Here is a 72,089-nt window from a genome sequence, read left to right on the forward strand (position 1 = left end):
GTTTATAGGCAGAGAAAAGCAGGTTCATGGATAATAGTTTTTCACATACAGAATTACTAATGATCTAGAATTATCTGAATTTTATGGGGTAATCGTAGGCCCATAAGTATGAATATTTCTAAAGGATTTAGGACTTTTTCTGGTGAAAGTTAAGGTCTGTCTAGATTATGGAAGCCTTACCACTCAGACCCATTAAGCTTAAAACTAATTTTTTACCAGCCATATTGACCCAACCTGTGTTATCACCAAGCCAAACTTATTTTTCACCTTCACAGAAAGGCAGATTCTTCTGTGTCATCTGTCATCTGTGTGGCTTTGCAGTCCTCCATATTTTGAACACAAGAGTGAAAACCTGGCTCGATGTCCTTTTTCAGCAGGGATAACACAATCACCATCTCTAAACACACAGCTGTTCAAATGGTTCAGACCCTCTTTTCTTTAGAACGTCAGGCAGCTATTGAATTTTCACTCTACAATCGGTCTCATGTCTCTTCCCCCAAGGACTGGTGTGAGGAATTTTCTCCCCCCACTGTGAATTGTGCTGCGTTCATTATTAAATTTTCTTCTGGTGAATGAGGAAATCAAGGAGACATGAGGTGATTTCAAAAGTACGTGTTCCCCATTCTTTTTGGCAGGGCCCAGGGGGAGAAAGAACAACTAGATTATTTTGAATTTTATTTTATTAAGAAAAAAAGAATTAGTGGTCTCTATAGAATTACACATATTTGAAAAAAAAAATTCAAGTTACAGTAATTCAAGTGATTCAGGTAATTAGGAAGTTAGGTTTGTCAACAGTGAAATACACCAGCTAAGACCCTAAGGACAATGGGTTCACAACAGGGGGTGAAAGGAGGGAACAGGAAGTTAGGCACCAGATAGAGAAACATGTCCCTTTATGATAACGACAGCTTTGTGGCCTGTCTTGCAGGAGTGGAAGCAGATTTTCTCCAAGGTTGTGATTCACTTCCAATTACCCTGGCCCCTTGCAACACAGCAGCACAAACTATGTTGTTCCCCTTGGATATTTGCAGATTGGGTCCAGTGTGGCAGTTTCCTATTACTATGCTCCAGGCACTGAGCAGAACATTTTACATTCAAAATTCACTTAACCCTCGTAATGTCCCTGTGAAACGGCATTATTATTGTCCCATTTTATAGGACATAACAATGGATTTGAGAGATGTGAAGTAGCATGCTCCCTGCTGTCCATTCTGGAGGGTGAAGCTAGAATTCAAGCCTGATCTGTGCTCTCTAGCGAGAGGGTGGGAGGCTTCTCCAGAGCCACTGTCTTCCTGCAGCCCTGCTTACCCTATGAGGATCAGCCCGAGTGCTACCTTCTGCAGGGAGTAAATAGTTGTTAAACAAATCTCAGATAACTCTCTTTCTTTAAATAATGGGTAATATGTCACTACCCAACATTTGTCTCTGTTTTCACAGCATCCATATTGTATTGAGACCTCTAATAATTTTGTTGGTGCTTTATCTTAATTAGTTTAACACTTTACTTTCCTCTCTTCTTTCTTTGTTTTTTCCTTCCTTCCTTCTTTCCTTCTTTCCTTCTTTCCTTCCTTCCTCCCTCCCTCGCTCCCTACCTCCTTCCCTCTTTCCTTTCATTCTTTCAGCATCCTTTGATAAATATATACTGATCACCCTGTAGTCTCTAGACACTGAGTTAGGTGCTTGGGATAAATACCCAGCCCCCACACCCCCCCAAAGGTGAAGGGATTAAGAAGTACAAATTGTCAGTTACAAAACAGTCACAGGGATGTAAAGTACAGTACAGGGAATAGAGTCAATAATATTGTAATAACTATGTATAGTATCGGGGGGATCACTTCATAAATCATATAAATGTCTTACTACTATGTTGTACACCTGAAACTAATGTAAAATAATGTTGAATGTCAACTGTAATTGAAAAATAAAAAATCAGTGGTGAACAAAATAGACATGGTTCCTGACCTCACCAGGTTTACAGTCTAGAAGAGACATAATCAAATAATCACACAAATATATAACTACAACTTGTGACCAGTACTACAGAGACATGCAGGAAGTTATGAGTGCACGTAGTAGGCGGTTCTGACTTCATCTAGGGGAACTGGAGTAGGCCCCCTGAGGAAGTGTCATGAGAGCTGACAGCTGAAGGATGAGTAATGTCACTTACTGAGTGTTTCCTATGTGCCAGGCTTTGTCCCAAGCACTTCTCATGTGGCAACCTATTGAATCCTCAATCCAACCCTACCTACTATTTCCCAGAACCAGTACTTATAACCGCTACCCTCCTGCTTTCCATATTGGTGAGGAAGAGGAGGGAAGCGTCCCAGAGGGTGGGAGTAACTGCTGTACAGGGGTTGGAGGCAGAGAGGAATGGTGTGAGATGAAAATCAGACAGGTAAGGAGGGTGGGCCAGTGCTGAGGTCTTCAGTCTTACTTCTATGAGTTTTGAAAAATCACTATATATTTTTTTCCTCTTTAGCTAGAAAAGTGACATGATTAGATTTGAGTTTTCAAAGATCACTTTGGCTGATACGTGGACAGTGGAATGTAGGGGAGGAGAGTGGGGGTGAAGAGACCATGACTGTCCTGCAGGGGAGGGCTTGGTCTAGAGCAGTCATGCTGGAGATGAAGATAAATAGATGGATTCAAGTATATATGGGTAGTCATGCACTCAACTCCAGCTATGTGTGCAAAATTCACATACCCTGTTTCCCTGGAAACAAGACCTAACCAGACAATCAGCTCTAATGCGTCTTTTGGAGCAAAAATTAATATAAGACCCGGTCTTATATTATATATTATATATTATATTATATTATATTAATTATATTATATTATATTTTATACCCAGTCTTATATTAATTTTTGCTCCAAAAGACGCATTAGAGCTGATTGTCCAGCTAGGTCTTATTTTCCAGGAAACACGGTAGATTCATATAATAAATATAGCCTGTAATTTTGTATGCACTCTGAGTTGCTTTGAACTATGTCCCCAAGCCCCTCAAGGATATGCTTTTCACTCTTCAGTTGTTAGTCCTCCTGGTGGGACAGTTTGGGAGGTGTTGTTTCTTACAATCATTTCCTGGGGAGGCTTGGGACACATACAATATTAACCTGCAAGCAGCAGTACTAAGCTCCTTCCTTGGCAAACTGGTGGGTGTTACTTAATGTTGACAATGGATGGGAGTTGAGAAAACCTAAATTCAGCAAACCCATGACCTTTGTTCGTTCAGTGCTTCTGCCTACAGATTGAAAACGAATAAATCCCATAAATCTGAGTGGAGGTTCAAAGAGCAATTAAAAAGATTTTTATAACTAGGAAGTAAAAGTTATACTGTGATAGCATGCTCATAAACACATGAAAACCACACAGATTGAATAGCTATTAAACTACTCCTGAGATTTTTTTTTTTTTTTTAACAAAATGGAAAAGTGCTAAGGGCCAAATAATCCTGTTTACAAGTATTACAGAATTTCAGCAGGGACTGGATTTTTAAAAATCAGATGTTGGAAAAAAATCTCCATAGTCTATACATATGACTATATTGTGGGTACTCACACACATACACAAAATGAAGGCGACAATTGAGGCATTCATTCACTTAATTATTACCCCCAAACTGTCAAATCAGGTACTTGAAGTGAAACATGTTCACTTCGGAAATGTGTCTTGTTTTGTTTTAGGGAGGCAATATCTAAATTTGAGTAATTGAGCAAAGGTATCTTAAATCTTCGGAGTCACTGAATTGTTTTGGGGCTGCAAGAATATTATTAATAGAACATGGATGCTGGGAGTGGTGTTTCTGGGTTTCTACATTTGCAAATATAAGGCCTGGAGAATTACACAGGATCGAGAGTTTCTTATTTACTTTCACCCCTAAGCCATGGCCAGAGGTAACAAACGAGTCCTGCAGCGCTGCAGAGTCCTATGAGGGCAGAGCGTCCAGTTGGGTCTCCAGGAAAAAGCGAAACACCATATGCTCACGGGTATGTACCTCTGGGAAAGTATTCCATTAGATTGTCATAAAGCCCTGTTAGGAGAGCAGGGCCAGTGCTGCGAGCTCCATTTTAGGGCTAGAACATTCTGAAGTGGTGAAAATGATGGAAAGTGGTGAGGCTTATTTGCAATCACTAGGTTTGGACCGCAATTCTCAGGTGTATATTTTGAGTTAGTTTGTTTACAAAGACACATCCTCTTTCCTCCCTCCCTCTCTTCCTTTCTCCCATGACTTCCTCCCACAATCTATATTTATGCAATGCCTCTGTGAACAATACTGGGGTAGTCACAGCAGAGAGAACTGAGGCAATCAGCCAGATATCCCAAGCCAATATCAAAATAAAACTGTTCCTAGAAAAAAAGAAGAGTATAATTTCTAAGCCAAACTTTAATAACGGTAAGCCAAAATTCAGATAATTGGGGTAATTGTGGTTTATCTGTTTGACTTAATTAGCTGAGTAACGTTCTTAGTTCCAATTATATCTGGGGTGGTAAGACCCAAACACTACATTAGTTATATCTGCTGAGTGATTTGGGGCAAGCTGCTTTACCTCCGATTTTTGATTATAAAATTTTACCCAATTATATGTATTTTATATATTTCAAAAGTTTCCTCAGTTATTAAGTTATAAAAGTGTTAAAAAATTATAAAAGTGTTTTGAAAGTTGAAGTAATATCTGGAACTGCCTAGCCCTCAGTAATACAGAGCCCTCAGTAAAAACTCGTTATTGTTTTTATTAAGGTGGAACCTATAAGGCTGAGAAGGAAGGTGGGAGGGGCTTCCAGGAAATGAACACTTGTTAAATGTCTACTATATGCCAGTGTATTCACCACTATCTCTGCATGTTGGCCATGATGCCAAGATACTTTCCTTGGGTCCCACTGAATTTACAGGTCCCTGTAACCAGAGAAATGGGGTTGCCTTTAGCACCCCACTTGTAACACATATTTCCTACTTACTGGTAGTCCTTAGATAAAGCATTAAATCTCCTTGAGGAATAGACTGAGGAAGTGATTCTTTTTTTAATACTTTCTTAATATTGATTTCATCAAGCAGAAAATCTGCTTGGAGTTATTAAATCTTGAACGCATCGTTTGCACTTCATCATCTTCATTTTTATCTAAAAAGAGCAAGTCACAAGCTCAGAACCTTAGGCAACTGACTAGCTAAACTTTCATTTTGAAAATTTCTTTTTACAGTGATTTTTTTTAAACAATTAAAATAATAATATAAAGTTTCCTTTTAAATAATGTTGGGCAAAGGGAGGTAATTTAAAAGACTATTCAGTAAATATTAAGCAATCATGATAAACATATGAGTATAATATGAGTTGGGATGCCAATGGGACAAAAATCATGGCTGTAATATTAAAATGGCTGAAGTCTGGGAACTAATGCTCTAGCCCCAACTGCTTTACATGGCCTTAGGATCACTTAGCCTTATTTTAAAGCCATCCAAGGCTCTCTGCTCGAAGAGAATGAAGACGTGATAGACACGCCTGAATCTACCTATGAAATGGGACTTGTGGTACTCTGCAATAGAATAAAAACGCGTTTAGAGAGACCATACAGTTAGCCAGAAAGACATTTCTAGGCTGCTGGCACAGCTGTCAGGGAAGAGAAGTGACCTGACACAAAAAGATCAGACCTCTGTGAGGCCCCTTCTATCTGTGTTCTTTCAGAGGAATGTCATATCTGGATCTACGCTGAATGTGAAGGGTCTACAGAGATGGAATGTCCTCAGAAAACAAGAACCATAATCAGATAAGAAGAAATCTTTTCTTGGTATCAATGTATTTACTATATTCTAACTGCATGCTTTCCTAATCCACCTAACAAAATTCCATTTCTCTTGGAAAATGGCATGAGCACATTGCTTTGTAGTTGGCATCTAAAAGGTCACTAGTAACCAGATTTCAAGAGGAAAATAGCTAAATGGAAAATCCCTATCAAAAGAAAACGACCCACAACTTCTTGTTCTAACTTAGTATATTTACTAACTTAATACTCATGTTTCCAAGTAAGTATTATGATCTCATTTCACAGATGGGGAAATAGGCTCAACAGAGTGAAATAACATCTGTTAGTTAAACAGTTGAGATGGAGCAGGAATCCAACCTTAGGCCTAATATTCATTCAGTTTTCACTACATGTTCCAATTGGATGGAATAGTGTTTCTATTTACTTTGTTTCCTTGTTTTTTAATCATGGTCTACATACATAATAAGACTTCAAGGTTCCATCTCCTTTTCTTTAAGTCTGAGACACCTTTACCAGAAAGCAACTTTTTAGATGTTCAAATCAAGTTTGGACTCATTTTACTGATTCATTTGTTGATGCAATAAATTGTTGATGACACAATAAATCTATGACCCAGCAGAGAACCTGGGGGTTCAACTTGTTTTTTGTCCATTCACTGATTCATTCCTTTGACTGTATTTATCAAGTGTTTGCTCTGTGGTTGGCATTCGCCTTAATCCTCTGCACCTACACACAAAGGAATATGGAGTGCTCTTCAATTCACCACGTCATATACTCTTCCTGCATCTGGCACGTTGCTCACACCAACCACCATTATGTTAAATGAGTTCCTACCACACTTGATTGTTCTATCAACCTGGGGAAAAGTGCTCCCCAGAGAAGATGAGTGATGATGAGATAAGAGACAAATGCTTTGATCAGAGAACTGGTTTCTAGAAATCATTCATTTTTTTCCATTTTCTTCCTGTTTAAAATGAAAAAAAAAGAAAAAGAAAGAAAGACCCACAGGCAAAAGAAATAGTTTCTTCATACATATCAAAGTGTATACACACACTCTCTTTTTCCACTTTCCCTTATAGCGCAGTGCTTAGAACACTGAGAATGTATAATACAAATGGTGTAGTGTATGAGATGCATTAGTGTCTGAAAGAGGACTTAGTAAAATGAGCTTCCTTCTTTTTTGCTGCAGGGCTTCTCAGTATAACTTTTCCTGTAGTTTCTACCTAGAAAGTCAATTCAACTTCCTGTCTTGTTTACTCTAAATGGACTTTTCAACACCTCCATAGTCTTGCCTTTTCATGCCCTTGTCATTCTTGGTTTGAATGGAAACCTTCACCTGTACCTGTTTTGTCTTTTTAAGAGTGGTTTTGAGCCTTTCTCTTTTGATGAACCTCCTAGCCTCACTGTTCTGTTCTTTCAAAAAAAAAAGCAAAGGCTGACTTTTTTTTGTGTGTGTGTGTGTGCTTTCTTACTTTCTTTGTCCTAACGTGCCAAACAGATCTCTGGTTCTGTAATATGGGTTTTTAGTTTAGACAAAATTCAGGAATAGAAAATGGAGGATATTACAAATTGTGTGTGTAGTTTTATTTACTCACTACATAAATAAGGTAGAGGACTGGCCTTGAGTCCTCTGTGTTATTCGTTGCCTAATTTATTAATGTCACGTTTACTAAATACACACTATGTGCAAGATAGTGTGTTACAGTTTGGTGAACAAAGGTGTGCATTGCACCAGACTCTCTGTTTTTTAGTGAAAAGGGTGATTACACAACTACCAATTACCTTCAGGTATAGGGACTCAAATATCACTGTTTTCTTCTGCTACCACCACGGTGTGGCTATCCAATATTACATAGCTGTAGATGTAATAAAGAAATGTTGAGTAAATCTTTGTTGAATGAATGAATAAAGAAATACAGCACTGGAGAAGGAGTTTCCAGAAAAGATCAATTAAAATAATCCAGAATTAGGGATTTTGGTAAATATATAGGTGAGAAAGTAGGCACTTAGGAAAAAGCAAGACTGAGAAGACCTAGGATTGAAGTTTGTTTTTTAAACAATGAAGGGGGCTCAGAGGTGAAAAATAAATGCATTTACAAACTTGTGGACTTCTAGAAGCAGGTAAATTAAATTGCTCAGTGGACAGGAAGTTAGAATGAAAAGAAACAGGATGCAATGCTTTATATACTGCTTTGTTGGTTTATAGCATTTACTACTCAAGAAGCAATATAAGTTGAAAAAATATAAATTGGTCTTTATATGAGGCATGTTGAGAATGGATCTAAACCAATTTGGTCACTCACAATTATTAGGATCTTCTTAGAACTGCTGGTCTTCAAAAACGTAGAGGTAGTTACAGTCAAAGTTCCCCTCCTCTACAACTTTGCTACCCAGTTCAAATGAAAACAAGTCTTAAACTAAAAACATACAGCATTTATCAGAAAGCAGGCATCATGCAGTCTACCACCCATTTGGTAATCTTCTTGAATCCCAGTTCTGTCCTTTTAGTATCATACTTTGCATGAAAGTCTCATCAGACACGAGCTGATAATATTCTGGGTCAAGATACAGTCAAGCCTATTGCTGGCATCAGACAGAGTTCTCCAAGTCAGTGACCTAATGGACCCAGTTTTGCCTGTCACTTTAAGTGGTGCAGGTAGGGACTTCCACTTAGAAAGGAGTGGTTTATGGCAGCCTAACACTCACCTGAGCACAATTTAAAAAGCTGATACAATTTTTAAAAAATCTGTTCCAAGGCATCAGAGACCTGAAAAAGCAATGAGGATTACATGGGCTAAAATTCCAGAAGAAAACTCCCAGAGGGATGAATAAAGGATCTTTAGCAGTTTTTTCCCCAGGGGGCATTTGCCAGTTCTGGGTCTGGCCAAAAGGCTGAGAAGCCCAAGTTGGCTCCAGCAAAGGCCCATGCAGGGATGGAAACACCAGCAGAGACTGCGGCGGGTATGCAGCCCTGAGGTGACCCAAACTGGTGACCTGAATGGCCTCAACACTAGGCTAGTGTCCCCTTTAAGACATTTGCTGAATTTAGAAGCTGTGCAGGGTGAGAGACTTCGAAGCTAAACTGAAAAATCTCTGAAAAGCAGAACAGAATTTCCCTTAAGTTCATGGTTCTGAGGAGACATTGACCTGTGGGGGAGGAACTCTGGTTAACAGGGGGCCGGGGTGTGGGGGTGCAGTGGTGAACTGCTCTGCCTGCAGTCGCCTTTACCCCGGGAACACTGGCCAACTCCCAGTGTCGCCCTAACTGAGAATCCAGCTTGGCCCAGCAGAGGGCCACTGTTGGAGGATAGGAAACCAGAAACTTTGGCATTCCTGTGAGGCTGCAATAACAAAACTGGAGACTTGAGGGGCCTCAAGCACACAGCTGGTTTCCCCCTCAAGAAATTTGCAGAGCTCTAAAGCTTCAGAGAGTGAAAATCAAAAACCTTTGGAAAGCAGAGTGGAATTTTCTGTATTTTGTTAGAACTGAGACGTCAAGGACCTTCTGGAGGATTGAGTCCTGCTCAATGCATCAAGCTCTCACTTGAGAGGATGGGGATGGCCCCATCCTGTGAGCAGGAGCAAACCCCAGACAGACCCCGCCCAGTCACAGGCTTGAGTAAGATATTGCCCTGTCCTAATCTATCAGCCCAGCAGAGAAAAGGGTCGCCCTCTGGTGAAAGATATTATCTAGAACTTCCACAAGTTTTTATGCACAATATCCTACATTCACCCAAAATGCAAAGACCACTGAGGCCAGAAGATTTTCATACCCTGTCATACAAGGATGGAGTGTGTCTCTAGACTATTTTAGCCAAACTATACCTTGAACACCATAATTTCACTAATGAAAATGACGTTCTCTCATCCATTAGGCTGATAAGCAAGAGCTACTGTTGATCAGAACAAGTGAGCTGAAACCGCTGTAGCAGCACTTCTGGGGTGTGGCTCTAATGAGTAAGGGCTGGGTGACCACCCTGCAGTGTGAACTTCTGATGAGGGTGGAGATGAACACATATGTATCTGTAATTTGTCATCTGACAATGTGTTTTAGCGTAAAATACAATCCACATAGTAGACCAAAAGCTCCTTGAAATTGGCAATCTTGTTAGATTCAACTCTGTGTGCCTAGCTAATTCAGAGCTTAGCACATAATAGGGGATCAATAATACTTGGTGAGTGAATTAACAAATGAAATATTTGGGTGAAATTATAAAAGCTGGACTACTCTGGATAACATTTCAAGTATTGGAGAGAGTCAGAACAAGGGGTTTTTAGCTACTTTGAAGCTCAACTTTCTAACTCATCATTTTGAATCCCCAGTTATGTTGTTCTGTATCTCTCTTGGTTCTCATTTCCTGGCTTAGACGGTTGTGCTATCATTCTGATCCTTTCCTATGCAACTCAGGAAGGCAGCTTAGCACAGGGGTTGGGAAAGAGTCACTCTAGTGTCAAGCAGGCCGTGTCAGGGAGCCTTGATTTGCACCTTACCTGTTTGAGCACAAGTAGCAAGTTACTTAATCTCTCCAGCTCTGAATCCTCTATTCTAAAATGGGGATAGAAGTAGAGACTTTTGCATAAAGATGATGTTAGGATTAAATAACACTTGTCAAATGTTTAGAAGAGGGCCATGCACATGGTTCCAATGCAATCAAATATTAGAATGGCTCTGTTTTTATGCAAGCCTATGCATTACCCAACTTGGCTCTTTCAATCAAACACCTCTGGCGCTGACATTAACGCTGTGCTCTGAACAAAACAAGGTTTCGAGAAACATGAGACCTAATCACATTTTTAGAACTTATTCTTTCAAATGAATATTGCCTTGTTTAAAGACAACTTGAGAGTCTAATACATCTGAGCTGAAGACATTTAAAAGACAATTTCCCATGTGCTGTTAACATTTTTCCCGTCGACAGGAGCCTCAAGTAGTTCGGGAGCCCCCCAAAACCAACTCATTGCTTTGTAGCAATGTCTTCTTTTAAAAAAAAAATCAAAATTAGTATCTACAACAGAATTATCTTACTTAAACACAAGATTTAGCTCAAAGTAACATTTGCTTTGCTAGAAATCAAATTCAACTTTAAAAGATGAAGACTTTGTGGACTCTTAGCAATGACAAGAGTGTGTTCCAGATTCTGAATACCCTCAAAGAGAAGTTCTTTTAGGTCAAGCACATTACACTAGCTGCCTTCCATTAAATCGAAATTATGGCAGATTGGAGCCCATGAGAATAGACCCTGCATTTATTATTGGGTCTAAATATCTCTGCTGTCCAGATATTGAGCTATTATAATGGCTGGTACATTTTCAAGGAACACTGCATGGGGACTACAAATGATTCCAAGCAGTCAATCCAGGAGGTGTACATGACAGCCTAGATTAAACATCAATTGGTTTTCTGATCTCTGAGCCATAGAGCTGATCTTAAATCATTATCAGCATGTATGGTAAACGTCACAGAGCGCCCAAATTACCCTTGACGGTCCACCAAATTGGATCTCAGTAAACCAAACATAGCCAGTTTTCCTCCATTGGCCAAACCCATTCCTGTTTCTTTGACTCACCACTGCTGTAAACATTAGCATACAGTTTTTTTGTGTGAAAATACATAAGAATTCATTTCACTTGGGCGAACATATCCAAGAGTGAGGATCGTTGGATCATATGGTAAGTGTATGTATAGGAAACTACCGAATTATTTTCCAGACTGGCTGGACAATTTCATATCCCCACCAGACACCTGTGAGAGCTTCAGTTGCTCCACAGCCTCATCAGCACATGGCACTGTCACTAATTTTTAATTTTAGTCATTCAATAGATGTGTGACATGTAATTTTCAATAACACTATAAAGTAGGTACTATTATTATCTCAATTTCGTAAGTGAAGAAACCAAGGCTCAGAGAGGCTAAGTAAATCACAGTAGGCCTTACATTCTGTAAGGGCCAGAGACAAGATTTGAACTCAGGCTGCCTCACTCCAGAGTCCTAGAAACTTTCCCCATGGGATACAGAAGCCATGTATTAGACAAGATATGGGTCTTTACATGTGACTTTTATTTATATGTCATAATGCTTTAATACACCCTGCTGGTGTTTTTCAAACTTGGGGATATTTTACATAACCGTGACTTTTGTGAAGAACCTGGAGGATGCCTTCTACTGTGTTTCCCTGAAAATAAGACCTAGCCGGACCATCAGCTCTAATGCATCTTTGGGAGCAAAAATTAATATAAGATCTGATCTTATTTTACTATAAGACCGGGTCTTTATAATATAATACAATACAATATAATATCAGGTCTTGTATTAATTTTTGCTTCAAAAGACACATTAGAGCTGATGGTCCAGCTAGGTCTTATTTTCAGGGAAACACAGTATCAGGTAGTATATTCTTTTTGCGGGGGAGGTAGTAAGAGCAAGCCTATCAGACAGATAAAGGACAGTGATTTTATTTTATTTTTTTTCACATGAGAAAAATGTATTCAGGGCAAAAACAAAAACAAACAAGCAAAAAATTATCTTTGTGACCTTTAACTTGCCTTCTGCTCTTTCCTCCCACAGCATAATCATTGCTTTTTTGCTGGACAAGAAAATGCCAGCTCTTAAGAGCCATTTTTATAGATTTGAAAAGAGAAAAAAAAAAAGCGCTCTTTTTCTTCTCCCAAGGTTTTCTTTTTCCTTCTCCTTTTAAAAACTATGGTCTTCGGACAATTTCACAGCCTCCCTGCAGCTATGATGGGATCCTCAATAGTGAGAAATCCACAGAAGAATGAACGGCTGACCACTGGGTCCATTTACAAAGGAGAAAGCTTAAAATATACATTGGGGTCCTTATAACAGATGCCTGAACATAACCGTTTGTCTATAATTTGGTTAGATTGTTTTCTACTGTGTTTTGTTTCTTTGATAGGAACTTGGATTAACTAAAAGCAGTTGATAATAAACTGGAAATAGAAGAATGTTCAAGACTTAGACACTGGACAGGAATCAATTCCCTTTCTTCAATGGGTGAATTTCCATCTTGGAGAGCAAGAAATGTTTTCCATCATCCGGTCCATCTTTAGCACAATCAATTCTCAACTATCTGCTTGTGTATGCGTTGGCTCTTCTCCCTCTGGCAGCTTCCTCTCTCCCTGCTTACCCCCTCCCATTTGGGAAAGTCCTCCTTCTGTTGTGTACAGGGTATATTTTTAAAACCGTGTACCGGAAGCTCAGTGGTGCTGGGGAATTCCTCCTGCAAATGACTTTATTTGTAAGAGAAGTACATTTAATGCTGACTTTTTCAGTATTTCAGTACAGACCACAGATAGAGGGGCACCTCCTTGGATAGGTCAGACAGAAACTTTGGACTCTGCTTCTATGTCCTGTTTCTCTGGGATTCAGATATCTTATTTTCCTCCCCTCTTCCATTTTCCGCACCCTGCACCTTCTGCTTTTTTCAGAAACTGGATGCTCCTAACATTTATAGAAGTGAACTTCAGATGCATTTAAATATACCAGATAAAACGATAAATGTAATAGAAGAAAATGTAGAAGAATACCTTTGTTATCTAGGGTGGCAAGGACTTATTGAATAAAACATCACCTTAAAAGCATAACCATAAAGCAAAAAAAAAAACCCCAAAAAACAAAAAACTGATTAATACGATTACTTCAAAAGTAAGAATTCCTGTTCAATGTAGGGCAAAGTTAATAGGCAGATGACAAAATTGGAAAAGATATTTGTCACATCTAAACAAGAGATTTTTATTTACATTATAAAAGAAATGCTTAACCACCATAAAGGAGAAATCAGAAACCCCAGGAGAACAAAGGATAGTGGTTGTGAATAGACCCCCACACACTGAAGAATACTCAAAATTACCTGTAAATAGATGAATGCAAACAGACATAATAATGATAATATATCACTTGACTGAAGAAGATTAAGTTTGCCGGATATTGTCAGGAGCTGGCAGGAATATGGAGTTGGGAAACTCAGGTGTATTTGTGTTGCTGACTAAGGAGCCATTTTGGGGTGTAATCTGGCACTACTTAGTCAAACTAAGAATATGTAATTCTATGATGCAGCAATTCTGTTCCAGGTGTAAATACCAAATACATTCTCACACAGATCTAGAGGAAGCCACGTAGGAGGAAGTGAACTATCTTATTTGTGGTGGCCAAGAGCGAGAGGCAACCTGGCTGTCCATCCCTGAGAAAGCAGGTGGACACAATGTGGTGGATGAGACCATGTGGCAGCTGGAGGCAAAGTATTAGATGTGTGTGTAGCGATGAGGAGGGACCATCAAACACAGTGATTATGAAAGCAGAAATGGAACGAGTTATAACCCAGTAACATTTATGTAAATCTAAAGCACATGTGCACACACACACACACACACACACACACACACACACACACACACATCATTATATCAATTTTGCATATAAAGAAAAATACACACTTTAAACGCATCCAACTAGAAGGACTGAGGTGGAGGAATGGAAGTGGGAAATGGAAGTGAATGAGAATAAATAAATACAGTAAGAGAGGAGATTTTCATGGCCCAGTGATGATATTGTGCCATGAATCAAAGAGCATTTTTACTCTGAATCTGTTTCTCAGAGCTATAGTAAACAAAAACAAAACAAGTTTGCTTATTTGACACTTCCAAGCTTTCTCCAAAGCAGGCTCTCAAACCTGGGCCATCTTCCCCATCCTAATGATCACTTCTGTTGTCCTAAAAAAGCTCCACTCCTCCTAGACTGCGAGGATCTCCTAGACTGTTGATCACATCTCTGTCTTCCCTCGCAACTCTGGTGGTGAATTATCCATTATATTGTAATTCGCAATACAGTACCCTCTATGTGGTATCAGTCCCTTACTGACTATTCATGCTTGGGTTTTATGATTCTAAGACCCACATATGTAGGTAGCCACGACAAAAGGCCCATCTTAAATGATATGTTTTGCTGCCGCCCTTTTTTTATTATTATTATTCATAATAGTAAATCATTTAGAAACAACCTTTATGTCTAACAATGAGGGACTGGTTAAATAATTATGGTACATCCTTACAATACACTATGCAGGCACAAATGAAATAAAGAGGTTCTTAATGCACCAATACAGAACTATCTTCTAGACATATTTTAAATGAAAAAAAAATGTGGAAAACAGTATGGATGATATGCAACAATTTGTATTATTAAAGGGGGAAAGGAATATGTAAATGTATATGTAAAATAATATGTATGTATCAATCATCTTTGAAAGAATATATGAGCAACTGATAATACTGGTTGTCGCCTGGGAGGAGGCTCAGTGATTGGTGGACAGAGATAAGAGGGAGACCTGCTTTTCTCATGTTTTCTGAATTTTTGAATCATGTGAATGGATTAACTACTTAAAATTAATATTTAAAATCAATAAATAAAATTATGAATGCACAACAGTCAAGGATTAAAATTTCAGACTATCACTTCATATGTGTATAGAGAGGTACTGAGTAAACATATTTAAATGATGATAATGACGCCCTTTATCAATAGCTACAAAGGTGTTGTGGGGATGAATTTAGAAAATAATCATATATGTCAGAACATGTATACCACATGAAGAATAACCTCTTTAGTGCTCACCTTTGGAAGTAATACATTTACTTAAATGAAGCTGCTATTGTTGAGCCTATTTTGGATTCCTCTAAAGTAAGTTTTCAAAATTTGGGGTGCATGGAGTCTGTGGAGTCTGTGTCAGGGGGACTGTGAGCCTATAAGGGGAAAATTGTCTTTATTTTTGGCAATCTGTTTATGAAACTTAACATTTCCTTTAATTATGAAAGCATTAGTAATTCCTAGGAGTTTGTCACTAATAGAAATCCTGGATCTTTTTCCATTATTTTCATATAATGTTTCAGTTTTTGCAGGTAGATATTAGACTTTTTTTTAGATGTTATTATTTACCAGATTTTGCCATGTATAATGCACACTTATGTTATTGACCCAAACTTTCAGGGAAGTAAAAATCTTTGGTTGTAATTTTTTAATTAAAACTTTTATTTGTTTGTATGTAGGTACTTTTCTTTTGTATTATAAAGGAATTTTAGCATTTGTTTTTTAACATATTATGGTACAAGAAAAGTTATGTAACAAATAATTACAAAACACAAGAACAGATACAAGGTACAAGAAATTTTATGTACCGGTAACAAATTTATGATATTTACACATCATAGAAGGCCAAGAACTCTTTGTCTTTGCAAGTTCATTGTAAGTTCAACAAAACCAATTACCGTATTCCAGGGTATTATTTTGTATATGAATATTATTATTGATTTCTAGAGTTACACTTTTAACGCATAAGCACAAAGAAAGGAATTAAAAACATTTATGTAGCTGCAGAATTAGTACTACCCATGTATAATGTGTGTCCTTATTTTTCCCTCACAAATTTGGGCAAAAAAAAATGCACACTATACATGGCAAAATACGGTAATGTGTTAATAAAGAAGAAATTAAAGTGCTATGCCCCATATTTTTATATTTTGATACCTTACTCAATACAATTTGTTCCTTTGTAATACTATATATTTTATTTTACGCTCTTAAAAATATGATTCTGTGATGGAGTCCAGAGGCTTTACCAGAGTGCCAAAAGCCCCCATCACACAGAAAGTTAGGTCTGCCTGCAAACAGGTCTAATTTCTGAGACAGAAAAGTAGCCATAATGCTTTATGACCATATATTGGTCTTGAAAGATAAATTCTTTAATGGTTTTGACTAATGCAAAAACAAAATATACTCTCAAAGGATAAAGATATGCCGCCATTGGAAATACTTTTGAAAAAAATTCCATCAACAAAGACTGAGTTTTATATCCAAAATTATCAAGCCTTCTATTACATCTCATCTTCTAACATGCAAATAATCCATTCATTTAGTGAATAGTTACTGAGGGTCCATTATGGGCCAGGTGCTATTGCAAGTACGGAGTAAAGTGCAGTGAGCAGCACACACCTGGTGTCAGCCCTGATGTAGCTGATATTTTGATGGAAAGAATCAGCCACACAAAAAAAAGGTAAGTAAATAAATCAGACAACATTAGATATTGCCAAGTGCTGTGATGAAAATAAAGCAGGACACGGTTCTAATCTAGAGAGCGAGAAGGGATAGCACGGTGACGAGGTGGTTGGTTCTGACATTGCACTCACTCCCCTAGTTCACAGCCTGGCTCCACGCCCCACTGGCTCTTTAACTTAGATCCATGTTACACAATCTCCCTAGTCCCCGGGTTTTGTTATCTGCAAAATAACAAACAGGTGAGCATTACCAACCTCAAAAGATTGTTTTAAAGAATCTGGGTACTCCCAACATCTTCCTAAGAGCCAAGCACAGAGTTTTGAACATTTTGGTAAATTTTTTTTGAAGATGTTTCCTTCTTGGCCTGCGGGGAAAGAGCTGTCTAGATCAGAGTCTAAGAGTTCTGTTATTTTTATCCAACAGCACAGATTGAAACTGAAGTGGAAGAAGAACTCAAAATTGCCACTGTTCTCTCCCATATCCTATGAAAACATAGGGCCTGGCTGGCTGAGCAAAGTCAATGAGGGAAATTGTCTCGGAGCTAATGAAGAAGGATGGGTCAGATTTCTGGCAGGTGGACATATTTCTAAGTGAAAAATTGTGTGGTTAGCACACAGTGTCAAGAAGGGGAGAGATGGGTTCTGTGGCAAAGGGAGGCTTCTCTCATCAATATTTATTGAGAGAGCACTACCTGAGGGTGGCAAGACTGACAAGCTCCCTCTCTCATGGAGCCTGCATTCTAGTGGGGAAGACAGACAATAACAAGTACATAAGCATTCAGCTATTAGTGAGGAAATAGAGACCATTTCAGGCAGTAAGAACTGCTCTGAAGAGAATAAGCAGGGTAATTGGATGGATGCTGACTGGAAAGGAGTTGGGAGGAATTTAAAGTCACTTTGGCTTCTATGTGGATAACGCGTTAGGCGGGGATATGAGCAGAAACAGGGAGACCTCTCCGTGCAGGAGGCTACTGTAGTGAACCTTGTGAGAGATGATGGTGGCTGGGACCAAAGTGGTGAGGATGCAGATGAGAGATGCAGGTGGACAAATGAGTCAGCTGAAACAGGAAAAGCAGGCACAAAGGCACACATAACAAAAGGTAACAGAATGTGAGTTTAGAGCGGAAAGAACACTCTAGATTATTCTGACCCAACCCCCCAGTTTCTGCAGATAAGGAAACCACATCCCAGGAGGGGTATGTGGCTTGCCCATCATCTCAGAAGCATGACTAGTCTCTGAGCCTCCTGGCCTCACATCCAGGACTTTTTCCACCACACCATTCTGAAAACCCACAGACAACTGGAGGAGGAACAAGCATGCAGGGGAGAAAAAGGACAAGACAAGTGAGAGAGTGAGTAACAGGGAGAAAAGAGAGAGGAAAAGGGGCAGCAAAGGGTCAAAGAAAATGGAACGCAATCAAGATGGAATGATGAGACAAAAATGAAAGTAGGTGAATTAAAGGATGGGGGCAGGCAAGGGAGGACGGAGACCTGTTGCTGGGATTATTTAGGGCTGAGGGTTTCCAGTTGAGGTTTGGTTTAATAGACCATTGCCTGGCTCACCACAGCTGTCAGAGCACCAGCAGCAGCAGTTGGAGCAGCTGCCTGCACCACCTGAGCCACAGGAAAAAACGGCAAGGGAAGTGCAGATGGGCAGGAAGTGGCTCTGGGTCAGAGCCAGGTTAGCCCGGATCACGGTGTTCTTGCCCACCTCTCGGGATGTTCAGAGTCTTCCCATGGAAGCCCAGAGAACAGGCCCATTCTTTATCATCAGCACCATCATCAACGTCATCATCGTAACCAACATCACCGGCAGTCATCCCTGGCATGCTGCTACCATTTCTCGCGGTCAGGCGATGAGCTGGGGACTTCATAGGCATGTCTCTTCCATCCTCACAAAAACGCTTGAGGGAGGGATTACATTCTCTGGTTTACAGATAAAGAAACTAAAGCTTATGTAACTCCCCTAACACCATCTTAGAGCCAGGAAATGGCAGAAAGTCCCTGCTGTTATTTCTGTTTTTCGTGTGTTTTTTTTCTCCTCTCCTCTCCTCTCCTTTCTTCTTCTCTTTTCTCCTCCCCTCTCCTCTCCTCTCTCCTCTCTCCCTCCCCCTCTCAGAAACATGGAGTGCTGAACAGACTTTGCAAGAGGTCCTGGTGCTGTACACGGAAGAGGTCTGTCACATTCTCTCTTCCCACAGATGGAGGATGCTTGGCCTGGGAAGATGAGGTTGATGGAGCTGGGTGAGCCTTTGCTCTCTTCCACCCTCCTGTCTGGTCCCCTCTGCCACCCTCTTCCCAGAATGAGTGCTCAGTCCCAGTGACACAGGCAGCTGACAGAATACAAACAGAACTTTCTTTTCGAGTTTTCACACTGTTTCATTGTTTAAAACGTACAACTATTGACCTTCTCCTTTTCCTTCGAGGCCCTTTCAAATGTCACCCCTTCTATGAAGGTTTTATTTCTCTCCAGGCAAAATAAATTACTCCCTCCTTGGTGCCCTATAGTCTTGCATTTTGTTCTGAAGCGCTTGTTTGCCTCCTTCATCATAGCATGAGGTTCTTGAGAAAAAGGACTGCATTTTAATCATTGCTGTATCCTTGGCACCTAGCACAGTGTCTGGTACCATAAAAGCCATCCGTAAATATTAACTATGCAAAGCAAGAAAGGGAAATGAAATTTGCTGGGGCCACTGTAAATTAGCTGTTTTTCCAACCCTATTTCCTTAACTCAGAAACTCGAATGAAAAAAGTCATTTCCATGAGCATAGCCATATCTCTTCTATTGGGGAGAGATTAAACAGCATATGGATTTCTTTGGGTGGAATAACTAATAAAAGTATTTTATAAGGACTTGAGTTATAAAATTGACCCCTTTTTTAACCCCCAAACTGACATTCTATAAGGAAAATAATATATATGGGCATTCTTTTTTTATTTTAAACTTTTAATTTTAGACTTTTGCTCCACAGACACTAAAAATGAGACGAGTAATTATAAGATTGGAGAATAAGCACGCACATAACTAGTTTTAGAGATAAATATTACATGCTACATGAAATTGACACATTTTTACAGGTAGCTATGAGTAACACTGCAAATTCACTTTACTTCTGATTTGGTCTTTGCAGCTTCTGTTTGATTATTAATGGAAACGTCATAGCATCATTCTCACTGACACGCACTGAAGACAAAAATACACTCTATTTTTCTCATCGGTCCTTGTCTTATTCTTTATTAAAACTATAGACCTAGGCAAAATAAAAAAGGAATGGCAGGAAGAGACTCAAATCACAACTTAGACACAGGCAACAATCCATAACCACTCCACCTATTGATTCACCCATAGGGGACGCTGAGTGGGGCTTGGATGGCAGAGAGAGGCCCATATGCGGGTTGCGTGTAATTCCCAGCACAACGCTTCCAATTCTACCTCCTTTTCTCCCATTCTAGGTATTGGAATACAAGCATGCAAGGAGGATCTCATTATAGGGGCCACTTTCAAGCTTCTCTGATTACATTTAAAATCACTTCATTTATCAACCTCAGAAATCACAAGTATCAGTATAAATAACTATTATTAGCAGTATAATACAAGTCACTTGCCCTCACCTGCCGGAGGCTACAAATAGGGTCATATTTATAAAAACTATGTCTTTCCGATGACTTCCTCACAATGCAATTTGTCCCCATTGAAAGTCATCCTCTAAAGTGGTGCTTCACCTATGCCCACAAATCCCTCTGCAGTTACCATGTGGTGTGTAGCAAGTTTGCTTCTCATGCTCTAGCTCCAGATTGTCTGTTGATATCTGTTATCCACGATCAAACCCTCCTGAAGAGCTCTCAGCTTTGCAGCCTGGGTGGTGGCAAACTGCAAGTGTTGCTGTCTGCCTCTCTTCCCAAAGCTGGCCATTTGCAGGATGCCAGCACGGGGCAGTTTCCATGACCGGAAAGTGGGGAGGGAGAACTGTCTTTTCTCTAACTCTGAACTGTACTGTACTCGTTTTTTAGGGCTGCTGTAAGAAATTATCACAAAATCAATGGCTTAAACCAACACAATTTATTACATTTCTGGAGGCCAGAAGTCCAATAGGGGCCTCACTGGGCTAAAACCAGGGTGCAGACAGGGCTACAGGTTTTTGTTTATTTGTTTTCTGGAACTCCAGAGACAATCCATTTCCTTACCTGCTTCAGCTTCTAGACACTGCCAGCATTTCTCGGCTCATAACCGCTTCCTCTCTCTTTAAAGCCAACAACGCTGCATCCCTCGTCCGCTGCCTCCCTCTTCCCTTGTTAAGGACCCTTTTGGCTACATTGGGCCTACCCAGATAATCCAAAATAATCTCCCTATTTTAAAATCAACTGATTAGCAATCTTAATTCCACCTGCAACCTTAATTCCCCTTTGTCAGGGATCCTAACACAGTTGTAGGTTCTGAGGATTAGGGCAGGGACAGCTTTGGGGGTGGGGACACGCTTCTGCCTACACATTGGGGACACTTTGTCACTTGAATTTCAAAGCAGAACTTTTCATGTTCAAAGTTTCTCATGTCATTAATTAACAAATGACTAGTATAACAAGGTTATAAGAAATAAAAGTTAATATATGAAACCTAAATTGTATTTCTATTTACTATTAATATCCTATTGGAAAACAAACAACATCATACATGAGCAATAGCATTCAAGGACACCAAATACCGAGACAGAAATGAATAAATGATATGCAAAAATTCTACACGGAAAACCGTGAAGTGGTGCTGACAGACATTAAAGAAGACCTTTGAAAAAATGAAGTAAACTAAGTTCACAGATGAGAAAACCCAACAGTAAGAGAGCAGTACTTCTAAACTGATCTATAGATTCAATGCAATTCCAAAAAATATTACCAGCAGGAATTTAATTAGAAACTGATAAGTTGATTGTAAAATGTGCAAAGGACACATTAGTCATGTGTGGTTAATATTAATCCAATTCAGTTGAAAAAAAATAATGAGATTCTTCTATGTTCCAATAGGTAAAATAAAAGAGAATCAGCATAATGAAATAATAAGATAGCCATGTGTTCAAATCCAGCTCTGTTACCTGTAACTTTCCCATTCTCAGAAAAACTTCTCGGAATCTTCTGGGGAAGGGTGTGGGATAAAGGATGGGTATAGTTTGCAAAGGCACCCAAGGAAGCTTGGATATAACTCACCACTGTCCTCCTCCCCCAACTAACCACTTGGATAGAGAAGCACTGTTTTAAGTGAATCTTTCAAGTGACACCACGCCACTAGATTTGAAAGGGACCTTAAGGAATATTATATTTACCCAAACGCCTTGTGTTTCAAAAAAGGAAAAGAGAGGTCCAAATGGGGTGAAGTGGCTTCTCAAGATCATAAAATATCAAGGTGACCGTCATGTATCAAGGTTAGACCAGAGCCCAACCCTAGATGACCGAATCTGAGTACAAACCCAGATCTGCCACCAGCCAGCTGGGTAATTCAAAGGTGAGCTTCTGAAATTCACATCCCTTACTTGAAAATATAGGGGGAAATGCATCAATTTTTTTCAGATAATAAGATAACATTTACAATGTGTAGCAAATTGCTTGACACAAAGAAGGTACTCAATAATTTGTTTCTTTCCTCTTTCCCTCTCTGTCTTCTATACCTAGCTGACCTCTCCTTAAATATATGTTTCAACATGCGTCAGTTAGAACTTTAAAATTTTTTAAATTAAAGTATAGTTAACATACAATATTATATTAGCTTCAGGTGTATAACATAGTTATTCAACACTTATATACCTAATGAAGTGATGAGCGTTAAGTCGAGTGACCATCTGTCACTATACAAAGTTATTACAATATTATGGACTACAGTCCCTGTATTGTACATTACATCCCATAACTTACTTATTTTAAAACTGGAAATTTGTATTTCTTATTCTCCTTAACCTTTTTTCACCCTTCTCCTCACTCCCTCCCCTCTGTCAATCATCAGTTTGTTCTCTTTATCTATGAGTCTATTTCTGTTTTGTTCATTTGTTTTGTTTTTTTAGATTCCACATTTAAGTGAAATCATGTGGTATTTGTCCTTCTCTGTCTGACTTATTCCACTTATCATAGGTTCATCCATGTTGTTGCAAATGGCAAGATTTCATTCTTTTCTGATTAAGTCCTATTTGGTGAGGATGTGGAGAAAAGGCAACCTTTGTGCACGGTTGATGAGACTGTTAATTGGTGCAGCCACTATGGAAAACAATATGGAGGCTCCTCAAAAGTTAAAAACAGAATTACCATATGACTCAGCAATTCCATTTCTGAGTATCTATCCAAAGAATACAAAAACACCAATTCAAAAAGATATACGGTCATTGCAGCATTATTTACAATAGTCAAGAAACGGAAGAAACCTAAGTGTCCATCGATAGATGAATAAAGGAGATGTGGTATATATGTACACGAATACTACTCAGCCATAAAAAAAGAAAGAAATCCTGCCAGTTGAAACTTTTGTTGCAAATAACAGAATTCTATTCAGGTTGACATAAGCCAAAGCATAGGATCCTTTATAAGGATGGGGGTATCATGAGGACCCCAAAAGCAAGAACAGAGCCAGGCTTCAGAAAATCGCCTGAACCAGAAACCACAAAGACTCCTATTTTTCCATCTGTCTTCTCTGCTTCTCTCTCTACATCTACTTTTCTCTGTCTCTCTTTTCTCTCTTCTCTCTCTTCTCTCTCTCTCTCTCTCTCTCTCTCCTCTCTCTCCGCTTCTCCAGGTACATGGTAATTCCACAATTTGTGACAGATGTCCTTCATTTACCAGCCCAGTCTCAATCATATTATTTTATTCCCAAAAACAAATTCCTGGGTAAGAGAATTTGGTTAGCCAGTGGCAGGGAAGGGCCAGTAGAGTCATACAACGTAAAACGATGGCCAGGGAGCCACCACTCATGGAGAAAAGAACAGTAGTAGAGGTCATTGTAAGTTGGGCAGAGACACCTGAAAATCTACTACAGTGTGTGCCAACTTGTCGGTAGGCATCTAAGAGGAGTTCTTGTTCATATTTGAAAGATTCCCAGCTTAACAGAGAGGCCCACAATGGCAATGCCTCATGTCTCAATGTTGATACACTAAGGAGTTATATTTTATCTGTTACCAAAGCTTCTTATTGATTTCTTAAATACTCAGAGTCATAACCACAGAACAAGTTTTTTTCAGTCTCTTTCCTTGACTTAGTCATGAGGAGGGTGAGATCAGATATTCTTGCCCGGAAAACCTGGGCTTATGGAAATGCTATTCTTAAGAGAATCATTTCATTTCAGATAGGCTTGGCACTAAAATAAGAGGCCCCTTTCACAGAGTTGCTATGGAAAGCTGCCATGAAATATACACTCTCAGGAAAAATACTGGCTTGATGTTTTTCTGCTCTTCAACAGTTGTTCTCAGGGTCCGGTTATTCTCTAGCTCAGTAGTCTAGTCTGGTTTTCAGCTTGTATACATGACTGCCTTTCTAATAAATGAATTGCATATGAGTTAATTACAGAAAATCAGATTTTTTTTTTTTTTTGCAGGACTTAGCATGGTCCTTTATTGGCAAAACCAATCGCCCCTCTAAGTTTCAGATTTCATTAATTTTCTCCTTAATTAAAACCACTGATTTTAGTGGAAAATTAAAGGAACAACATGTTTCTCTAATGGATGTAAGCTTAGGCTGGGCAAATACCGAAGAGCCATGAATTACTACAAGTACTGCCGTAAAAAAACTATAAGTCTCCTTTACCTCAAATGGTAGCAGCTCTGCTTTGGATTTTTGCTAACACTCAGCAGAAAATATTGCTCAGAAGTTTCAAGCTCAGTTCTCAACTAGGCCATTCTTTTCCACAGGCTGTCTGCATGTTTGGAAAATCTGAATTGATCAAAGCTGAGTATTATGTGTATCAAAGGCATAGCTCTTTCCCCACTTATGAATATGGACGTGCTGATGTCCAGCTCAGAGCCCAGCATTTTCATGTGGACAAGTGGGGATGAAAGGCTGAATGCGAGGAAGAGTTAAATCCAGGAGGCAGGACACATGCCCAAAGTGTTTGCTCTGCATAGCAAAGTGAGAAGTCCACAGATGAGCTTGTATGTATCTCTCATCTTTCTACACGGGATCGGCCCACCACGCTCTATGAATTAACTGCCTTGTTGGGGGCTTCCCTCCTTTTCAGTTAGCTCCTCCTCTGAGAGGATCTAGAGTCCCATCAAAGAGGAATGTGACTTCAAGAAAACCCACACTAAGATGTAAGTTAATAATGGCTGCTAAGCACAGACCCTCTTCTTCACAACACACTCCTGGGAAACGAGTAGTAAAAACATTTGTGCACAGTCACATGGCAGTCGGTACATAGAAAATGATTTTCCTCATATGCAAACCTTTATATTTAGGAACTTAACCTTTAGATATGTGTCCTACAGGAATGTTTGGTTGAGTGGACCAGGATTTTTAACACTGTATCTAAAAATAAAAAAATATATATCATTAGTGCAATAGTTACATTATGGTATGTCTATATGGTGGAATACCAAATGGCCAGTAAAAGGAATGGAGCATAGCTGCGTATTAGAACGTGGGAGAGTATCCACAATACTTGGTCAAATGAAGAGAGCAACACAGTACCTATCCTATGATTTTACTTTTATAAAACAATATATTTCTATGTACCTGTGTGTTTGTGTGTTATGTGCGTGCGCGCACACACACACACACACACACACACACACACACACAGAGATCCAGAGGATATATAACACACTGTAGCAGGAAAAAGTGAGTCTGGAATGGATGTAAAAGAAGAACTCACTCTTTTTACTTTATACACTCTGATAGTGTTTGAATTTCCTATCATTACAAGGCATTTTATAATTTAAAAAATAAGACAACTATAACTAGGTAAGGAATTTCAGTTCTGGAGATGAATGGTGGTGACAGTTTCATAACAATATGCATGTGCTTAATGCCACTGAACTGCATCCTTAAAAATAGTTGAAATGGTAAGTATCGATGTTAAGACTATTTTATCACACTTTTTTAAATGGCCTCCTTCACAAGGGCATCTCCATTACATAAGGAGTGCGCAGTCTTTTGCATTAAAGATGAGGCTGGGAAGGGAGCCTGGCCTTGTTTGTAAAGTGCTCTGCATGTGGCGCCAATGATTTAGATCTGAATTGACCCAAGTTAGGGGTCTTTAGGGTACCTAGAGTCACAGATGATGTCTGGAGAGGTTAGGAGAAAACCAAGGTCACCTTCCCCTGTGAGCCTCATCGGAGACTTCCCTTTGGTAGATGCTTAGAGGGAGATTCTTCATGGTACCCAATCACCATCCCCACAATCCCCTCCCCTCTTCAGTAATGACTTTTGCTTTCTTTTAAAGCTGAGCCTATCCAGAATAATGTAATATGTTAATGCTTTTGCATACAGCTGCCTAAACTAATTTTATCTTATTAGACCTGCACTGAAATTCCTTAAGAGTCCATATTACATTTTCTGACATTTAATTGCATGGAATTATAACTTTCAAGCTTACCCATGCATATTTGACATAGGAAAGCGATTTCACCATTTATAAGATAGAAATAACAGTCCAAGCCCAACTTGGACACTTCTATCAAGGAGTGTCTTTAATTTAAAGTGAACCAATCAGTAACCATTTGTTGAGTGCCTACTGCGTGAGCCAGGTAGAACATACAAAGAAGCACTAAGCAAATGCCTAACTGTAAGGGACTTAACGTCTGTAAAGGAAATAATTCATATTCAAAGAATTGGATTGGATTGGATTGGATTGGATCGGATTGGATTACACTGAATTGGATTCTTTTGATTTGCTACAAAAAACATTTAATATCCATTAAGATATCCCCCTGCGCAAGGAGTATGGTTTTAAAAAAAAGAGAGTAAAAATACTAATAAAATATGTTCCCTCTCCAACAAGAGTCGCAACTGAGGGGACAGCAGGAATGAACCAACTAGAATGCAAATCGTATTGTAATAGTGACATAATAAACTTATGAACATAAATTATGAAGAGGACCAGATTCATTCTATCTGTAGTGATCAGAGCAGCCTTTATAAAAGACTGGAACACAGGAGCAGAAGGGAGGGGTGGGGGGTAGGGTTATGCAGGTTGAGAGAACAGCTTGAGCCAAGGCCTGGAGGGGAGAATGTGCCAGAGTGTTCAGGGAACACAGAGAGGTTCATTTCATCTAGAGCATAGCGTACAGTATGGGGGGCAAGGCTCTCTGCATGAGATAAATTAGGGGAGGGAGATTGGAGCCAGAGCCTTGAGGCATTTGTGAGGAATCACAGAGTCCAAGGGCTTCGGAGGTTGAAGAGAACTCAGTGTTTAACTCGTGGAGGTTTTATCCACAGGAAGCTATGGCCTCTCACCCAGGTCACTACACCAGCTTTTAACTATTCTTTCCATTCCTGCTCTGCCCCCCTCTAGTTTGTTCCCCATACAGCAGCCAAAATGGTCTTTCGGAGATTGCAAATCAAATCATATCACACTTCTACCCAGAATCTTTGTTTCCTTCTCTCTCAGAGTAAGTTCAAAATGTTAACGTGACCTTGAGACTGTGTAGATAAGGGCCCCACCTCTCTGGCCTCATCTTGTACCAAGACACCCCATTTCTTCCATTCCATATGCTTCAGTCCACCCGGAAGGCTCCTCCCGGATCCTAGCCTGCTCTGTAGTGCCAGCTGCAAGCTGGAAAATAGCAGGAGGTCAATACCTAGCTGTGCAGTGAAGTCAGGAATGCAGGCATGCGTGTATGCTTGCATTCATGAATCAGCTCTACAAGCTCCATTGCCAGGACCATCCACCCTGACCATGGAAGGACTACAGGGGCAAGAGACTCCCGATTCTGCTTGGAGAGCAAAGGACAAATGGAAACACATGGAGAAAGTTTCTGAGGAACGTCAGGGGGATTTTAGAGCAGGAACAAGGGCATCGCTGAATTGACCCTCCATGGAGTCCAGATGGGGCACGAGAAATTAGAAAAAGGAACACAGCCTGAGAACACAGCAAGGCTGACTAGGTCCAAAGGAGTGTGAGAGACACGTTTGTGAGATTGTGATCACAGAGAGATTCCAATAGGATCTTCTGTTCCGATAGAACAGAAGATCTGCTTGAGGCAGAGCTGCAGGGTAGCTGGAGTGGTGAGTCATAGGAATCAAGGTCAAGAAATTGTTAGACCAAGAGCTGAGGTCACCTGTTAATAGCTCACCGCTGGACCCTTTTTATGGTATGTATACTTGTAACCCCCCATTTTTTTTGTCGGTTTACTTGCTATTGTCCAATTTTCACCCCCTCAAACTAGATTATAATCTCCTCGAGGACAAGGGCATGTAGTTTTTTAGTGTAATATCTAGTCTCTGTCATAATCTGAGATACTCATTAAATATTTGGACAATGAATGAATGAATGACTACCCCTCACTGTCTCTCATCCATCTTTTTAAATTTGAAGGGGGCTCTGTGTCTCGCAGTTGTGTGGTATGGGTGAAAAAACACTTGGAGAGTTGTGAAGACATAGTTTTACCAAGCTGTTAAACTCTGGATCCTATACAATTGTTTGTATTATTCTTTAGTTGCTTAATTTGTTCTCTCCACTCTGACAGTACATACTTTCAGGTCAAGACTCAAGTCTTATATAAGACTTCATTTCTAGACCCAGAGCATCCAGAAAATACTGGGAAAATAATAATTAGGTGTATGGCACCCGTGAGGGGACGTTTTGCAGCTAACCAGACTTTTGGAGTCAGACAACTGCCCCCACCAGTGATATTCATGATCTTACTTGGCGTCCTCATCTGAAAAATAGGGACAAAGTCAGGCTATATAGGTTACAGGGTTGGTGTAAAGCTTAAATGAGATAATATATTTAACGACTCCGTGCATGGTAGCTAAAGGTAAAAATATTTTCTTATCTTTGTGTGGCCTATGTAAGCTACAGTTGCATTTAGAGTTTGTCATTATTTGCAACTCTTGTTCTTCCTGGTACCTTGGCCATAAGGAACATTTCCTTTCCTGCTTTGCTTCAGCCCCAGGGCTTCCTGACCCCAGAGCTGCTCTTCTCCAGGACCAGGTTAGTCTGTAGAGTCCGCTCCCTCAGGGGTCTCATGACCTCAGGCGCCGATCTGGCCGTGTGTAGCTCGATGCTGCCCTCTGGTGGTGGCATTTTGATCTGCCCCCATGCACTGACCTTCCCAGTGATACATACCATTAAGGTACAAAGATGAACTATAGAAAGAGCACCAATCAGGAGATTCCCTGGAGATTACAGCGTAGCCGTGAGGGATGCACTGCGTCAATGGATTTGTTTGGCTCACTTACTCTTCTCAGCATGCTCCTACCTCCACCCAGGGGATGGCTATTAAATGGTGCAGTCCATACCACTGAAAAACTCAGCATCTTCAAGGGTTTTAAGAGCTCCGTTGATATAATTCTGAAGCTCTGAGCGGGGCAGTGTCTAGCCTAAGATCACACAGCTAAACTACGACTTTGGCCTCTTAAGTCCTGTATGATAGCCCCCTGCCAGGCCACTTTCCTTCTGTGAGGAAAAAGTCAAGGTGTTCAGCATAAAACGCTACTTCCTCCAGGAACACATCACATTGTCTCTGCTGAAATTAACCTAAATGGCCACAGCAGACCCAGGCGCCATCTTCACTTCTTCCCTTTTTCCCATCCTTCATATCCAGTAAATAAGCAGACCCTTTGTTTGTCCATATTCTCTGTCTACCTGCTAGCCTCCATCTCCTCTGCTACTTAGTACCATGCACAATCTCTCTTGCTTGGAAAACTACAGTTGTTTCCTAATGGCTCTCTCTGCTTTCTCTCTCCTTCCATCTTTTGCACCTCCTCCCTCCTCCCAGCAGCCAGAACGAGCTGCTGTTAGATCACAGAACCATCCTGTTTAAAACCCTTCTCATTGCACTTAGAATAAACCAACCCTTCACCATGGTCTACACATCCCTGACTCCCATCTCATCGCACACCTGTGCCCACTTGGTTCTTCACATTCCAACCAACCTCATCCCTGTTCTGTGCCTCCAAGGCCAGCCTTTGGTCCTTGCACTTGATGTTCTCTCTGCCTGGACTACTTTTCCCTGCACTCTCCTTGTGACAGGCACGACCTCTTCCTTCATCTCAGCTTAGATGTCACCTCTTAGGCCTCCAATCACCACCCTTCCTAAAGTATCCTCCCCACTGTTCTTCTCTCATTACTCTTGATTATGTCTCCCTATTAATTTCCTTCATGATTACAGTCACACTCTTTGTAATTATCTTCTTTCTTTGTTTAATGAATATCCTCCATTAGAATAAAACTTCCAGGAGGGAAGAGATCTTGCCTGCCCCTTGCTGTATTTTCAGTGTCTGGTACATAACAGATGCTCAGAAAAGTGCTTCTGCAAGGAGGAACAACATTTTATATGCTGTGGCATTGGCAAACTTTCCACCACCTGCAGCCGCTGCCCCTGCCATGGCCAGCCTTGTGGAACCATCTTAATCAGACCATGCTCTTCTGTTGGCTGACTGAGTGAATAAGCATGTATGAAGGGTCTCATTTTCCCCACAGCATGCCATGTGTGGATGTTTATACAGGCATAGGCCAAATTTTACATATTTAGACAAAATCACATTTCCTCTTCCATGTAATTTACAGTAATTAGTGAATTTGTATTCCTTCTCAGAGACATCGCTGTAAGTCATAGTAACAAGATTTGATCATCCTAAATGCCATCCCATTGCATTAATACAAACTTGATATTATGTTTATTTGATGATGGTTTCTCCCTGCAAGTAGACATTCAGGAATTATTTCCAAGAAAAATAACGGAGTAGAGAGCCTGCAGTTGCCATTAAAATTAAAACCAGAAATCATTTTGCGTGTGTTATTCTTCTCTGGTTCCACCTCCAGCAATGAGTGGAAACAGGTTCCTAAGGGTGCATAATAGGGATGCATGTCACGAGAGTCAGAAATAATGAACCAATATCCTTCAGAAACTCTGCAGCAGACGCCACCACAGAAAGCAGGCTGAGTGGGACAGTATGCACGTGAAGAAAAATAAACATCCCAGCCAAGAAATATGCAGACGCACATTGATATGTGCACACAGCATCAGGTCTCCTTTTGACTCAGCAACAATAATCTGGTTACACAAGAGTGAAATTTCAGTCAGCTCTGGCTCTGGATGTAGAAGGTGCTGAATCACCTGCCCAGGGGAAGCTGCAGAAATTCAGCACTTTCAAAGACAGCAGCGAGCTGATAGAATTACCGTCTGGCTCACTGAACACAGCTCACTCGGCCCTGCCAGCCTGTCTTTGGAGCAAACCTGCTTTTTCAAGTGCCCATCACAGTTTACTCTCCCTGCACCATTTCCCTGCATCAGCTCATCCTTCTCCACGGTACATGAAAAGTGAAGAGAAGGGAAGCCAAGAGGGAAAGGAAAGAATGGGGATTAATCACATTCGCCTAGATTTGCTCATCGAGTCTTGCTCTGTAGCCTATTAATTATACTAGGGTGTCATCTCCTCGTCTTATTTCCTATTCAGAGTAAAAAAATATTTAGGTTAACTTAGCTGATCGTCAAATACTCTTTTTCTGTCTTCAAATCATTTTCACCTTTATCATTTAAGTGTCTGCTGCTCAATATATGTGAGAAACACATGCTTCCTGATTCAAGACTCAAATGCTTTAGGGAAACCTGTTTTAAACATAAATTTGAGGGGCAGGGGATGAACAACGATGAAAAGGCAAGGTGAGCAATCACGTGACTTAACATGCTGACTAAACCTAATTAATAACCTGAATGGCAGTTTTTATCAAGACACACCAGGCAGGCGCAAGATGTTTGTCCCAATGACCCAACTTTTCTCTTCAGGATTTATGGGTCACAGAACGTTTATTTTTTGTGGCCTGTGTTTGCTGAAGGGAAGAATCTACAAAGGAAGATGGGATTCAGTGCCAGATGATAAAGATCTAAAATGACTTCAGTTTTGGGTAAAGCTCATGAACTCTGGCCTCAGCAGACCTCAGAAAACACAGATGGGTGGATACACTCAGAAAAACACCCGTTTATCAATGAGGTTTCCTTCTAAGCTACATTTTACACGGCAGTTTTATGAATACCTTCATCCCACAGTTGAACAATCTGAACCAGCAAAGGTCAAGAATGGCCTGTATACAAAGCTAAGCAGTGGAAAAAGCTGTGTGTGCGAGGAGTCAGACTTCTTAACATCTAGACACACCTCCCGCCACATATGACCTTGTAATGTTGGGGAAATTCTTTAATCTGGCTAAGCCTCCATTTCTTCATTAGGAAATGTGGACAACTAATTCCTGCCCCACCCATCTCTCTACCTGGGTGGTTGTGAACTTTAAGTGAAAGTGAGAGCTGTTTGAAAACGTTTAGGACTCCACAGTGTAAGACGTAATAAGTGTGGTGATGATGATGTTGGTGGTAGCCTGGCTGCTGATGGGGTATCCCGAGGTCTACGCACTCAAGTCTCCACCCCAAACTGCATAAAGGAATGAACTGACAAAGCCAGGTACCGAGCTATGACACTAGAGAACAGGCAAGGGGCTTCGGCCCCAGGTACAATGTTTAGGAGATACCCACGCCCAAGGGAACAAGGGCCATCCCAGTTGTAACTGTGCCACCATGACTTGTTCAGAAAGTGACAGCAGTCAAATGACTTAGCCCTCTGAGTGTATTGGGTTAGAAGGTAACGGAGTGACACTGAGTTAGGTGAGACTCTCAAGTCTACTGTTAACTACTGGTGTGGCCTTGCACAGGTAGCTTCACGTTTAATTTTTATTGTTTTAATTTTTCAAATTAACGTACAGTGAAATTTATTTTCATGGTGTACAGTTCTGTGAATTTTGACACATGCATAGATTCATGAAGCCGCCAGTACAATTAAGATATAGGATGATTCTATCACTGCATGAAACTTCTGCATGCTTTCCCCTTGTAATCACGCCCTCCTGCCACCCATAATCCATGGTGAAGACTGAGCTTTTTTAAATACTGTTTCTTTTAAATACTTTCATTGTATGGATTGACCACAATTTGTTTAGCCATTTAGCTGCTGAAGTGTGTTTGACTTGTTTCGAGTTTCGGTCAACAATTATGAACAGAGTTTCTATAAAAACATTTGTGTACATGTTTTAGAGGATAAATATGTTTTCATTTCTCAAGAGCAGGCGATGGTCACCTTTTTCTGTATAGAACCAGATAGCAAATATTTCAGATATGAAATATTAGGTTGGTGCAAAAGTAATTGCAGTTTTTGCAATTTTTAACCTCTTAAACCGCAATGACTTTTGCACCAACCTAATATTTTAGCTCTGTGGACACTACAGTTTCTGTTACATAGTGTGAAAGCAGTCTGACAATACATAAAGGAGTAAGTGTGCTTGTGCTCCAATAAAACTTTATTTACAAATGTAAACAATGCTGGACTTGGCCTGTTGTCCATAGTTTGCCAGTCCTTGCTCTGTTATAAATGCCCAGAAGTGGAATTGCTGGTTCATATGATGGGTATTTTTTAAACTTCGTAGTAAGGTGCCCAACTTTTTCAGAGTGACTGTACAAGTTTGCATTGCCATCAGCGGCATAGAAGGGTTCCACTTCCACAGCCTCATCAGCACTTAGTATTGTCAATCTCTTTCATTTTAGCCATTCTCATAGGTATGCAGTGATATTTCACAGTGGCTTTAGTTTGCATTTCCCTAATGGCTAATAACGTTCAACTTCTTTTCATGTGCTTATTGGTTATTCCTATATTATCTTTGCTGAAATGTCTGATCAAGTCTTTTGCCTACTTTTTAAATGGGTAGGTGGTTTTACTGTTGAATTTTGAGATTTCTTTACATATTCTGAACATAAGTCCTTTTTGAATATATTATTTGCTAATATTTTCTCCTAGTCTTTTCATTCTCTTAACAGCATCTTTTGCAAATAAAAATTCCTAATTTTGATGAACTCCAAATATTTTCTTTTATGGATAGTGCTTTTGGTGTTATTTTTAAAGACCTCTTTGGCTAACCCTAGATAATGAGGATTTTCTCAATTTTTTTTTTTTCTGAAAGTTTTGTAGCTCTACATTTTACATTTAGATCTATGTAAATGAATCTGTGATCCATAGTAAGTTTTTCATGTAGAGTGTAAGGTTTAAGTTCAGTTTATTCTATTATATATGTAAGTGCAAATTCCTCTAGCATCATTTTGTTGAAAAAAAAAATATTCTTTTTCCATTTAATTGCCCTTGCACCTTTGGCAAAACACCTTTGGCAAAATATGAACTGGCCCATTGCAATGTGGTATCCTGGATTGGAACATGGGGTACAAAAAGGATATTAGTGGAAAAATTGTGGTAAAGTCAAATAAAGTCTAGAGTTTGGTGACAAGTATTGTACCAATGTTAATTTCTTAGTTTTGCAAAACGTATCATGGAAATGTAAGATTTAAACATTAAGAGAAACTGAAAGAGGGGTATATAGGAACTCTGTACTGTCTTTGCAACTTTCCTATAAATCTATAATCATTTCAAAACAACAAGTTTATTTAAAGAATCAATTGGCCATATTTGTATTTGGACTCTCTCTTCTGTTCAAGTGTTCTACACGCCTATCCTTTTATCAATTCCCACTATCTTTCTTACTGTGGTGGCTTCACTGTCACTGAACAATTTATAAAATGTATTTTGTTTGTGAATCTCCCCTACAGACCAGAAGCTCTGCCGGGACAGGCACACACACAGAAGTCAAGTTCCTGTTTACTGCTGAATCCCTAGGACCATGTCTGGCCTACGGCACGCACTGAAAAAATTCTTCCATGAAGTGAATTAAAAAATGAATTTTTTGATTGACTGAATAAAACACATCTGAATCAGTAATTCTGCTTCCATGACTGCCAAGCCATTGGGAATGCCAAGTAGAGAGCTAAATAAATATGGGTGGCTGAATAAATAGCCAGAAAAGGTGAGAGATCAGTCTTTGTGAAGTATGCTGCATTTAAGTACTACTTCTCACCCACCCTCCAAGTCTCTTCCTTCAGTCCCTTTTCTCCCTGTTGTCTGTTCTATCCTACAGCGTATGTGATCTCACGACCAAGGAGTTCCAGGTCAAATTATGACAAGACCTACCATGATCATGACGCAGGCAAAACTCTTAGCACAGAGCCTGGAACATGTTCGGCGAACGTTAGCCTCAACTATTTTTAATCATTAAAAAAAACAAAAACAGATTTGAATATTTTACTTGACCCCCACATGATTGTATTCATTCATAAAATATTTATCCATAAAATATCTGACAGGATTTACAGCCTTTGTACTAGAAGCCATGCATTTTGCCAGGAGTTGGAGACACAACAGAGAACAGGACAGATAAGTTCCTGCCCTGGAGAGTAAATTATTTGAATGAGCATTCCAACCAATTGACTCCACGTGCCCAAACCTAATGCACTGTGAAGACTTTGGTCCATGTGGGTCACAAATTTGATTTGTAAGCAAAACTCACCGCTGTCCGTTCTTAAAGAAACCCTATCCATATTCTGGTAAGGTAGATCTGTGCTAATGTTCACAACTAGAATAATTGGCTTGTGATTTCCAAGTGTGTGGGAAATAGGAAAGAAGGAAGAGCTAATTCTGGAAGGCCTGCTGAAGGGACCAAGGAGAAAGGGGTGTGAGTGGCCTTCAGAGCTCTTCCAGCTCCAGGACGTGATGGCTGGTTTCCCCCCCGCTCCACCCTCCACTCCAATAGAACATGCAGTGTGTTTTAGTAATTCACACATGTGAACACACACATACCCCTACCAACCACACTTTCTTAATGTAATTAATGATTTTGACTCTTATCACTGTCTTCAACTCTGAACCAAAAATGGGGGTGGGAGCAGCGGGAGAGAATTCAGTAAATCTCTTATCATTGGGGAAAAAATATTTTCGAGGCCCACTTCAGGTAGCTTAGGGAGGACCCCTTAGTCAAAAATCCTTTCTCATTCTGCATCAAACACACTTTCCCATACCTGTGTTGTTGCTTTCATATATGCATTCCTGAGCCACTGTAACTGTCATTTAATAACCCATAAAAGCTCTTCAGTCCCCTTCTTTGGAGAATTAGGCAACAAGTAAGCACACCTGACTTCTGCCTTGTGTTATCCCCATTGTCTAGGAAGAAATGGAGTTATATACTAGGCAGCTCATTAGACATTTTTCTCTTTTAAGTATGCCTTGCAACTTGAATACTTTCGTCTCAGTTAAAACTGCATCCTTAGCTAATTAACAGCAAAACAATGAAGCGACTGTGCTGGCTGTTGAAAATAAACACAGTTTCCCAGCAAAGCCAACTCATTACACATGGGCAACCATGATCTTTGAAACCAATTTTCTGCAAAGACTAATAAGACAAACTGCTTTTTCTGAATATCCACCTCTGAGATGTATCTAATTCTGTTTACGGTGATAAAATCTTCCCAGTGGAATAGCTCTCTGATCCTGTAACCTCATAATAAACACGGCACAGAGCCTGATTCATTTATATCATTCCTGTGTGCCAAATCAAAACATTTGGCCTGTCTCCTCAGCTCCAGGATAAGCAGATCCAGGAAGGTTAGCCATTATCAAGGATGTTACACTCCACATCATTTGAATAGAAATCATGTGTTTTGGAAGTTTTCACAGACAAGCATCGCAATCTTGGCAGCAGTCTGCTAATATTTAATAAAGGTCTACAGAGTAGAACCACCAATTTTGTAGACATTTATCTTCTTTACACTGCCCCCAGGGAAAAGTCTAACTGTAAATGCTAAACAGTACTTGGAAATTTTAAATCTAGCCTCCCTCACACTCGGCTGCCCTTTTGGCTGGCTAACGTTCAGTTTGCAAAATGCATTGGTCATAACTGTCTTTTCATTTGTAGGTATAGTCACAGCAACTCTCCGCTGGCCATAGATGATGGAAAAAATTGCTTTGGTGTGAGGCATTTTATATTAGGGCACGGTCACAATGCTGAAAACAAGGTAACTGGTGGGCACTGAAGAGCTACCGTGTGCAGGGTGAAGGCTCCATTACAGAAGAAGAAAATCTGCTGAACACTAGAATTGGTTGGTAGGTTAAAAACAACAACAACAACAACAAAAAAAAAACGGCTGATTGGTTGGTTGGTTAGTTCATTAAATACTTTATTCAACAATTATGTATTGAGCACAATATGCTAGGGACTGAGCCAGGCGCTGATATATGATGGGCAAAGGCTTCCCCAAATGAAATAGGACCCTACGCCTTCTGATAAAATCCCTCGTTTACTTCGATGGTCACTCAGTTATTGGCTGGACAACAACTGGACACCTGCTGTGGGTCCATCACTGTTATGTTTAGGTAGGGGAGAACAGTAACTAACAACCGCATCTGCTTAGTATATCCTCTAGGCTTTACATGTATTATGATATTTAATCCTCATGTAAAATATCCACCTATAAGGTAAGTATGTTTTTTATACCCATTTTACAGGTAAGGAAATACGGTAATTTCCCTAAGGTCACACTGCTACTGAGTGGTGGGTCTAGGATTTGAACTTGGATTGTATGGTTCTATAGCCCACCACACAAACTGTAATATAGAGAAGGCAGAAATCCAAGTTCCTGTTCTAGAAGACCTTGGCATTTATCTGGGCAGCCAGCATTTACTAATACAAAACAAGTAGAAGGGCTTTTCAGTCATATGTATATAACTCTGGCTTGTAGTTTAAATGCTCTTTTGAGGGGATGCAGAATAAGGTGTGGCCAGGGGGGACTGGGTAAGTCCTATAAAGCTCTGAAGCAATGAGGGGCACAGGTTTTGGAACCAGAGAGCCATGGGTTCCAATGCTGCTCCGTCACCCACCTCTGTCACCTTCACCTCTTTTAAGGCTCATGTCCTCATCTATAATACAGATGCTGGTACACGTCCACAGAGGACTATTCTGAAGATCAAGTGGAATAATACATGTAAAGCCTGGTATACAGTAGCACTCAGTAGATGTTAACTTTCCCTGAAATGAAAGGTTTTCAGATGGATCTTAGCAATTTTAATGGGTGCCTATTGGCAAAGAAAGGGCATAAAAATGGGAGGGTGTGGGCAACATGTGCAGAGACTCAGTATTAGAAATAAGCCATTCTCTAAATCAACCCATTTAACTCCTTTCCCCTATCTTGGCTCTTCACCGTCATTCTGGATGTTCTGGCCTGTATATGAAATTAGGGACTTTGTGATGATAACATATACATATGCACACACACAGAGATGCAGCAGCTCATCCTGACCTGTATTTAAGGCCTTACAATTTAATGCCAGCTGAGTCGGAGAGTGTTTTGCCTAAACTCATCTCCAGGCAGTAGGTAAGCCCTCGTCAAAGCCCGTGTTAAGTAAATTTCAGCATTAGTAATGTTTAGTCATTCATTGATCCATTATGCTAGCTGGCACCCTCGTTTCCAGAAAGATTTACAGCAGTTTCCGGTCCAATTAAGCAACCAATTGACAGTATTTGTTGAATGTTTACTCCATGCTTAGTACTGTGCTTAGTTCTTCCTAGAGAATAGGCAGACATTGTAAGAATTTGGTTAATTGCCCATAAATGTACAAGGTGGAATGATTAATATAGCAAATACTGGCTGGGACCAGTGAAACAGAATGCCTGCTCTCTAGGCACTTTTTACAAAATAGTCTCATAAGTATAATAGGCACACATATTACAGTCATGTCTTATAAGCAAATGTTTACCCATGAGCCCTGATTATTTCAAATGGGTAGTGTTTTTATTTTGCATTTTAAATATTCTTCATTGGTCTACAATGCTCAACTTACAGTAGAAATGGGAGCATATAATTGCTAGAGCAAAAGGATGCATATCTCAGGATATTTAGGAAATATTAATGAGAAACATCTGGGATCTACTTACAGCAGGGTACAAACTTTTGTTGGACTCGAGAGAACTAGGTAAGTTTTTAAATAGTGTATTTTCTAGGAACTGAAGTACACTTTTGTGCTAATACAATGTCATACCAACTCATCATTTCCCATTAACTCTAATTATACGAAGTTAGAGTATTTGCTATAAACTAGCACTTTTAAATTCAGTTTTTAAAGTTGAGATCTCAACGTGGTTAATTCATGGTACATTTCAATAAAGCATTGTCAACGTGGGGAACAGTGAACGGAAGACACATTTTAAATGAAATGGGAAACAAAGCTGAAGCTCCAGGAATTGGAAGAGATGTTAGAGGGCATATGGGCCAACCCTATGCAATGTCTCTTGGAGCATGTTACTCAGTTCTTATTGTCAAAGCAGGGGGAAATTTCTGGTCCTTTCATTAAGTCTCAGAAGTTGTTTTCACTGAGCTCCACTGAAGAGTATTTTTATAACAATGTATGTCAAGTCGCCTTGAGTCAGCTCTGGGTGACGTTGGAGGCCTCCTCCTGAACAATGAGCATAACGTGTTTACTTGGAGCGCTGAACATGGTTGATATTCCTGCCATTTAGAAAACTGAGATGAAGCCACTAAGACCCAGCTTGGTACTTCTTAGATTCGCAGTCGGGATGCATGAGCATGTGTATCCTTAGATTTAAAGTCAAATTAAAACTTGAACCATTCCTGTTCAACCACTCCTCAGGCAAAGACCCCCATGGAGACTGAGTGTCCTACACATTTTCTGAAGAAATCAGGCCCTAGATTGGTCAGCTATAGCGAAGTGCATGATTTCCAGTGCACAGAGCTCACAGATACTCACTGATGTTGAAGGAGGGACCATTCGGGATGAGAAAGGCTTTGTGGTCAGACGCATCGAAGGTCAGGGTCCAGTCGCAAGTCTCATTTTCCTTATCAGGGGCCACATTTTTATGGTGCTTTCAGGTACGTGATGCCACAGGAGCACAGATGCTGAAGGCTTTAGTTCTCAGGTCTGTCGCTTCCTACATGGTCACCCTAAAGTCCTTAATCAGCTTCTCTGAGCCTCAGTTTCCTCCTTTGGAAAACGGGTCACATTACCTCCAAAGGCTGTTGTGATAATAGAATTATATTAAGTAGAAAATGTATCAAAAGCATGTAAATACTTTGTGTGTGTGTCCCGAAGTGCCTTGCCCAGTGCTAGACGCAAAATACTTCAGTGATTGGCTGACATATTGAATATACCAAGATTCTGGGTTGAGACTTTTCATAGACTCCTCTTGCAAATATATGGAGGGTATTAATAGAAAAGGGTGAGTGGAGAGATCTTCATTTCTCGTGTTCTTTTCTTCTTGGAAGGACGACTATAGGAGGCTGGTGTCAGATTATCACTTTATCATCAATGAAGGCCCTTAATAAGATAAACACGTAAAACCAGATACAGTAGCCCATTTCAATACCTATGATTTCCCCAGTTCCATTGAAAAATTCCTCAAGCATCATCCTCCATGAATAACAATGTAGATTTTTAGGGACTTGTCTGTTTTCTTTGTACTTTTGGGCAATACTTCAAAAGGAAACTGGTAGCATTTTGTTGTAAGTAACCCCTTGTGGCGTCATGCTTCCATTTTCCAAAGTGGTCAACCTGCCTTGTGATTTCATCAGGAAAGATCACTTATTAGTCTCACAATAGTCAGGAATCAGGCATTATGAGGCAGCTTGAGCTCACGATGGTGGCTCTAAAAATGAACAGGATTTGGCTTCCAATCTCAGCTCTGCCACTTTCTAGCACGCGACCTTGGCCAGCAGCCACTTAACCTCCTTAGCTTCAGGGTTGTCACCTGTAAAACGGGGATACCCATGGTCTGGGACTGTGTGCAGATTGCTTGCGTGGATGCACATAAAGTGCCTACAATGGCACGGCATTAAAGGTCAACAAAAGTCAGTCATCAGTATTATTGCAATCAGTCGCTACTATGCCAAGGCTGCCTTTCTCTTTAGATTGCCGAAGGAAAAGGTTGTGATATGTTATCACAATCAGATTCTCTCAACTTGGTGTTTTCCAGTTCATCTTTCGAAAGAATGGTCATCTGTATGATTGCCCACCGCACCTCCCCCCCCAAACACACACACACACACACACACACACACACTAACCTCATCCCTACCTGAAAACCACTCTGGGCAAATTTTTTCCAAAGGAGACATCAGTACAGGGAAATGCAGTAAGGAGCAAGGCTGTGCATTCAGGCAGAAACTCTGACGTTCACCCCCTGCAGGACCGCACATGAAACTCTGACGGCCCCATCTGGTACTAATGAGCCCATTTCCTGTCTCCTGGGTGCTCCTGTACACTCTGAGCCCTGTATGCATTTCTGCTCTCACAGTATTCTTCGCATGAGTTTGCCTTTTTTAAAGAGGGCCTCTTTCTTCTGTATCTCCCCACAGAGATTGAGAGCAATGACTCTGTAGTTAATTAGACCTGGGTTCAAATATTCACTCTACCCCTTAGCATCTAGGTGACTGAACTTCTTTGAGCTTTGCTTTTCTCATCAGTGAAATAGGGACTTATCATGCATAAAAGGTTCAGTTGAGGGTTGGCATATAATAACCACTCAATAAATGTTAACTCTACCATGACAGCCTGCTTCATCAGTAGTGATGGTGAACAGACCAAGAAGTGGTTGTAAGAATGATTCCCTTTGTCTGGAAAAGCTACTGTCCATTGTGATGACATGACTTTCTTGTAACATATAAACCTAGGAAAAGAGAACCCCTCCCCCCACCCTTAGCTATAAACGTACTGTATTAGCATCTGTGGAGGGTAATCAAATTCTCAAGTCCCAAAGCTGCTTTAGCTCTTTGGAACAATCTCATAATCTCTTCATTTTCTAAAATCATTTTAACTCTTACTTTAAGACAAAACCAAGAACAGCTCCAAGCAATCCCTCCCCCTCGGTAACAGAATGAAGGCATAGAGGTAAACACTATTAACCACCAATATTTTAAGACATTTTCTGTCAGCAAAATAGATTATTTTCCTAAATGAAATTAATGACTTGATTTTATATTTTACCACTGCTTTTTATGTATCCTCCCCCCACCAAGTACCTTTTTTTTCCCCCACCTAAAATGTTTTCATTCTAGACTGCAGGAGAAGTAATAAAATATTGGTGATGTCCTTTCTTAGCTGCTGAGAAATTTAGTGCTTCGGAAGCAGGCGAGATACATTGTCTGCTAGACTGATGTATGGTTTTTCTGAAATACTTAGCAGTCATATGTGAATGTGAAGAACGTACAATTTTCAATTAATGTTCAAATATTTTCTTATCTATCCTTTCCCCCTAGGTTCTGTATAGCTGGGCCCAGATTTAAAGTCAATTTAGTGAGTAGAGATTGCCTGGAAATCATGGCGTTTCTGGGTTCAAGGAGACCCCAAAGCCATGTGGTGATTGCTAACATGGGGGCGTTGGGGCTTTATGAGGCTTGAGGCTGAAGGAAAACTGGGAACCACCTCCCAGATACATGCACACATGGAAGGGGTCACATATAACTTTGAATCAGGTTCCAGGAAGCCTGTCTGATGCATCTCCAGACTTTTAAGTCACAGGGTCCGCAGGTTAAGAGCTTGTGCCGGTATCGTCCATAAGCCCGGCAATCAGGGACCTGCCAGGCTGTGTACTTCATAAAGACACACTTGGCCTTTTTCTGGCTTTATTTTGATCCACAATGGGGCAAAGCATCCACAGAGGAAGAAGATGTGCTTGCCTGGAGCCTAGGTCATGCATCTAATTCTAGGCTAACTCTCTGGAGACCCGGAACCCACTTTCAGAGCCTGTCACCCAGGGTTTGCCATCTCTAGGGTACCCCATGTCACAGAGTGCATAGGTCTCCACACACATAAGCATGAATCCCCTCACAGTAGAGAACGAAGGCATGTGAGAAGGAAAATAAAAGGAAGAGGGATGGACTTTGGACCCGGGCCCTCCATTTGCACTCTTGTCCTAGACCCAGCAAAGGGGCAGGGCCTGGCCTTTGCACAGGCTGCTGCTTCTTAGCTCTTCACTCCTCTCTTGGCTAATTCCTACTCAAACTTAAAAATTATTTGTGGTTATTTGTGTACATTGAGCTTCTTCATTGCTAGAGCCTCAGCACCTAGCATGGTGCCTGGCACATAGGAGGGCTTCAATAACAATGTGGGGAATAAATGAATATAGGTCCTTTGGGACCGCTCTTCTCCATATCCTAAGAAATGACCTTGTTCCAGTCTTTGAAAAGTAGGTTTCTTCCTTCTTAACCTCATAGGACCCACAAGCCAACATCAAGATGTAATTGCCCTATGATGTTAGTGAAGTAGGAGGCCAGGCTACCTATGGGGCTCTCAGGCCCCAGCTGTGGACTTGGGGGAGGCCCTAAATGCTCGGAAGGTGCCACAGAGCCGTGTAGGCGGGGTGCAACAAGCCAGTAAGAGTGTGAAGGCCCGTTATACAGTATCACACACCCTTTGTACTCTGCGATCACTGCCTAGCACCATAAGCAATAATCACAGGCATCTATCTGGGTGCAAATAAAGGCAGTCCAAATGTGGCATGAAGTGTGAATAACAAGCGGAAACTTGTCACTTTAATATTCCCCTTAAAACAGCAGCCTGACCTCCGACAAAGTGAATATTCCAATTTCAGCCCATCAGCAGTTGAACTATCTCCTAATGACACAGCTCCCCTTGTTCTGATGGGAAAAATCATTGTCCATGAGAACAAATGCTGGCAGTGTAAGTAAATATTGCCTGGGTGTCATGATACAAATTACTTGGCAGAAGTTAGGCTAGCTTTTCTAAAGGTAGGGTATGAAGTTTAAGGTTTTCTATTGTGGAATCATGAAGAGAAGCTGAATAATCAGAGTGAATACATGTGTATTAATAGTTATAGTTACTATTTATTGGATGTTTACTCTGTGCTTAGCTCTCTGTTGAGTGCTTTATGTCCATTATCTCGATTAAGTTTTACAAAACCTTGAGAGGTAAGTATGATCCCATTTTACAAATGAGAGAGCAGAAGGTCTGAAATGTAAGGCAGCTTGTCCAAGGTCACAAGTGGCAAAGACAAGCTCTAAACCTACGTTTTTAAGACTCCAAAGCCTTCTTTTTAATTATTTTACCTTCTGCCACCCAGCATATTAAACCCTCTTTATATAAGAAAGAGGTACCTCCCAGGCCAGTCTTCAGAACAGGAGAAAAGCTTGACTGGGACAGTCTCCAGGGGTCCCTAAGGCTGATTTGCTTCCCACACCAGACACCAAGGGCGATGTCATTGTACCACTGCCTTGCCCACCCTCCGTGTAAGTCTCTAAAGGCTAAGACCGTGCTCCAGGATCTGTTGCTGCCTAACCAACTACCCTCCACACAGTGGCTTAAAACAACCATTTTATTCTGCCAATAGCGTTATGGATCAGGAATCTGGGTAGAGTTTGGTTGAGTAGTTTCATTTTTAAGATTTAAGTTTTTTCACTTTCTAAATATGTTTTTAATTTTTTCCAGCTTTACTGAGGTATAACTGACAAATAAAAATTGTATAATTTAAAATCTACAACCAGACGATTTGACATACGTATACATGGTGAAATGACTGTCACAATCAAGCTAGCACACCCATCACCTCACATAATTCCTATGTTGTGTGTGTATGGTAAAAACACTTAACATCTACTGTCTTACCAACTTTCAAATGTATAATCCAGAATTATTACCTATATCACCATGCTGTACATTAGATCCCAAGAGCTCATTCATTGTATAACTGAAATTTTATACCCTTTGACCAACATTTCCTCACTCCCCCTCCGTCCCTGGAAACCACCAATCTATTCTCTGTTTCTGTGAGTTTGACTTTTTTAGGTCCACATATAAGTGACATCATACAGCATTTGATTTTCCATGTCTGGGTTATTTTATTTACCAGAACGACTTCCAGGTTCATCCCTGTTGTCACAAATGGTAGGATTTCCTTCTTTTTTACAGCTGAATTGTATTTCATTGTACTTGTGTATACCACATTTTCTTTATCGATTCATTCATTCACAGACATTTAGGTTGTTTCCATATCTTGGCTATTGTGAATAATGCTGCAATGGACATGGGAGTGCAATATCTTTTCAAGATACTGATTTTTTTTCCTTTGGATATATACCCAGAAGTGGTACTGCTGGATCATACGGTAGTTCTATCCTTAAGGAACCTCCATCCTGTTTCCCATAATTCCTGTACTTATTAATGTTAACAACAGTGTACAAAAGTGTTCCTTCTCTCCACACCCTTGCCAACACTTGTTATCTCTTGTCTTTTGATAAAAGCCATACTAATGGTGTGAGGTGGTATCTCATCATGGTTTTGATTTGCATTTCCCTGATGACTAGGGATGTTGAACACCTTTTCAGATATGTGGTGGCCATTTGCATGTCTTCTTTGTAAAAATATCTATTCAGATCCTTTGCCCATGTTTTAAATTGGGCTTTTGTTTTGTTCTGTTGTTGAGTTGTATGAGCTCCTTACATATTTTGGATGTTAACCCCTTATCAGATACATAGTTTGCAAAATATTTTCACCCATTCTGCAGGTTGCCTTTTCATTCTATAGACTGCTTCTTTTGTAGTTTGATGTAGTCCTACTTGTTTATTTTGCTTTTGTTGGCTGTGCTTTTGGTGTCATATCCCAAAAAATCATTGCTAAGACCAATGTCAAGGATCTTCCCCCCTGTTTTCTTCTGGGTGTTTTATGGTTTCAGATCTTACCAGTTAGGGTAGCTGGGTCTGGAGGAGCCACTTCCAAGATGGTTTCTTTGCTCACGTGAGTGGGGTCTCTGTGCTCCTTGGTGTGTCTGCCTCTATTCACATGTTTCACTGTGTTTTCTTATCATCCTGGGCTTCTCCATGCAGCTTGGATTTCTCATGGCACAGTGGCTTTAGAATAGATGGACTTCTTACATGATGTCAACTTCTCCTTAAGTGATTGTTCCGACAGCAAGTGTTCTAAGAGACCTGGGAGGAACCTGCAAGGCCTCACTGAACCTCTCCTTGTTAGTTCCAGAATGTCATTTCTGCCGTTTCTTGCTGGTCAAATAAGTCACTGCTAGCTAGGTTCAAAGGCTTGGTGGAGGAAAGGATTTCACCTTTAGATGGTAAAGTGATATGTGAGTATAGGAACGAAGGGATTGATGGTGGCCTTCTTGGAGACAAGTTACAATAGACTGTCTTCTAAAACCGTTCCTATTCTATCAGCACACCCCAAATGAATAATATGAATCTTTCATTTTTCTTTGAGCCAACAGCTTAGACTAAAGGCCTCTTAGTGAGAAGCATAAAGGTAAATCACATTTAGTAGTCACTAGCTACACGCCAGACCCTGAGTTGTATTCTACAAGTGCTATTGCATTTAATTCTTTTAACAACTCCTGCAATGGTCTGATTATTCACACTATTACAGATGAAGAAAATGATGCTCAGAGAAGTTAAAGCATTTACTTCATGTCACACAGTAAGTGGAGTCTCTGAGATTTGAACTCAGGTCTTCTGAACTTCAAAGTTTGTGCCCTTGGTCAGCACACCAGTCAGGTAAGAGTTTATAGGGATGGTGAGATCATGGCTGGTGGTAGACAACTTCGCAGGCAAATTTCAGTAAGTGAGCAGGAGGGAGACAAGAAGGCAAAAACATACATAGAGACAGAGAAGTGGGGACTGGCCTATTGGTCACCAAGAAGTGTGAGGGCTGGAACTGGATAGATTGGCAAGAGACAAGTTCTGATGGCCATGAAACCCAAGCAGAAGAGCCTGATTCATTCAGAGAGGAAGGTCAGATAGCCCACTCACTCCAGAGGAGCCCTTATCCCCAAAACTAAAGACCTCAATTGACAGTTTTACTTTTCTTTTATTAACAAAGTTTCAGTTTGCTTCAGCTATCTCAGTTCCCAGCTAAAACTCACATTAAGAGTGGAAGGAAAGTTCAACAAATCATTGACTAGGGTCAAACAATGGCCCCATTTCCACTCCAGAGGAGGATTCCCTTGTGTGTGTGTGTGTGTGTGTGTGTGTGTGTGTGTGTGTAAAACTATTTCTCCTTTTTCTCAGAACTGACAACATTTGGGAGAAGAAAGGTAGCTGTTAACTGGTGAGGCAATTTCTAAATCAATTCTTCAACTTTGACCAAGTAGAAGACCTTATAAGGCAGTATCCTAGGTAAACATTTGGTCAATTGAGCTTTTGTAAAAGTTCAAGATAAAACAGTCTTGATACATGACTTTGCAATATAAAGTTTCACTCCTTTAGGAAAGTACAGTGGTTAAAAGCACTGGCTTCAGGACCAGACGGACCCGGGTTTGAGTCTGGCTCCATCACTTATTAGCTGGGTAACTGTGGATGAGTCACTCACCTCTTGGAGCCTTGACTGACTCATTGAAAAACCAGAAGAAGGACAATACCTAGAGGAAGTAGTGAGGGTTTGATGAGATGATGCATGTTGACTACCTGCACAGGACCTGGCTTATAGAAAATGACCAGTGCACATTAGCTATCCACGTTGGGTCTTATGTGCCCAGAGGGTTGGTCTGGCTTCAGAATCTAATGTTTGCCCCCACTGCTTAGGGCTGGGAATAGGAATGCTGCCATAGATGCTACAATTATAATGATGAGACTGAGAGCTGTCTGAAAACTCCGTCTCCTCGTTGACCGAAGTGGGGTACAGAAGGAGACTGAGTTGAAATCTTTCCCTATACTGTATTAATTTAATGATGGAAGGTATAATAGTGCCTACTTCAAGGTTAAATTACATTTTACACAACAATGCTAGGTACAGGTAATATCCTCACAAAGTCAACAGTCTCTATGTATTATCTATTGTTACTATGCATTCAAATATTCATTGAGTGGCTTCTGCGGGGTGAGCGCTATTCTTATGGCTTCTTCAGGCCAGACAGGCCTGTGCAATGAAGATTGGCTTCTGGCAGACACACGAGACTTGCTCCCTGCCATTTCAGCAACTGACTAAGAGTATTGACAAAGCACATACTGTCTGCATTTGTGGTCAAAGCAAATCCAGGGACTGAGGTGCTTCTGAAGGCCTATGTCAGCATCTAAGCTTCCAGAGGCCACACTACACTACAGAGGATGCTTATTATTCAAGATGTTCACAACACGACACGGCCAGAGGGAGAATCTGTTTGAGGCTGAGGGAAACAGCAAAAAGATGAAGCCAGGTAAACAGTGCCAGATGTCATGCAAAAGAGAGAAGTGAGACGTGAGGATACACAGGGAGCAAAACATAAGCTGGGCCAGGTCAATGTGGGTATCTGAGGATGACTTTTATGTGATAATGGCCACATCATGCAAGAGTGGGTCTTTTAACTGAAAGTGATTCAGTAGGCCCAGACTCAAAGTGATATTCATATTTTTCCCTAAGTTTTGACCTTCCATTTTTTGAATGAAGTCCGAGTTCAAATCTTGGAGACTGTGAAAACAGAAGTTTTAAGAAGTACAAACTGCCAGTTCTAAAACAAGTCACAGGAATATAATGTACAGTATAGAGAATATAGTCAATAATATTGCCGTTACTATGTATGGCGACAGGTCATGACTAGACTTATTGTGGCAATCACTTTGCAAGGTATATAAATGTCTAAGCACTATGTTGTACACCTGAAACTAATACACTAGTGTTCATCAACTATAATTTAAAAAGCAATTAAAAAAAGAAATAATTGCTCACCAAGCCATGTTTATTTTCAGCTGCCTCTGCAGAACCACCAGAGTCTAAACTTGTTGACCTTTAAAGAATATGTGTGGTTAGACATGGTTCCTGCTAAGAAGCAAGCCATATGGCATTGGAGGATTTAATTTAGATGCTAATGACAGGTGTGTGTTGTCACTTTATTTGCTGACAGAGACTATAAATGGGCTAATGAGGTAAAATATCCTGGATGGCATGGAGGGTGCAGAACAGCAACGGGGCTGGTCTGCTTTCCTCCACCTGACTCTTGGTTCTCCGCATGAAACACTAAGTGGAAAAGGGGAAAATTACTGATTTCGAGATGATCTTAAATTAAATGCTTTTTGGAAGCAAAGAAAGGAGTCTAACTTCAGAGACATTACTCATATAACAAAAGTAGAAGCTTCACCTTGAAATGACTGGGGAAAATACCAAACCCCGTTGGCTAAACAATTACTGATAGGATTAAGTAAGATAAATAAATGTTCAAGCCAATCTCTGCAGAGAAAAGAGAAATCCAAACCAGGTGCATGGCCCTGAACAGGAAAACCTACCATTTTATTGTCTAAGCTTTTGACCTGTCAACCGATTAAGGTCAGTCCCTTCATAGTTCAGAAAATTTGCAATCACATATTACACCCTCCCCTCCTCCCTAAAAGTCCCTCCTGGCTTCATTTACCATCTTATGTAGTCTTGATTCCATCATCCATCATTATAATAACTGCCTTACACATCCACTTAGCTCCATTTCCTTCTCCATCTTCTGCTGGAAAAACATCAGCCCAGATGAGCGTCATCTGTCTTCTCCAGGCTTACAGGCGAGCAGACTAATGTTACCAGAAAAACTCACAAACGGAGCTATTTTCACTTTAATTCATATTATTTTCACTTCCATGAGGTACTCAATGCGCTCCAGTAATGCTTCTGCTTCTCCAATAGACTGGATTTCCCATTTTCTGAGAAGACTATTTCATGCCTTTCTCCATCTCCTTCCCACGTGCTTCCCACATTCCTTTCCCCACTGATGATGAGCCCCACACATGCTGCATGGAGAAATTAGAAGTCACCAGGGAATACTTCATCTTTGAACAACCAAAGCACCGAACCGATCTATACTTACAATCTGGAATCCTCTTCTATTTCCCTCCAGTCACAGTGGGGGTCAAGTCCCTCTTCCTCTCAAAGCCAACCCCACCCCGCCACCCCACCCGCTACCCCCAGCTTTATGTTTCATCCCCTTTCCTTCCATTAGTCTCTCTCTTTCCTTTGTACTGGTTCATTTCCCTCAGCAAACAAACATGCTCCAATATCTCCCATCATAAAACCAATAAATAACAAAACCCCAAACCTTCCGTTGACCCCACATAGTCTTTTAGACACGGCCCCATTTCTCTGCTCCCTTTTATATTAATCTTCTCAAAAGAGTTGTTTACACATGCTGACCCCACTTTCTAGCCTTCAGCTGACTCTTATTTATTAACAATCTGGCTTCTTCCCATTTACTCCACTGAAACTGCTCTTGTCCAAGTCTCCAGTGACTTCCCTTTTGCCAAAGCAACATCCTCATCTTAGTGACTCTCTCAGCAGCATTCAGAATAAGAGTCTCCTTTCGGACATACTATCCCTTCTTGGCTTTCATGATACTATATTGGTTTGCCTGGTTTGCCTTCAACTTCATAAGCTACTCATTCTCAATATTACTGCTGGTACCTGCATAGCTAATAGATTTCTATACCTACGGTTTTCAGGGCTCGATCCTGGAGTAAAGAGAGGGTGTTTTATTAATTCCCATGGATTTAAATACCGTGTTTATGCTAATGATTCCAAGATTTACACCTCCAGTCCAAACCTTTCTTCTAAGCTCCACTCATACTCAGTTTGACGTTATCATTCTTCTCCACGTGTATGTTTCACAGGCATCTCACACTTAATATGAATGAAAGGGAACTCGTGATTTTCCATCCCAAATTTGATTCCACCCTTGCTCACTCACCCTCCTCTCAGTAAATGGTACCACCCTCCACATTGTTACTCAAGCAAGAACCCTGATGGACATCATTCATTCTTGTTTTTCCTTCACTTCAAATATCAAATCCACCAGCAAATCTTGTTCATTTCATCTCTGAGTCCTCCCATCTGTCCACTATTGCTTTATCCATTGGCACCACCTTAGTCTAAGCCACTGCTGTCTCTCACTTGGATGACTTCATCCATTTGAGCCCCTCTCCCAACCATTCTCCACGTAGTATCAAAAAAGATCAGCTTTAAAAAGGAAATCAGCCCCCAGTGGCTTCCAACTGCACTTACATGAGCCACGAGGCCCTAAATAATCTACTCCCTGCTTCGTTTTTAAAACCTTATCTTACAAAACTCTCCTCTTCACCAAGTATATACAGCTACACTGGTACAATACTTGAAGCATGCCAAGCTCTTTCCAACCATCTAGTTTTACCTATGTGTTTCCCGAATTTTTGCATCACTTAACCATTTCTCTTCTTTTAAGTCTCAGTTTAAATGGTACCTCCCAAAAGAAACCTTTCAAGGCCACTGTTCCTAAAACAGATCTAGACCTTTCTCTGTCCAACTCCTTGTTTGTTTCCTTGATGAGAATAAATAAGGGAAAGAAAGCTCCCTGACAACAGAGACCATATTTGTCCTGTTTATCTTTTATGGTCAGCATCTAGCATAAAGCCAAGAACAAAATAACTGCTAAATATAATATTTTTGAAATGAACGAGGAAGCTTTTCAGGAACCTAACACATGCAGTGTCATCAATAGGAATAGAAACTTACCCTTGAATTTGTTTTTCAAACCCAGCACACTATGATTACTAGCTAAGTAGGCTTGACTAGTCCCCTAACTTCCATTTTAGAAAAATGTCACGTTGCTACATGATTTCACTCAGTATTGGTTGACAGCGATACTGAGGAATATGTTTATTTATGTATAGATTATATAGGTATATTGTAGTCCTACAATTCAATTTAATTCTGACACTAACTACTCAGAGTTTTCACAAACTCCACAGGTTAAGGGCTCAGTCCACAAGACTGCTTTAGACACCAGCCACAGATAGGGTGGTCAGCCTAAAGGCACTTCTGCTTAGCTGACTACAAATTTGGGGCTTCCCATGACCTGCCTCAGGTTCAATAATTCACTAGAATGACTCAGAACTCGGGAAAACACTTTACTTACATTTACCATTTTATTATAAAAGCTACAATTCAGAAACAGTCAAATGAAAGAGATGCAGAGGGCAAGCTATGGGACTGCACAATATAACTCAGGACCACTCAAATGGAAGAGGTGGGAGGGGGCACAGAGCTTCTATACCCTCTCAGGCATGTTCCTCTCCTAGCATGTCAATGTATTGATGTGGTCACCAACCCAGAAGCTAACTGAACCTCATTGTTTAAGAGTTTTTGTTCGTTATATAGGCATCATTGATTAAATCATTGGCCATTGGTGGTTGAACTCAATCACTAGCCCCACCCTATTCTCCATAAAGATCAAGAAAGGGAGCTGAAAGCTCCAACACTCTAATCACATGCTTGGTCTTTCTGGTGACGCACTACCTTTTTGAAGCTATCTAGGGGTCCTGCCTTTAGTTACCTCATTAGCATAAACTCAGGTCTGATCAGAAAGGGGACTGTTATGAATGACAAAAGACACTTCTGTCACTCAGGAAAGTCCAAAGGTTTTATGAGCTCAGTGACAGAACTATGTATATTTTTATTATGTCACAGTAGCAAATCACTTTTGGAATATTTATAACAAATACTGCTGAAGATTGGAAGAAACAACTTCTAGAACAGATGATACATGATAGGAGTTTTGTTCTGCAGCCAAGACGGAAGTACAGATGAGTCTAGCATGCCTTGATGTACGAGTATGCTGTTTGCTACAGTAGGTTTTAATAATAAACAACATGAAGGATTGCCTTTTTCTGGTGTGTCACTAACAGAAAGATAACCAAAGAAGATATATTTTTGAGAGTAAATAACTTCTATAATTGAAACAATACTTTCTTCAAAAAATGTTTAAATATATTCACTGATAGAGTGGCTCCTCTGTATGAATTTTTTAAAAAGTTTCTGGGATGTTACATAGATAATACCAAACTTGAAATTTATTCTTTACATCATTCACAGGCAAGCTAATACAGGCAAGAAGTCAAATCCACAAAAGAACAAATAACTGCACTGATGGGATTAATTTAAAATTAATTAAAAAAATTAAATCAAGACTTTTAAAATACAATAGATTCACTGACTCTGAGTGGTGAGCACACAATGTGATATATAGATGATGTAGTACAGAATTGTACACCTGAAATCTATGTAACTTTACTAACAATTGTCACCCCAATAAACTTTAATTTAAAAAAAAGAAGTATAATTGACATACAATACAATATCCTGTTCATTTCAGGTGTATGTCATAGTGGTTCAATATTTGTATACATTATGAAATGATCACCACAAGAAATCTAGTTACCATCTGTCACCATCCAAATTTATTACAATATTATTGACTATATTCCCTATACTGTACATTATATCCCCATGACTTATTTATTGTATAACTGGAAGTTTGTACCTCTTAATCCCCTTCACCTACTTTACCTGTTTCCTATCCCCTCCCTCCTCTGGTAACCACCAGTTTCTTTCCTATATCTATTGTGTGACTTATTTCACTTAGCATAATACCCTCTAGGACCACATGTTGTTGAAAATGTCAAGACTTCATTCTTTTTTATGACTGAGTAATATTTTTGTGTGTGTGTGTGTGTGTGTGTGTGTGTGTGTATCACATCTTCTTTATCCAGTCATCTATTGATGGACACTTAGATTGTTGCCCTATCTTGGATATTGTACATAGTGCTGCAATGAAATATATACCATGCTCACGGATTAAAAGAATTAATATTGTTAAAATGTCCATCAACCGAAAGCAATATACAAATTCAATACAATTCCCATCAAAATACCAATGGTGTTTTCCACACAACAAGAACAAAGAATGCTAAAATTTATGTGGAGCAACCAAGGACCCCAAATAGCCAAAGCAATCTTGAGAAAGAACAAAGGCATCACACGTCCTGATTTCAAACTATAGTACAAAGCTATAGTAATCAAAACAGTATGGTACTGGCACAAAACCAGACACATAGATCAATGGAATAGAGATCCCAGAAATAAATCCATGTATATATAGGCAATCGGTCTGCAACAAAGGAGGCAAGAATATAAAATGGGGAAAAGACAGTCTCTTCAATAAGGAGTATTGGGAAAACCGGACAGCTACATGCAAAAGAATGAAAGTGGACCACTATCTTCCACCATATACAAAAATAAATTTAAAATGGATTAAAGACTTGAATGTAAAACCTGAAACCATAAAATTTCTAGAAGAAAGCATAGGCAGTAAGGTCTTTGTCATTGGTCTTAGCAATATTTTCTTGAACCAGTCTCCTTGGTCAAGGGCAACAATAGCAAAAATAAGCAAATGGAACTACATGAAACTAAAAAGCTTTTGTACAGTGAAGGAAACCACCAATAAAATGAAAAAGCAACCTACTGAATGAGAAAATATTTACAAATCATATATCTGATAACGAGTTAATATCCAAACTTTATAAAGAACTGACAACTTTCTTTTGACCATTTAGGGGTTCACTAAAAGTGTTGTGGAACTTAAAGATACATATTTTTCTCTTACAAAAATGCAGAATTTGCTGATTTTTTTTTCTTTAATGACAAGGGCCTATCAGTTTTAGTTCACTTGGCAAACATTTTTGAAGTATTAAAACCCAGTCTATCCCTTCTTTATAAAATTAACATTTTAATAATGTGTGGGAAGGAGACCAAAAAAATTCTTGTATTGGATAGAGCATTTGGAAAATAGGTATTCAGAAACATTGCCGTTGTTTTCTGATTCTGTAGCTCAGTGTGAGCCTGTGCCACCTATAAAATCTCTCAGATTTGCATGCTTCAAATAATTACAAACAGAATGTATTCATTTTCTCTTGCAGTATGACAAATCACCAGAAAGTTAGCAGCTTAAAAGAACACACACTGTTTTAATCTCAGTTTCCCTGGGTGAGGAGCATGGGAACAGTTTAGGGTCTACTGCCTAGAGCAGGGGTGTCCAAACTTTTTTCAACGTTTTTTTCCAAGGGCCATACACGGTGAAATACACAAACAGCCAGGCCACTCATTTGAGGTGAAGTACGTATTGCCTCACCTGGTTTATTTAAGTAAACTAAATATATTTTTGGAATTTGCTGCGGGCCAATTAAAATCACATATGTGGTTCCCGTTATGTCTATTGGGTAACACTGACCTAGAGCATTAGGCAGAGTGTTAGGAAAAAAACAAAAGGCTGGTTAATGTGTGCTTTTTGGACTAGGCAACAATGGGATTAATCTCAGTGCCTTATAGGTAAGTCCTGACCTCACCTGAAATGATCTGCTATGTTTCATGCTCTTGTAACTATTGTTTTCTTCACTCATCAGTAGTGGTTAGTATGATGTTATAATTTTATTAATGGTTGAAACAGATTCTAAAACGATAAACTGATTTCCCTTCTGGGTTGGCCCTCTGCTCTGTTTGACATCGTCAGATGAACTGATACTACTTCCTCTCTAGTATCTGGTAATACAGCAGTGTAGACTTGGGTTGTAGGATTAATGGCTAAGTACCCTCAGGGAAATAAATATCCCAATAGCATGTGTGTGTTTGTGGAAATGTATTCACATCGATGCAGTATAGTGGGTTCTCTTTATTAACTATCGATAAAAGTGGGCCAAATATAGAGCAAAGTAACAGGTAAACTCTGCCAAGTATTTGAGATACACTTTTTTAAAATTGCTTTATAATTAATTTACATTAAGCCACAGTTTCAAGTAGCCCAGTCTCAGCTCTGATAATTTCCTTTGCAAATTGATTTATTACCCACTATTCAGTTAGGAAATACACAACCTTCCCTTTTCCTCCCTGAATTTCAGAAAGAATTCTCTCTCTAGAACATCAGGCAGTAACCACCCTGGTGAGGCAAATCTTGTCCTTCATTTCCTATCCGAAAAAGCTTCACACTTTGAGCTTTTCTTTTATCGGTCTCTCCTCACTAGTATTTTCCTTGCAACTGGACTCCCTCTGAGATGCTATTAAACTCTAGAAGCCTGTGATAATTATAATAACTCTCCCTGGAGGAATTATAATAATGTCTAGCTGTTGAAAGTCTTCCTTTTGTTGATGTAATGCCTACTTTTCCATTACCTCCAATTATTGGCCTTTAGTCTTCCCTCTAGGGACACACAGAACACACTCCTTCTTCCATAGATAATTCTAATACTTCTAAATTTCCTCTGGGTTACTCAGTTTCTCTAAGCATTCCTCTTATTCATTAAATGGTTATTTATCCGATGTTGTATTAGGGCCCAGCTGTCTGCTTCCTATGTCCTCACATGGCCGTTTTTGTGTGTCCAACGTTCCTCGTGTCACTTCCTCTTCTTATGAGGGGGCCTTATGACTCTTATGACCTCAGTTAATCTTAATGATTGTCTTAAAAGCCTTATCTCCAAATACAGTTATATTATGGGTTAGGGCTTCAACGTATGAATTTGGGGGAACACAATTCAATCCATAACATGTACTTACATAAACAGCAGAAACTAAAACAAAACCCTGGTACTATGGACAAATGACATGGTTTCAAATCTTTTAAAAATGTCTTTAAGGGATACGGCAGCTAAAGCCTAATCCAATACTAGATGGGAGAACCAACCAATGTTGGCTGAGTGGGACTATCTGCTCTCTCTTTATGGAATGAATACCTTTATTTACACAGCCCAAGATAGCATTCACTCTTGTAGCATATTGGTTGACATGAGAACCCAGTTTTATGTATTTCTCTAAAGCCATTGTATATTTGTCAGTGTCTATGTAACCTCTGTCTCCACAATAGGTTGAAAACTGGGTGGAACTGAAGGGAATAGCTTCTAATTCTTTGCATGCGTGTACTGTGACAAATACTGTGCACTGCATACAAAGAATGGTACTTCCTGACCAGGGTCGGCTTCACGGGACTGTGATCTGTGCACTTGGTTTAATGTGCTGCACTAGCCGGCTTCCATTTTTGAACAAGGGGCGTCACGTTTTCATTTTGCAATGGATGCAACACATTATGTGACTGACTTTATAAAACGAAATGTCACTGAAGACCAATTGGACTAGAAGACTTTGGTTCTGCCCTGGGCCCTGCTACTAACTAGCTAAATACAAAGATCAGAGCTCATTTATCTCCCCACTGGAAACATCCTCTCTTCTAAGTCAAAAATTACGCAACCCTGCATTAGCAGAAGGTTTCTGCAAAGGACCTGTTCTGTTTCTGCCTGCCAAGCATCCACTCCCCCATTTTCTTTCAGAACTGTTCCTTCTCACTCTTTGTCCAAGTGTTTATTAGGTTCAGCGGGATGACCCCACTGCAGCCTCAGCCCTGCTCCAGGGTGTCCTTATGGCCCAGGTTTGGCCAATCAGCACGGTTTACCCCCCTGGAACAATCTAGAACTGATCCAGAAATGGGCCTATGGCTCAATCGAGGCCAATGGCATTCAATTACAGGAATTTGGTAGCCTGTTGGGAAGGCAGTTCTCTCCACTGGTGCTGCTGAGAGGACACGGTAGCCTGGAGATGCTGGCAATCACCTTGCTTCCACGAAGGAAACATACCTGAGTACAGGACCAGCCCAGGGGAAGACCAACTGAGAGATGAAGAGAGAGACCAAGTCCTGAGGACGTGGTACGAGCCCCTGAGTGAGCAGCTGTGCCTGCAGCCTGGACTTACCAGCTGTGAAAGCCAGTCAAGGCTCGGAGCCTCCTGATTGGGTGTCTATCCCTTGCGATAATGGGGACTATTGACCACTGGGGCCCAGGTACACAACAGGTGCTACCACATAGCAGACACTGGATTAATGAATGGAAGCGTGCTTTGTCATGAACGTCATTATAAGATGTCAATCTAAGTGGTGCAAGATGAAGAATTTCTGAAATGCAATGATGAATATGCAAATGAGTTTATTTGCTTATAGATATATTTCAGGGTCCCAGAAGTCACTGAGAACTAGCAAACATGGAAAACCACTATGCAAATCATCACTTTCTATGATTGCCAAGTCATCCTAATTGAGCAGGAGCTAAGACAAACTTCTAGGAAATAACTTCTGAAATTCAATGCCACCATTTAAATCTGGAAATTTGGCTTTAATGTGAGTATATGTTCTGCTTATTAAATTAAACACACCTTTCTGTGATACAAAAAGAATGAGATAGTGGTCTTTTCTAAATGAATAACTAAACCTAAGGAAGCTTGAAACAGTCTGTCTATACCTCACCCACTATGTTATCGTGTATGTTGAAAGGTAACGAAGTAGTTTAATTATTATCTTTAAAATATTATTATCTCTTTGACATTGCAGTGTTTTAAGTGTTTCTTTGGTCCCAGCAGAGAAGGTCTGCAAGGTTTCCTTTGGGGCTTGAGCCCACAGCTTTCCCTATGAACAGGCAGACGACTGTATGAAAAGAGCAGAGGGGCAGTGAGTCTTTTTCACTATGAAGAAAACATGGATAACTGCTAAAGCCACACAGTGATAAAAACAGACATGTCAAAGTAAAGAGCTCTTTGTTCTCAGAGGCATTAGAATCCAGGGTTTGTGATCTCTGTGGGGAACACTGGAGAAAGGTAATAGGGAGCTAATATTTGGATAGTTCTCAAATTCTGCCAGTGTTGGGAGAAGTCACAGGAAATTCTGATAACCTAAGTTCACAGTTTGACTGACGCACATTAATCTGGGGGCGAATGGAAAAGATGAGAAATCTGACACGTAAGCAGATATGAGTCCCTTCCAACGATTCTAATTATTGACATGTAAACCCAGCAACATGTCCACGTGGGCTCGCCTCTTCCTCTCCAGCACCTAGCAGAGTTTTGGGCACAAAGTGAGCACGTGATAACTATTTGTTAAGTGACTAAACAAATTAAATAAATAAATGGATAGATCCTTCTGTAGCTATGAGCTCAGTTTTTCCTACATTTATTTTTCTCATACTTTTTTCATTTAAAAATCAATCATGCAGCTCCTTGTGGCATATCACATTACTCACTTTGCAATGTATTATTTAACTGCTCATGTGTTTATGTCTTACCTTTGAAGACGCATCAGGAATTCTCTGAAGCAGGTCTTATAATCCTTGATAAGCCTCTCAGTATTCAAACACTCAATGCAAGCTAATGACAATGTTTGTGGAGATCACAAATAGCTGATGCAAGAACTGTCTGCCACCCCTTATGAGGGTCCCACTGCCCAACTGGGGACATTGCATAGTTATTCCTCTAAAGCCCAGGATATCTAATGTTCCCAAATCCAACTGTCCTCAATTCTGTTTCTCAATGCACAGTGTCCACAAATCAAAGAGATGAGAGTTTGGATGTCGGGACTTGTACCTCACAAGTCCCTTCTGAAGGGACTGAAAAGATCTTACTGTAATCTCTGAAAGTCAGTGATTGCATTTCACAAGGAAAATTAAAATGATGACTCTTTCCCCTTGAGCTCCAAGGCTCCAACTAATTTTACCCTTTAATTCAAACTCCTGGTATTAGACTATAAACGTGGTGCGATCAAAACACCATTTACCAGCTGGACGCCTGAGGCTGCCGAAGCCCACGGAGCAGCTATACTGAGCACCTGGCACTCACCCTGCACCTACCGCCTTGTGTCACAATGCTGCCGCTTGTCAGCTGCTTTGCGGGCAGCAGCTGCGCTGTGTTCTCACTGACTTGCTAAACATGTACATCACTTCAGGTCTCTCTCCTACTGAAAACCCACCAATGACTTTCAAATCAATGTAAAATAAACCCAAGCTCCTTACCATAGCTTCCAAGGCACTAAAATAATCTGGCTCTGCCAGCCCTTTGGTCTTACCTTAGGTAATGCTCTCGCCTTCCTTGCTCGGCTCCCACCAACTTGGCTTTCTCCCTTGTCCTCTGACCCGCCACGTGGGCTCAGTGCCCGCGTATACTGTCCCTGTTCTGTGTAGGCTGACATGCTTTGCTCCAAGGTCACAAATAATGATCTCTTCTGTCGTGTGGGAGACCTTGCTGGCTGCTCCATTTGTCGTGTGGGGCAGCCTGCAGGGTCTCAGTTCCTGCTCCCCACATAAGAACACAGGATGCGGCTAGGCGAAAAAGGAACACCAAGGGGGCCATAGGTAGAGGAGTCATACCACTATAGTCTCACTGGAGGCTGGATTCACACAACGTGTGACCTGCTGTCCGCTTTTCTGCCAACTGACCGACTCCCCTCGCTAGCTGCAATCCACCGTGTTAGCTGCAATCTGTGCTTGCCAGCACCATCTTCTTGCTAGCCCCCATTTTCTGCTAGCATAGCCACAGCAGTTATATTAATGGCCAACAGCTCTTTTTGGTTACAGCCGATGGCCATCCAATCACAGTTGATGGCCATTTACTACCTGATCCAGCACCTTTCCACGTGAGGCCGAGAGCCTGGAAACTGCACTCCTGGCTCTGTCCCCACACCGTCTCCTCATTAAGGTCTCAGTTCAAATACTTCTTCTGAGAGGTCTTCAAAGCCCACTCTATCCTCTTCATCCTGTTTTCTTTCTCTCTTTTTTGAAAGACAATTTACATTTACTTGCTAATGGCTCTGACTAAACATACTTCAAATATAGCAGATGTTAAGAAGTCTGTCGGGTAAAGCCATTTCTCGCCAGGAGCCCAAGGTAGTCCGTGAGAGTAACTTGACCATCATCTCCACGCTGAGGCGGCTCTGGCTGTGACTAAACCTACTTCAGCTACAGCGGAAGTGCAAGACGCTGTCAGGTGAAGCCGTTTCTTGCTAATCACTAGGGGTCGTCTGGGAGGCTTCACAAACACCTGGTGCTGTTTTATTTCTTCAGCTCATTTCAGTCGCTGAAGTGATCTTGTGTGTTTGTTTTTTATTTGGTTATTGTGTCTGTCTGGCTCTTCTGGAATGTAAGCTCTGTGAGAATAGAGATCTCATCTTGTTCACTGCTGCATGCCCAACTCTTAGAAGGGTATGTGGCGCATAGATGTTCCATAACTAGTCATGTATTGCAGCCCCTGCTGCTTTATACCAGGTGTCATAGGCAGAGAGGCTGAAATCACGCGGGAAAGAGAAAAGACTGCCGTCTAGTTTGTAGTTAAGATTCCATGAGCACGATGGCCACCAATACATGGCTGATGGAAAGATAGATCGTTTAGATAGTTATCTGCGTCCTGAAGTGTCATTGCTGTTTTTTAAATGATAGAAATAGTTTATGCAGAACTTAAAGTAGTTCCTTTAAAAAAATTTTTCCCCCTGTACAGCTGGATATGATGTGTTGTAGAAAGAGCACTGGACTAGTTAGTAATGATAACTAGGTTTAGCTCATTTGGACCAATATGAATTGATAGATAATAGCTGTCTGGAGAGCGAAGGTAGAAGTGTTTCAGGAAAAAATCCAAATTCACAGCATCCGCTCTGCTGTGTGAGTGACGATCGGTTCTGAGGCTTCCTGTTTGGTGATGGACTGACTGCCTTCTGTCAAACAAAAAGCAAGGTGCTGTCGGTACCTGTGTTTCCCCGAAAAGAAGACCAAGCTGGACAACCAGCTCTAATGTGTCTTTTGGAGCAAAAATTAATATAAGACCCAGTCTTATTTTACCAATATAAGACTGGGTCTATAATATAATATAATATAATATAATATAATATAATATAATATAATATAATATAATATAATATAATATAATACCTGGTCTTATTTTACTATAATATAATACAGGGTATAATATAATATAATATAATATAATATAATATAATATAATATAATATAATATACTGGGTCTTATATTAATTTTTGCTCTAAAAGACACATTAGAGCTGCTTGTCCGGCTAGGTCTTATTTTTGGGGAAACAGGATAGGAGCTCCAGAAAAGTGGTTTAATTGAGTTACACAACTATCCAGACTATATCCAACAGGATTTTCACTTTCTCCTTAGTGCCATAATAAAGAAATCTACCGTTTTTAACAAGTGATTTTGGACAGAGCATAACCTCTCCAGTCTTCAGTTCTCTGGACTCTAAACTGGCTCAAATAATTTCAACCTACATAAGTCTTCAAGGGAACAAATAAAAAATATTGAATCAAAACCTGCATAATTATGCTATATAAATGTATGATTCTCTGTGGGAATCTGGGGCCCTCCAGACCATATGTGCTTCCTGTGCATCCTGAATTTTCTTAGTCTTACCCTCTAGCAAGTTTGGGGTGTTGCCATGTGGCCCCTTGTCACCCCTCGCAGTCACCCATGTCATTTTAAAATGGGCTGTAAGTGTCAATGAAGCAAAGGCTCTCAGATTCCCTTGACACTTTCCAGGCAGTGGGTCCCTGGACTTACTTTGCAAATATCTTGCCTCACCTAGGAATTTGTTTTGGAATATGTCTTGGACTAAAAATTGTTAGCTGGGAAAGTGGTAGATTTATTAGCTTAATTAATGCTGGGAAAGTAAACAATAGCTTCTCAGAGATTAATTTTTAGGCTTGAGACTCTTGCGGGGGGGCCGTGTGTAGTTTCCTGTTCCTAAGTTTGTATGTGTTTCATTTTCTGGCCAGTGTTGAGACTTGTTGCCTGTTTTTCACAAAACATTCAAAATGAAAATGAGAAGGAAGATGCCAGGGAAACAGAAACAGAGCAAAATGGTAAGAAATTCTTTAAGAAATCTGGGAGCCACGAGACAGAGGGGAGCAGAGGAGGCTGCGCTGACTGACAAGTGATGGAAAATCACTGAACCATAATAGACCTCACTTGTATTGACGTATGCTAACTGAAGTGAACAGCTGGGGCAAAGTTACTGAGCATCTTATTTCGGAGTCTGGCAGTAGACCGAATTCTATTTGCAAAGCAGACAGCTATGACAGGATTTTACAGGTTTAACGCAGAACAAAAATGCAGTCACTCAGCCCAGTGACTGAAGTCTTGCAATGGGCCATTACCTCTGTTAGACACTCTGCTTTTATGGAAGGGACACCCACCGGCTTCCCTTTCATATCCTGGCCTTTGAGGTAGCGTGAGCCTGCGTTTGATTCCCTTCAGTAGAGTTAGGATGGTATGTTAGGAGCAGCATGTTTGTACAGGTGATAGGCTACAGCTGCTGTCTTTCCCACACAACTTGAAAAACAACACAGAAAAGAATTTCCATAGTCGTGCTACTTCTAAAAGCTAACATTAGCTGAACACCTATTCTGCGTCAAACACTGTGCTGAATCTTTTCATAAGGCTTACCCGAGTTAATCCTCATGGTAACCCTATGTGGTCGGTACTATTATTATCTGTTTTGCAGGTGAGGACAGAGGCTTGGAGACATGAAGTCATCTGCCCCAGGGCAGAGTTAGAAGTGACAGAGCGAGAATTGCAACCCAAAGGTGTCTGACACTCAAGCCTGGGCTCTTCCTGGTGAGATCCAGCTGTCACCTTATCTACTCACAACTAGCATCATGTTTTGGATGTTTCACTCTTTGCCTCGGTGTTTAACATTGTATCATGTTCCCATTTGTCTCCAAATGTTTTCCTCTGATGTTGATGCAGCCCAGGAGTGTCAGCTGGTAGCTGGGTCATTTAAGGTTTACAAGTGATTCTCAATTCTGTGGGAAGTTTGCCCCACGGAAGAAGAAAACCCCTGGGAGCAAGAAAAGAGGGAAGGCTGATTTCCACTCCATGTCCTTAGGAAGACACCGGGCTTGGGTGCCTGAAGGAGAGTGTTGCGTGCTCCCAGCTCTCTAAGAAAGTCCCACTATTTCTACTGGGAGCATTGATTTTTCTAATTCTGGGGTTTTGAGAATGTAAATGGAAAAAAATAACATCTTGTTTTCACTCTTGCCTTACTGAAATTTAGCATTCCATTCAATTAATTACAGACAAAGACAACAAATCGGGGTAGTATAAGCAGTACCTTGATTTTGTTACCAACAGAGTTCAGATATTTTGCTACCACATTCCAGGTGCTTAAATAACATGGAATATCATTTATGCTGAACACACGTCTTTGCAATTATGGTAGCCACTAGTGCTGCCATTCTATTTTGTCATTTAATATGTGTGTTACTATATCACAGTCTAAAAAACTATTTTGATTATTGTAGTTAAAATATAATTGATTTCCTATGAATGCTTATTATTTTAAATTTCAGAACTTTTTGTTGTTGTTGTTGTTGTTCCTGAGAAAAGAGATGTACAGTCTTCACCAGACAGGCAAAGGGATGCATGGCCCAAAAAGGGAAGAACATCTGCTCTTCCTCATGTGAAAGTATTTTATATGTCTTACTCGTTTCATTTGCACTCTAACACTGTGAGGTGGGTACTAGTTACTATTATTATCCCTCGTTATAAGGAAAAGGAAACTGAGGTACCAGGATAGTAAGGAAATTTTCCAGGGTGAGTCCAGTATGTATTGAGTGCTCACTGTGTGGACTTGTTATTGCCAGCTCAGCCTCATTCTCTTCCCTGCCTGGATGCCCCATGGAACAAGCTGGCGAATGATACATTCTCCCAAATGCCTGGAGAGGAGGATTCTAGATGAAGTCCTGCTAGAGAGGGACCACGTGAGATTCAGAAGGTGGACGAGAAGAGAGGCTGCTGTCTCCTCCAGCATCAGTGCCACATGTGCAGGCACTTGGCTGAGGTTTGGGCAAACTCTCTAATGTGATTCATCCATTTTAATACTGCTGGGAGCTTTGCCTGCTGTTTTGAGAAATTTCTGTCATTTCCTGATCTTAGGAAAACGAACAAGGTTTTCTCTGACCTTCCTTCCCAAGTTCTTCCCAAGATTCTGTACCTCCGTGTGCTCAATCCCTTCCAGTTTGAAATACCCAGAGGGGTCTCGGTCCTGACTGAACTATATGCCTGCCATGGTCCAGGAACAAATGGGTTGAAGATAAAATAGTCTGCCAGTCAGGATTCTAATAGGAAATAGATGGGGTAATTGAAGAGAGTTTAACAAAGTGACTGTTTGCGAAGGTCGGAGAGAGTTTAAGGGAAACCAAGAAGTGTTAACAAAGCACCCCAGGCTTAGCAGGAGGCGGGAGCTCTTACCCTCTCACAGCCAGAAGGTGGAAGGGAAGGAGACAGGTACAGGAGCCTGGAGAGAGGAGTGGTTGTAGTTGCCAGAGAGGTTCCTTTCCACAGGAGTTATGGCCCAGGCAGGGAAGGAATCAGAGGAATAAACACCTCAACATTTCTGTCTTCCCACTCTCTTATCTCCAGCTAATACCAACTGTATCAGCCAAACCAGACCTGAAATCTGAGAGGAAAGCCTGTTTGCTGCAGGGGTCAGTTTTCTGGGGCAGAGAGTAGCGTGGGGGAAGGATGGAAAGGGGACTTGGAGGGAGAAGCAGAGACTATCCAGCAAAGTGATGAAAACAGACATCACTATAGATAAACCTAGTTTAGGTTAAAGAAAGGCAAAGTTAACTCTGATTATATCACAATGCCATAAACCCACTTTTCCTAGGGTGACCAAAGTGATTCAACTCCTAGTAATATCTCAATTTGTCAGTACAGTAGTTGTATTAATTAGACATGAAGAAGAACTTGAAGATTTTGAAACATCTCATAAAACTGTGCTGATCGATTAATATGTGCACTTTCCCTCTGGTGAGTTCTCAGTTCCACCCAAGTAGACACGGGAGACATGACAGCTAAGTCTGTGATCTCTGGAATTGGGAGTTGTGCAAAGACACTCTCTTAGGACTTTGCAGACTCAAACATCCCATCGCTCTAAGTGTTCTAGAGCTGGTTGCACTTGGCTGTAGGTGAACGTCACTGTGGTGACCAGGATCCAGCTCCTCATATTTTCCTACAGGTGATCAATTGCTATGTCCGGTAGCTGTCTGTTAGTGACTGAGTTCCAAAACATTTGGATTTTCTGAGTAGGACTGAATAGAACTATCCTAGAGGGGCACTGGAAATAGTGAGTCAGTTACTGTATTGAATGAAATATATATCTCTATATAGATATATATATTCACATATATATATATATATTTTCATATATATTCTTCTTTAATCAGGTTCCTGAATTTTCTTTGTAGGAGTATATTTCCACTGACTTTATCTAGAAGAGAGCATGGGATTCTAACATCTTGCCAGTTCTTTTAGAAGAAGTCATGAGATACATTATGATTGATCCTAATCAAATGATCCCAGTAACAACCCTCCTCACTTCCCTACCCATCCAGTCTCATCATTGTTTGCTTCCAAGATCCTTAGTCCTTATTTATACAACGAAGACAGGTAATTCACCTGGCATGCTGGTTTCTCATACATTTGGGAAGTGAAGCCTGTATTTGTCTTAGATATACTCAAAATTGTGTAACCCCCACCCCCTTTTTTTTTTTTTTTTTTGGAAACTAGCACAAACAGAAAAAATAAAAAAAAGTCAGTTCTGTGATAACTTGTTAACATTCATTACCACATTTTCTTCTTCGTTATCACAATTTAATCTGTGGCCCATTGGCCCCTTTGAAGCCCTAATGAGAGCGATGGCAAGATATGAATAGTTATAAAGCCATGTACTCACTCCCTCTGCTGTGTCTACCAAGACTTTAGAGGCCCTCCCAGTGTCATGACATGAAAAGACGCTTCAGGGGACAAATTATATGTATGGAAAAAGAAACTATCTGTGTGACCTCCTTCAGCCCGTGGTGCATGCTGTTTTCTTTCTGCAATGCTCTTCCCCAGATCCCTGACCTCTTCTTACCCCTTAGGTCTCTGCTTAAAAGTCATTTGATCACAGGGGCCATCCTTGACCACAGTGTAAAGTAACCCCCAGGCACTATCTAGCCCTACCTTGTTCTGTTTTCTTGTGTCATTGGGGATTTGAGTATTATTGTCACCCTGCAGTAGCAAATATACTCTATAAGAGGAAACACCTCACTTGACTTGTAACCCCAGAGCCTAGAATAGTGCCTGGCACAGTTGAATGGATGAGTGAATGGTGGGAAAATCAAGTTAAGACAAAGTGGCAAGCTAAAACAGTATTCTATTTGTTAATCCACTTCTTTTAGAACAATGAGCCTAAGCTCTTTTGAGAAGATATCCTAAATCTGAAGGATATATTAGTAGATGCACACATACCATTCAATCATGGAGCAAATGATGTTCCCTGAGATACAGCAGCTATTTTGTGTGAGACGGAAGTGCTCATGGGACACAGGATTTAGTGTTTGGGTCTCTCACGTCCTGTTCTACATCTCTGGAAACCAAAGAAATAAACCAAAATACTTTTCTTTCATCAGTGGTTTTACATCTTTCCCTTCTCATCTCATTCCCTTCTCATTTGAAATGACCTATTCAAATGTGTAGGTCATTTTCAAACAACTTTACCAAAATAAACTAAAACCCTTTCAAATGTCGTTAAAACCCTATATTCTTAATTTACTTTCCTCCTACCGCATACCTTAATTTTCTTCTGTGTGGATTGGATTTCATTTCTTCCATTTCTTTCCTTCCCTTATTAATTATTCTGACTCTTTGGTACGTATCCTGGTTCTAAGACTGCACCACTGAAATTATATAGGCAGGAAGGACACGGAAGAGAGGGTATGCTGCAATCGATGAAGATGTGAGTGAACTCACACCTATACAGTCAATCCAAGTAAGGAGGAAACACTCCTGAACGCCATATTGGCTTAGTAGTTGTTAAAAGCCCAAATCCAATAGACCTAGACTTAAAGTTCAAATCTACCATCACCAGCTGTGCAAATTACTTAATCTTGTTATGCCTCGGATAACTCATCGTCAGATAGCAATAATTATACCTAGCAAGGTGGTCGTGAAGATTAAGTATTATGTGAAGCTCGTAGCACAGAGACTGATAAATAATAAATGTCTTCAAATTTGAAAATAACCACAATGTAGTGATAAGTACTTGGACTCCCCATTCAGAAAAATGTGGGTTGCAATCCTAACTTCACCAATTCCTAGCTGTATGATCTTAGACAAAGTATTTAAATTTAGTCTCTTCATCCATATAATGTCATCACGTTAACCTTGGTGAAAAATAATCTTTGTTTAGGAAAATACCTTATAAAGGGCCCTTATAAAGGGCCACTTCAGAATGGCAAAAGGGTTGAGTCTAGATTGGAAAGAACTTGTGAACCTAAGGGAAGCCTCCGTTGATCTGAGTAAGAAAACAGGAGAGGAGGTTTCAGGTTTTCTTTTCTCCTCACATGGAGGTTGGTTTAGAAACCAAGTTGGGGAAAATAAAGACTATTTTAACAGCATTTTCTCCCAGTTCTGCAATGCAAATTACTCCTCCTTCCTACCTTTACACTTTTGCTACACACACAAAGGTCTTGGTGAACTTTTTGTGCCCATGCATGTGTAAATCCAGACATGGAGTCTACTTCCATGTCTGACTTTTCCAGCCAGGGACAGCGCTGTGGGAAAATGAGGTTATATCTCTACTGAAGTAACTGAGCATAACTAGGATCTCAGAGCCAAAGCAGACCATGAGAAGTTGAGCTCTTTGAGGGTTCAAGGAAATAATAAGAAAGACCCTGAATGGGTTGAGATGGAATAAGGGGTCAAGCTTTCTAGATCTTCAAGAACTCAGTGACATCCCCAAAGTTCTCTGCATAATATTTATATGCTAGGTTGGATCTGATCTGTTCAACAACCCTATGGATCCTCATGCTCCCTCCCCCCATTTTCAAGAACGGAAACAAAGATTAAGAAAGCTACTAAAGGTCACACAACTAGAAATGAAAAAGGCTTGGTTTGAATGCAGCTTTTCTCGTTCTAGAGCCCATATTCTTAAACCCAAAACTCTGCTGCTTCACTTCCACCACAGCCCCTAAAGTCCTAGTCTTAAATTTTCCTCTTCATAGGATACGATCCACTGTGGGAAGCCAAAGTCATGATACCAGAGTTAACTTAGTAACATCTGACAATGCGGAGCCAGTGTATCGAGATGGTAGATTTGGCATCTTTGAATTTAAATAAAAAGGATTATTTCCAAAGAAACCCACTTTGGCACACAAAAAGGTTCATATCAAAGCTTTCTTCCAACATAAAGGGATGAAGAGTCTCAACCTTACTCAGGGACGTGTGACCTGTGCAGTTACATAGGGACCAGCACTCAGAAGGACCCACATTTGGTTTAATGCTCTGCTGTCACTGTCTTGAAATTCTTAATAATTTAATCTTTGAACCTGTGTTTTGTAAGAGAAGACCAATGAGACAATGCAGTGAACTTGGGAGCCGAGGAGATAAATGTAACATACATATACACCACTCATTTTGCACTGGGCCCTGCAAATCATGCAGCTGGTTCTGCCTTCTCCCCAAATGAAAGACAGGCGTTAATGCATAACTTGCAAATACCCATCCTTCTATCTACCTACCCTATTGATTCAAATGGTTTTCTCCTAGTCAGCACCCAGAAAGCCCTCTTTTGCCAGTATTTGACTTGCTGTGGTTAATTGAATATAATGCAAAGCTTTGTAGCTTATGTTCCAAAGGTTCTTTAAAACATGGATGATAGTCTTCAACTCAGAGACAATGTCCTACTTTTCAATATTCAATGCCAATCAACTCAATGAATGTTGATGGCTTTGGATCCCAAGGCTTTTGGAAAAGAAAACAAGAATTAGATGTGTGTGAACCTCAGGCCAATGGATGCGCCTACAAAGTTATTGCCCTTGGGACTTCAAGGATTCAAGGACAGCCACGGCCCAGACCTCAGGACCAGTTACCCCGGGCTGGTGATGAGCTATGCCTTGCTCTGGCGGTGTGCGAGTCCTTCCTGCTGCTTGTACCAACACATGCACTTTGTCTTCCAGTGGCAGTTTTAATGAGCTGGATTGGACTGGGTATATTAGAGCCCGGTTTTTCATTTCTAGTATCTGCAATTAAGGATGATAATCACTTAAAAGGAGATAAAGCTAAGCTCAAAAATTGAACATATGTAGATGTTTGGGCTGCAGGGAATCAATCCACCCATTAAAATGCTAATAAATGCAGAATATCCCCATCCTTAATTAATTGGTTAACTAAACAGAAAGGCTAGAGTGAAATACAAGCATGATTATTAAACATGGAAAATCAAGAAGGCTGGATGAATAACAATTACATCATTAACTAATAAGAAAGAACATTTGAGTTTCAATTAATCCTTATTGGCAGCTCAGTATCATCTACCAGAATCTGTTTCATTTCATTGTAAACTGGGCCTTTCGAGTTTAAACAATTTTAACACTTGGTCTCTAATATAAATCTACTTATTAAAAATGTTCAGAATTAACATAATACATTTAACTACAAGAGCAAGATCAATTAAGAAACTAATTTGGTCAAGTAAAGATTTGTTATTCTCCTTGCTCAAATATAAAGAATTCTTTTGGGGGTGGGGGAAGTAGCCTTTTGAGATAATTGTAGATTCCCCTGCAGTAAGAAAAGAAAGGATTCTATTGCTTGAATTCAGTATGTTACTTTGTAAAAACAGTTATTCTACTCATAAGTTGTAATGAAAAAGATGGATGCAGAAGAATGTTGGAGAGGCCAGGGTCCTGGTAAAATTAGGTGAGATGCTTGATAACGAGACTAAGGGTCCTCCAAAGAAATGGGACTGATAGAATGTATATATACATAGACATACATACATACATACATACATACATACAGATATATAAAGAGTAATGTGTGTGTGTGTGTGTGTGCATAGCCAAAATAATGTATACACATTCTAAGAAAGAAAAAAAACTGTATTAAAATGATACTGATGGTAACCACTTTGAGCAACACTTGTAATTGCAGAAGTCAAACGTGATTTGTATTCATCTTTTGTCATCAGTATATATTGAGTATTACAATTTTAATACAGTTTTTTTCCTTCTTAAAATATATGTACATTTTTTGGTACCTTCTGTGTATATATCTATATATATCTAAATATCTATATATATCTATATAGACATATATCTATCTATATGTCTCTATATCTATATATATCTATATATGCCTATACAGATATATATATATTTCTATATGGATATATCTGTATATCCATATAGATATTTAGATATATATATGCTTAGATATATAGAGATATAAATATATATATATATATATATATATATATATTTATATATTTATATATATATATATATATATAGAGAGAGAGAGAGAGAGAGAGAGACAGAGAGAGAGAGAGAGAGAGAGAGAGAGAGAGAGAGAGAGAATATGAGATTTATTTTAAGGAATTGGCACTCACGATTGAGGAGGCTCATAAGTCTGAAATCTGCAGGACAGGCCACTAGGCTGGAGAGTCAGGGAAAAATCAATGTACCTTGAATCCAAAGGCAACCTGGAGGCAGAATTCCTTTTTTCTTGAGGGACCTCAGTCTTTTCTCTTACAGTCTTCAACTAATTGGATAAGGCCCACACCCATCATGGAGGATAATTTGCTTTACTCAAAGTCTAGTGATTTAAATTTTAATCACATCTAAAAAATACCTTCACAACAACTTCTAGATTAGTGTTTGACTAAAAACTGGGCACCATGTCCTAGACAAGTCGACACAGAAAATTAATCATCACAGAGACCTACTGTGTAGAGACTGAATTGAGATTCCAAACCCCTGGGGTTCTGATGTAATTGGTGTGAGGTCAGACTGGGCATCAAAATGTCTAACCCACCATCCCTAACTACCCTCTCCAACTTTCCTCCCCACTCTACCCCTATACAAGATTCTAAAACACATCAAAATTTGAAAACCAAGGACCAGAAGTCTAGAGGTGATCCTAAAATTAGTTCTCCAAAAATTAGGAGAGGAAGAAGGAAAGGCAATTATAGTCAACATAGAGAATTTGGGGGCAAAACGAAACAAACCTAAAATTGAAAACAAACAAGAAAACCAACAAACAAAAAACGTCCTACCTAAGCCAGGTCTCCAAATCCTGCTTTTTTTTTTTTTTTCATCATCTTCCTAGATCCTTCTAGATTTTAAACTCTATTGTGCCTGAATACCCAAAACTAAGTGTCTCTATCCATCACATAGAGGGAATTAATTTCTAGTTTTTAATGAAATTAAAATTTCAAAATGTAATTTGGTTTGATTCTATACCATGGTGATTGAAAAGGAATCTTATAACAGGTGTGCTGGTTCTCCAGGAACTTGGGGGCTGGGATTGGTGGGGAACATAGCAGAAGCAAATCTGGAAGGCAACACTTTGACCCATACTTTCCAGAGCGGTTCTGGAGAACACCAGTCCATGCAGAGTTGCACTTTGATGGGGTTTCTTGGCCAAATGTGTCTGGGAGCATGGAACATTAGGGGCTCCCACCCCTGGAGATCCTAAATTTATTTTTGTGTGATCAAGTCTTCAGTAAATCCTGCTGTAAAGAAACCTGTTCGATGGTCCTTAATCTAGCATTTCTCAAATCCAGTGAGCACCACTGTTCTCCCCCACGCCGTGC

At 40.2% G+C, this 72,089-nt stretch overlaps 1 long non-coding RNA gene across 1 annotated transcript; it reads left to right on the top strand.

The window, feature by feature from the left end:
* The first annotated feature begins 18,043 nt into the window (after positions 1 to 18,043).
* On the top strand, positions 18,044 to 34,753 carry LOC141567121 (uncharacterized). Its single transcript, XR_012489515.2, has 2 exons — positions 18,044 to 18,174; positions 34,585 to 34,753. It is a non-coding gene; the product is annotated as an uncharacterized LOC141567121 (long non-coding RNA).
* The last annotated feature ends 37,336 nt before the right edge of the window (positions 34,754 to 72,089 follow it).

This window comes from Rhinolophus sinicus, chromosome 5 (assembly GCF_057876585.1).
Source record: "Rhinolophus sinicus isolate RSI-liver-muscle chromosome 5, RSI-T2T, whole genome shotgun sequence".
NCBI classification, from domain to species: Eukaryota; Metazoa; Chordata; class Mammalia; order Chiroptera; family Rhinolophidae; genus Rhinolophus; species Rhinolophus sinicus.